General features: G+C 48.7%; 1 protein-coding gene across 2 annotated transcripts; it reads right to left on the bottom strand.

Annotated features, from left to right (window-relative positions):
* Positions 1–3841: 3841 nt before the first annotated feature.
* CASR (calcium sensing receptor) lies at positions 3842–33446 on the bottom strand. 2 transcript variants are annotated; one of them, XM_062177068.1, is made up of 6 exons: positions 33262–33446; positions 29893–30199; positions 25900–26784; positions 13511–13741; positions 6665–6818; positions 3842–5316 (listed from the first exon to the last, which is right to left on the bottom strand). In XM_062177068.1, the coding sequence occupies exons 1-6, from the start codon at positions 33444–33446 to the stop codon at positions 3842–3844; spliced, it is 3237 nt and encodes a 1078-aa protein (XP_062033052.1). The 2 variants fall into 2 exon arrangements, with proteins under 2 accessions (XP_062033052.1, XP_062033059.1); XM_062177075.1 differs by having other exon boundaries at positions 6665–6788.
* Positions 33447–53931: the final 20485 nt, after the last annotated feature.

Here is a 53931-nt window from a genome sequence, read left to right as displayed (position 1 = left end):
GGAGCCAGGTGTTTATCCTGGTCTCCCATGGGCTGCAGGGCCCAAGGGCTTGGGCCATCCTCCACTGCATTCCCTGGCCACAGCAGAGAGCTGGCCTGGAAGAGGGGCAACCGGGACAGGATCGGTGCCCTGACCGGGACTAGAACCCGGTGTGCCGGCGCCGCTAGGCGGAGGATTAGCCTATTGAGCCGCGGCGCTGGCTGGACGTTCTTATTTTCTACCCTGATTTTGTGCTGAGTATTATGCTTGCTGCATAGACATTGGGACAGTTCTTTATCAGAGACGGCAGGAACAGAGGTTTTCGTCTTTTCTCCATCAGGAAAGATGAGACGATCTCTGACATGGAGCAGAGACTGGCAGTAACAGGCTAGTGACGTTTAGTGAAGAGAAAGTACTCCACAGGCCAGGCAGGCATCTCAGCAAAGAACCCAGACCCAGGCTGCATTCAGACTGCTGGCTTTTTTGGTTTTTTAAGGTTTATTTATTTCAAAAGCAGAGAGACTAGAGATAAGAGGGGAGAGAGAGAGAAAGAGAGAGAGAGAGAGAGAGAGAGAGAGAGAGAGAGAGATTCCATCCCTGGTTCACTCCCCAAATAGCCATATTGGCTGGAGCTGGGCCAATCCAAAGCCAGGAGCTAGGAGCTTCTTCCAGGTCTCCCATGTGGGTGCAGGGGCCCAAGCACTTGGGTCATCTTCTACTGCTTTCCCAGGTGCATTAGCAGGGAGCTGGATCAGAAGAGGAGCAGCCGGAACTTGAACTGGTGCCCATACGGGATGCTGGCATTGCAGACAGCTTAGCCTTCTAGGTCACAGCACTGTCCCAGACTGGAGTTTTTATGGGTTTGAGTCTTCCATTTCTCCTCCCCATTTCCTCTTCTGGGATGTTGCTGGGGGGAGGGCTTTCCAGGCATGGAATCTGAAATTCTTCCAGGCAGGGTTTGGTCAGAGCAGTGTTATTAGACCAAATGACAGCCCCGCCTCCCTGCTGAACAGGGCAGAGAAGATTCCACACCACCCCCACACCCCCAGATGTCCCTGGGTGGGCGCTGGAGCCACGTATAAGGTCATCAGGTTTCCTCCTCCATTCAACTGCAGGATCTTCCTGTGTTTGCTCTTTGGCCGGTCTCACACATGGGCTGACGTCTATCTCCCTCCTCACATGCTGACGTCCTGTCCTCCTTTCTGACTAGAGAGTTGGGACAGGCAACTTCATTTGCCAGCGCTTAGCGAAGTGACAGCCCCATGTCCGTGCTGCAAAGCAGCCTTCCTTACCCACTTTCCGTCAGCCACTTGGCTGCGGCACATCCCCGCGGGGATGTTCTATGACATTTTGCTGAGCTGTGTCCACAGGGCCATCAACACACAAATGTGAAGTCATCAAACTCGTTCAGCTTTTTTTTTTTTTTTTATTTTGTAAACAGCAAGTGAAATGTTAAATGCAAATTCCCAGTCAGCTCCGTGCCTTGCTCAGAGGTGCGGCTGGCAGCAGGCAGCTGTCTGGGTGGGGGCTGAGGCCCTTCCTGGGAGGGGCGTAGGTGCCCACCAGGGCCGTCTGTGCAGTGTGATGCCCAGCCCTGCACCCCCATGACACGCTCTCAACAAACACCCTGTCAAAGAGTCACGTCAAAGAGCGGTTGGAGGAAGTCCCCATGAAACTTTGATTTCACTGCCATGAGCTGGCCTCCACTAACGAGTAGCATTTAGGATGATGGGAGAAGCTACTGCCAGATGAGGGACACCCTCTCACAGTGACAGGGGTGTGGGTGCTGGCACCACAGAGCCAGAGCATCAGGCCCTCTGGGGCTCCACTAACTTCCTGGTTGCCTCACCATCGGCCAGTCCCCAGAGTTCTTGGACTCACAATGGAGAAAGTTATCATGATTAGTGGACTCGTCATTACAGTCTGAACTGTCAAGAAAAAGTTGTGCCCTCCGGCTGAAGCACCAACTTTCAGAAATTGGCCAGGACAGACAGCACAAGCAGAGAGGAGAGGCTCCAGTATAGTAGCTTCCAGGGGCCTTTTAGACGCCATGGACTTGCTCCTTGGCCACACACACGGGAATCTACAAGAACGGTGATGTTGCACACGTTAAGGGGATGCGTACTGTGCACAAAGGCAGGAGCCCCACGTGTTATCACTGCAAAACTGGAAGCACCTGCAGTATCTCCACCATGGTGGTGGCACTGTTGAAAAACAAGTCAACTGCAAGAGATTAATGTGCACACCGAGTACCCGGAGCAGGCTGGGGCAGCTTCCTGGAACGTGATCAGAAAGAGTAAGGTCCACGGGCTCAGCTGGAGGATCAGGCTGCTCCACCCAGAGAAGCCAGCCCAGGGGCTGCCAGCACTTATTCTCTGTGTGCTCCTGGCATGAGAAGTGCTTTAAAAAAGCGTAGATCTCTGAACCCCAAAAAGTAAATAAATACTCTCTTGTCTACTAAGCAAGGAAGAATGATAATCAAGATATAAGCAATAACATTAGCTAATATTTATTGAGTGCTTATTATGGGCCAGGCACCACGCTGCAGTACACACATTATCTCAATCCACAGAAGAGCTCTGCACGAAGAGGGCGATTGCCGCCCCCATGTTAGAGATGAAGCCAGGGGAGCTCAGAGAGGTGCCAGTTCCCTGCCTGTCACCACTCAGCATGCAAGTGACCAGTCCAGGGCTTGGACCTCAGTCTCCCCGGCTCCAGGGTCTGCTTGCTGAGAGGTCACATCCGAGGAGGTGAACTCCACTGCTGTGGGGATGTCGCCATGGCACCGGGTGGGTGGGGCTCTCTTTCTTACTCAGCAATGGTTAGGCAGCCAACAACCGGAAGCTCCCTCTCCACGGAGTCAGCCGCTGAGCTGCTTTGAGTCAGGGAAAGGGGAGCTTCAGGATCCCCAGGACCCTGCAAAGGCGAACAAGGGGCTCAGCTCAGGTGGGTGAGGGGGGGTGATGAGGAAGGACTGTGGAGCTCAATAATACTGTGTTGTAGAGGCCAGCCTGTGACTCTTCTCGGGTTGTATTGTCCAGGGGCCATCACATCAGAAGCGTGTTCTTAAGGACAGAGCTACAGATAGCAACATTAATTACAGATACAGCTCACTGGATCCAAGCAGCTCCTTCCCAACCACTGGAGGTGGCCCTCGTGACCCTGGAAACGAAACCCAGCATCACTGTCACATTCCAGACAGAACCAGACATGCGGCTGCAGGGAGCATGAGCACTTTCCCAAGGTCACGCGCTAGCAGCAGCTGGTAGGAGGGAGACCAACCGCACAGAGCACACGGTTTTCAGGAATAGGATGGGGCACGTTCCCCCTGTGGTTTCGAACATTTTAAGTTCTTTCCATTGTCGTTATGCTGGGCAGCCCTGGTGACATTCTGCCTCTCAAAATCTGAACTCTAGCAAAGGAAAATCTGATGTCTGTCTGCACAGTTTTGCCTTTGGACCGGGCTGGCCATGATCTTCAGGGCAAGCATTTCAACGTTGAAACCAAAAAGGAGGGAGCCATTGAGCAGCGTAAAGCCTTGGTTTTGTCGTTCAGTTGTGGGGTGTGTGTGTCAGGTGAGGGGTAGGGGACAGAGGAGGAGACATCGGAGGTGAGGGAACAGCGAATCTGACTTTGGCCATCTGGACTCTGCCACTACAGAAACACACGGCTTTTCTTTTTTTAATGCTACCGTCAACCTTAGTCCATCCACTCTCATTGTAAATGGGGCGACTCGCTTCTGGGCCCTGGCTGTGTCCATCACCCCTTCTTCCTCGGAGGGAAGGGGTGCCGGGTGCTTCCTCATTGCTAGGATCCCAGGCAACCTCGCAGGGCTCCTCTTGGACCGGCCTTCCGCATCCACTTAGGAGCGCAGTATGTTTTCTGTGACAGTGCTGCCTCCACCGCTGATGACAAAGCTCCGTGAACTGGACACCACGAGCGCTGGGGACAACTCTTCAGGGGCCTTGGTCTCTGGCCGGTGGTCCCCACCCACGGGCCCTTGCAGGCCTGTCTCCTGGGCCATCAGTTCCGAGTCTGTCTCTTCACGCTGCAGTGGGGGTAATGCCTGGTGTCTGGTCAGGGTGTCATTGCTTTTCTGGGCCTCCAGGGAACTCCGGTGCATGGAATTCCTGGGAGCCATGGCGTTCTTCTGAGGCTCGTCAAAGCTCAGAGAGAAGGTGACCGTGCCACTGCCGAAGATGACCTTCTGCTTGCACCTGGGTGGCGGCTGCTGCTGCTGCTGCTGCTGCTGGGGCAGGGCTAGCGGCGGCGGCTGCTTCTGCCTCTCGGGCTGTGGGAAGGGGTCTTCGCTGTTGCTCTTGCTGCTGATGGAGGAGGAGGGCGTGGAGCCCGTGGAGCCCCCCAGGCTGCTGGAGCGCTTGCGGGAGACGTTGCTGCGTCGCAGGGTGGCCCGGGCTGCCACCTTGAAAGCGTGAGCAGCTGTGCTGCAGCGCACCTCCTCGATGGTGTTACGGGATGGCTTGAAGAGGATGATGTAGACCTTGTTGAAGAAGATGCAGGCCAGCAAGCCGAAGCTGGCAGCCAGGATGGCGATCACCTCCACGGCAGACACGAACTTGCCGTAGGTGCTGGCGTAGGCGGGAATGAAGGAGATCCAGACGATGAAGAAGATGAGCATGCTGAAGGTGATGAACTTGGCCTCGTTGAAGTTCTCGGGCAGCTTCCGGGACTTGAAGGCAAAGAAGAAGCAGATGGCAGCCAGCAGGCAGGTGTAGCCGATCAGGAAGCCCAGGGCCATGAGCGAGCCCTCGTGGCACGTGATGAAGATGATTTCATCCTCCAGCTCGTGGTTGCGGTAGCTCGAGGGGGGCGCGGTGTAGAGCCAGATGCCACAGATGACGATCTGCATGAAGGTGCAGAGGAAAACCAGCAGGAACTGCAGGTTGAGCCCCCACCACTTGCGATGGAAGCTGGTAGGGATCTTGGCCTCAAACACCAGCAGGACGCGGTTGGTCTTCACCAGGATGCACGAGATGCAGAGCACGAAGCTGATGCCAAAGGCCGGCTGGCGCAGGCGGCACGTCCAGTCCTGGGGCTCGCCGATGAAGAACAGAGAGCTGGAGAAGCAGCAGAGCAGGGAGAAGAGGAGGAGGTAGGAGAGCTCGCGGTTGGTGGCCTTGACGATGGGCGTGTTGCGGAACTTGATGAAGACGCCCAGCACGAAGGCTGTCAGGAAGATGCCCAGCACGGCGAGGAGGGTGAGCGCAATACCAAAGGGCTCCGTCCATGACAGAAACTCGATCTCCTTGGCGATGCAGGACGTGTGGTTCTCATTGGACCAGAAGTCATCCGGGCATTTGTCACAGGCACTGGCATCTGCAAAATGCCCCAGGGAAGAATCATCAGTTACTGTGTGGCGTAGAATAAATCCATGGGTGGTGCATGTGGTGGTGTGGGTACCCAGGCTGCTGCATGTGGCCACTGTAAGTTTTCTTTATGGATGAAATCATTGTGATGTTCACATTACCAAAAATAAAATAAACTCCGATTTCCGTTCAATAACATACTTAGCTAATTTCACGAACCTTAGATGGTTCTGTTGTTTGTTTTTCATTTGCACGTGGGTAGAGAGCAGTTGCTTCCCTTACATGATGATAGTTTGTAGCAGACACTGCCTGGCTCACCAGAGGTCTAGCGTGGTCCATCAGCTCTTTACAGAATGATTCTACTCTGCCTGGTTTTTGTTTTTGGTGAATAGTATTGTGTGTATCTGAGGCTTACAACCCATTGTAATGCGGTACACGTAGACAGTAAAATGGTTAAGCTGGTGAAGCAGGTAAACACAGCTGCCACCTTCCATACAGTCGGATTTATTTTGGCTATGAGGATGGGCTTTGTGGCCACACGGGGCAGCCTTCCTTTTAGATCAAGGCATAGTACCCCATACATACAGCCTGTGCTTCCCTCACTGCACACCCTCCGCACTCCAGCAAGGGAGGCTGCAGACTATTGGATCCACAGGTGTCTACTAAGTGTGCAGTGTTGGGCAGTGGCCCGAGCGTGGGTTGTGGGATCAGCGGTCTGCATGAGACCCTGGCTGTGGGGCTTCGGTCGGCCCCCTTAACCTCCCTGAGCTTCAGTCTCCTCGTGGAAGCAATAACGACCCCAGTATTGTGGCAAGGATGAAAGGAGATAGCAATTACAGTTAAAGCTTATAGAATGTCTCCAATCTTTCTTAGTTGTACTTAACAAAGATTTATCTAGAATTTACCATGTGTGTTACCCATTCATGTAACTCTCAAAGTTCTGTAAGAGGTTTAATTATTATCCCCATCTTAAAAGGACCTGAGGCACAGGAAAAACATAGGACAGTAAATACAGTACCAGGCACTAGCAGGCAACCTTATCATGACCTGTTGCCTCTGGAGCCTGGAGCAGCTGGCACTTTGTCTACTCAGGGCCACTGGGTAAGAAGAGAAGGAGGACAGCATCCAGGTGAGAGACAGGTGCAGAACAGGTGTGTCTGGAGGGTCTCATGCTATCAGAACGACATTTAACATTCCTTGCTGCTCCCCCTCGGTGCCCAGCATTGTACCATGCTCAGACACAATCTTGGTGAATGAGAAACTATGCTAAGTGCCTTCTCATTCCAAGGGCTTCACCGACCCGGCTGCCCATGGCAGACCACACAGTGCACAGCGTCCTCGCGGGGCTGTCCCTTTACCTGTCTCATCGCTGTACTCCCCATCAGGGCACTCCACACACTCGAAGCAGCAGGTGGGCTCCCCCTCAATGATCCCTTTCCTGGTCCCAGCCAGGCAGTCTCGGCTGCAGTTGGAGAAGGGCACCTGGAGGACAGGGTGCACAGAAGTCAGTGGCTGCAGTTCCTGAGACACACACTAGGGGGAGGAGTGTGGCAATCTGAGCCCTTCCAGGCAGAGCAGGTCTGGGGTCCAATATTCTGTTATTTGTGCAGGGGAGGGATGCCTCTGGGCATTCTGTGAGGGTTAATTGCTGGACGTCTGCACAGTGATCAACCTCTCCTTAAATAATTCCCTCTGCCATCAACTCCGGGCCCCAGGATGAAACACCTGTCGATTCTCCGTGGATGCAACAGCTTGAGACAAACCAACAGATACAGGAACATGAACTCACACACCGGGAAACAGTCACCAGGGGAGGTACCAAGACAAGGGGAAATCTGCTTGAAAATGAGACTCTGAACTTTGTGGTGAATTGCAATTCCTGTATTTTTATTTTAAGCATTACAGGGTAGTTTCTGAGCTCTGCAACAACTCAGCGAGCACTCAGAATAGGCACATCAGGGCAGAAAGTAAATGGGTCGGGGAGCTATGCCACAGGAAAGCTACAGGAGCTGCAGTAGCTTCCGAGAACATGGGTTTTATTCATTTATTTCCTTAATAGACTTCAATTATGCAGAATTTAATTAAGCATAATCCTTGCTTCTTTCTATTGCTACTGGTTCATGTTTGGATAAATTTTATTTTACTTTTAATTTTCATTTAAAAATCCTGAATTTTGAAAGAGAGAGAGTTTCTCTCTCTCTCTCTCTCTCTCATCTGCAGGTTCACTCCGTAGATGCCTGCAAGATCCCAGGACCAGGCCAGGAACTCAATCAGGTTTCCCAGGTGGGCAGCAGACACCCAATTACTGAGCTATCATCTGCTGCCTCTCGGGGTCTGCATTAGTAGGAAGCTGGAGTCAGGAGCTGGTGCAAGGGCTCAAACTCAGGTATTCCAATATGGGAGGCAGGTGTCTTCGCTGGCATCTTAACTTCTAGACCAAAGGCTCACCCCTGGATCCCTTTTAATTGGCCATTGTTAATGTCTGTCACCCAAAGAGAAAGCAAGGCTGCGACAATGACTACATCTTAACTCTATGCTTCTCTCCATCCCTTACTCCAGCCATACACCATGTATTCATATTGAGGTGATCTCTGATTTATGTTCATCACAGACAAGTGATAATACCAAAGAAAAAGATCAATCTACCATTACGAAAACTCTACCAGAAAATAAGAGAAAAAGGAGAGAACATTCTACAACTCATTCTTATAAGTCAGCATAATATAATCCTGCGACCAAAACCAGACAAGGATAGAATGAAAAATTAAAACCTCTGTGGGTGCATCTCCCTGATTGCCTTCAGACCTAAAGATTTACCTGCAAGCAATTGATAAAGAAAATGCATCCAAAGGGAACAGACAGGAATGGAGGACATAGGACATAAGAGGGGAACAAGTGGGGGGTTGAACCTGAGCAAAGTCTCTTAGAGAGTGGATTCTGCCCAATCCCACAGGGGACTAGAAGTTCTGCCCCAGGCTTGCCCTGACCTGAGAAGAAGGTAGGGCTTTATATTTTCACATCACTCACAGGTTACGGTTGTCTCAGGGAATATAAATTCCTAGGCTCTTCTACCTCTCTGAGTCTGTGGGAAAGTGGGATCCACTAGGCTGCAGCCAGTCTTCTGGAAAAGACCAGCACATTCTGGTCAGGGAGGCAAAAATACCCAGGAGTCCTGGAACTGCAGACAACGTGCAAGGAATCTGAGGGTTGGCAGAAGAACACCACCACTTTCCATTATTAGGAAGCAGATGCAAGCAGACCAGAAGGACTTAAGAAAGATGATACATCCCAACCATGTTTGCTGTATGGCAAGAGTTAGAAAACCTACAGGTATCATTCATAGCATTAATTAATGGAGACAGAGCATATGATCATCAGTTGATGAAGAAAAAAAATTTTATTAAATTCAACACAAATTAATGTTAAAAACTCAGTGCAAAAGGATTAGGAAGAAATATCCGTAACTTGAATAGGGATAACTTAGAAAGTCTCTTCAAGTAAACCTCATTCTGTAAGAGAGAATACTAAAAGCATTTCCTTTAGAGCAAGGCTGTCCACTCTCACCACTGCTATTTAGCATTGCGCTAGAGGTCCTAGCTAGTAAAATAAGACCAGAAAAGTAAGTGTATAAATATTGGAAAGAGCTAAATGAAGCTGCATTGTTTGCAGATGATAGGATGGCCCATATAGAAAACTCAAAGAAAAACAACCAACCTATCGGATGCAATTGGAGAACAGCTCCAGGCTACAATGCTATAGATGACCACTTTTCTCACTAGTTTCATTGGTTTTTCTAAAGAAATACAAACACAAACAAAAAAACCCGAAACCACTTTTGTTGTGTGCTTTTGTTGAGATTTCAAGATCCTTCAATATTTTGCATGGTTTTATTCAATTTTGTCATTTCTCCTCCACTTCAGAAGTCCTAATTCTATCTCATCCTCTCCTCAGGCTGAGTAATTAAGTACTTTACTCTAGAAATTTAGTAGTTATTACCTAGAAGTTTAAAGTTTTCAGAGACAATGAATAAATCACAAGAATGAAGTCTTTGTTGCAAAAGTATATATTTTTATAAAGGTAGGGAGCAAATCTCACTCATCTTTCTAACTCTAGTTGCATAATGCATAGATAATGTTTAATACATGGCAGGGGTCTTACTGTTTCCAAAATGTGTCTTCAGTAAGTCTCCCCTCCACCAATCTACTTTGTGAGATATCTCACAAAATTAAAAACATGTAAAGCAATAAAATGGTTGTCATTGCTTCTAGCAGAAAACAATACTGGCTTGACAAAGGAGTTTGGAAAAACTCGAACAAAAGATGATCAAAATCATGCTCCAGAGGAAGAACAGAAGTGAGTCTGATGCTTGTGAAGACCCTCAGGGCCCTGGGAGATGAAGGGAAGGAAAGGGTGACAGACAGTTCACAGCAGCACGCTTAGCTGTGGTGAGCAGCTGGCCCAGAGCCGTTCTCTCAATCTCTCTGTGACCCACCTGCTTGATCACGGAACCAAAGCGATGTACCCTGTTTCTCAAAACCACGCTAGCAATGCTTCTATATTTTCCCTACTAAAGAATGATGGTTGCTATATCCTTTATCATGGTAAGGCAAAGTAAGATTCCTTTCTGTTCCTAGATTGATGAAGTTTTTGTTTTTAATCTGAAAGAGCATTGATTGTTACCGATACAATCTCTGTATCTCTGGACATTGTAGAACTTTTGTCTTTTACTTTGTTAATATAGTAAGCTACATGTATGAACTTTGTTATGTTTGGCTATCATTATACCTGTGTAAATTCACTGCTAACTCTGCTAAGTCATGCTATACTATATATTTTATATATTACTGATCTGGGTTTGCTGATTTTTAGTTAGGGTTTGAGCATATATGTTTACAAACAACATTGGCCTTAAATTATCTTTGCTTGTACTGTTTTTGTCTTTTTTTGCTTTTTAACATCAAGATTAAGTTAGCATCATAAAATGAGGTTAATAGTTTTCTCTTGGTACCAACAAGATTGAGAACTATTCGGCTCTCATATAAATGTCTGGGGCTGAGTCCACAGTGACATGGCACTCCATGTCATTAGAGACCTAGACTCTTCCTACCCTGCTATTCTGACATGTTTGGTCTTTGCCTCTTAGTCCTTCGGGGGTAGCATCTGGTTTCCAGGAGAAAAGACAGAGGACGGAATGAGGAAGATGGGAAAAACACTTGAGTTACTTTCTCAAAGGTTCTTGGAAGCCATCACCCAGCATTGCCACTTCCGTTCCGACTTAAGGATTTAGTCACAGGGCCACATTTAGCAGAAAAGAGGCTGGAAAAGGTCATCTTTATTCTGGGTGGTCATGTGTCCAGCTAGAACAGAGTCTTCTCATTAAAGAAAAAAGGAAGTACAAATACTGGGGGCTTTTAGCAGTCTGTGCTAAGCCTCTTTTTCTCTTCTTTATAATAGCTAAGGAACAGGCTCAAGGTCATACAATGACCTGACTGGAGAGCTGAGATTCACACAGGCCAGTATTCAAAGTCTACACATTTTATTATACCAAGTCCTGCCTTAGACTAGGCAAGGATTAGAGGAATGCCATCCTCTGAGTCCCCTTCCTTCATTCTCAGCGTTCATGAGCTAAAAATCCCATCAGCACAGGAGTGGGCCGAGGCAACCACCGGAAAGATCTCTCTTGCAAGTGTCTCCGAGTCTCCTGCAGCCTTACTAAAGATGCTTGGCTAATTCTGGCCAAGAAAGCACATCCAAATTCCAAGTCTCTGGTTAAGATGTCTCTTATTATCCTTATTTTTTGTAGCATAAGGGAAGAATCACCTGCAGTACAGTGTAGAAGATGGAGCACTGAGGTTGGAGTTGGGGCACTTGGTGTCTGGTCTGATCTCTCACAGTGACAATATGTGTGGCCCAGGAAGTCACCTTTGCATCCTTGAACCTCAGTATCACCAACTTCTAATTAGAGAGTTCCAGACAGATTTTTAATACATGCCAGGGTTAAAGGGTTGCATTTGTACATAAATTAAAAACATTAGCTAAGCATAAATGCTCTATTGGTGACATTTTGCATTTATATGGTGAAATTCAGCTTATCTGAATTTATTCATTTAATATTAGTAACGAATTTGTGAGCTATTAGGGAAGTTATTAATATATAATTTATAGTTAAACACAAATGGCATGATTGTAGTCAATTTTATAATTGAAAGGAAAGAATTGTCCAATTCTACAAAAGAAAGAAAGAACAGACTTGACCCTAAGATTGATTGAGTGCATCATATGTGCTAGGTTTGAAGTGATGTTTCTATGGAAACCATAGATTTAATTTATAACTGGGTCAGCTATTCCAGGAACATAAGAGAGGAATTCAGGCGGCTTCCCTAGGTTAGTCATCTACTAGTGTTTAAGCCCATGACATGCAGAGCCTGGAAGACATTACAATTGCAGAGAACTGTACAGGAAATAGTTTTCCTGCAGGAGGGAATAGATGTGTATCAATTAGAGACAATCAATTAATGGAGGTGGGAGACAACCTGGGTAATCTAACAGGGGTGAACAGGTGATAGTGTAGCTAATCAATTTACACTTCAGCCAGTTGAAATGTGTGATAATTTAGACAAGGTGGGGCCGGTGCTGTGGCGTCCACCACTTGCAGTGCTGGCATCCCATATGGACGCCGGTTCAAGTCCCAGTTGTTCCACTTCCAATCTAGCTCTTTGCTATGGCCTGGAAAGTAGTAGAAGATGGCCCAAGTCCTTGGGCCCCTGCATCTGTGTGGGAGACCTGGAAGAAGCTCCTGGCTCCTGGCCGTTGCGGCCATCTGGGGAGTGAACCATCGGATGGAAGACCTCTCTCTCTCTCTCTCTCTCTCTCTCTCTGCCTCTCCTTCTCTCTGTGTGTAGCTCTGACTTTCAAATAAATAAATAAATCTTAACAAAATTTAGACAAGGTTATAATCAGTGGCAGAAGAATACTAGCTCTGAACCCCCCCAAATCTCCATCTGGAAAGCTCATAACATATTTGTAATTGAGAATCCACCCTCTGCACACTATCTATAGGTGACTCTAGCAAGGGAACTCATCCTATATATTGAGAAATGGTGAAACTGTCCCATCTCATCAAAAATTCAGCAACCTAAGAAGCATTTGGTAAAAACACAAAGTTGAGTCTTTGGTTGTATTACAAAAAGTAGACCAAGATGCTCAAAGGTGATAACAGAAAGGCAAATGCAAATAAAAATATGGTGGGTCTCATCCAGACTTCCTGGGTCTGTGTTCCTACAGAGAAGCTGGAACCTCAGCATCAGAACATTCTAGAATGTCTAGAATGTCTTAGAATGGTCACCGTTCTATCCATCATGTGTCTTTCTTAAGTGCACACTTACTGAGTGATGGGCTTCTGATTGTCTGGTTTCAGGGGCAGTGATCCCCAGGGAAGGGGGGGCATGGCCATTGTCACAAGCATCCTTCTCTTTGTAATAAGTCTCCCATGGAGGAAAAACAAATTAGACCTTTGATCTATAGGTCAGCCCTGAGAGTCTGCATGATAGGGAACTGCCTCTGTGTGGATGGTCCAGGCCCTGGACAATGGTGATATCACTAAAGGACTCACCTTGAAAATCCAGCTGTTTTGGACTTGAGGCTCTCTCAAGAGCTGCTATTGGCAATTGGGAGTGGGGCAATTCTTTCTTGTGTAAACTGTCCCACATGGACTGGACACCTAGCACTCTTGGACCCTAAGTGCTGAAGGACATTGGTACATCCTAGTCATTGTGACAAGCCCCTCCAGCCCACCACCCTTCTCCCTGACCCCCAGGTAGCATGCCCTGCTCAGTTCCAGTTCAGAGCCCCTGATCTGAGTGCTGTTCATGTTTGCTTCACTATTTTGCTCTAGCTTGGGATAGTTTTAAAACAACAACAACAACAACAACAAAACAACTGTATCTCATAAGTGAGTCATATTTGTGAAAAGTAAAATTGTCTCAATTCAACAAGAAGGCATGGGCTCAGACCCGGAGGAATCTCCTCTCTATCCTATACATTCCTGGATTTCACGAGCAGCCCTGGAAATGCAGAGCTAGTGAGTCGAGGCAAGTGGACTCGTCACTTCGGAAGCCCGGAGGTGAAGCCCAAGGCCTTGCAAGGCCCAGCACAGTTTTCTGGCGACGGCAGAGATGACCGGTGTCCAGATGGACAGCACATACCTCCCTGGAGAACCCACTCCACAGGATCTTCTCCTCGTTGATGAAGAGTCTTTCTCCCTTCTTGGCATAGACGTTGTAATATCCGACTTCCTTAAACATGATGGAGCCGTCCTCCGGGGAGAGGTGCCAGTTAATGATGGAGTAGTTCCCCACCAGGTCTCCACACTCATCGAAGGTCACGTGCTCCCCCATGTTGTTGGTGAAGTTCAGATGTCGCAGGTGCTTCAGGACCTGAAGAGGAGCAGAGATAAATGAGTAACAGCCTCAGGCTTGCAGCAGAAGGCTGTGTAAACTGTGCACTGCACAAAGACAGTAGGGACAACAGACTATCTTTTCCCAGCAAAGTGGGATGATTATGACTCAAGGAAGAGGCATCATCTTTTTTTTTTTTTTTTTTTTTTTTACAGGCAGAGTGGACAGTGAGAGAGAGAGACAGAGAGAAAGGTCTTCCTTTGCCGTTGGTTCACCGTTTAATGGCCGCGGCGGCCAGCATGCTGTGGCCGGCGCACCGCGCTGATCCTAAGGCAGGAGCCAGGTGCTTCTCCTGGTCTCCCATGGGGTGCAGGGCCCAAGCACTTGGGCCATCCTCCACTGCCTTCCCGGGCCATAGCAGAGAGCTGGCCTGGAAGAAGGGTAACCGGGACAGAATCTGGCGCCCCAACCGGGACTAGAACCTGGTGTGCCGGTGCCGCAAGGTGGAGGATTAGCCTATTGAGCCGCTGTGCCGGCCAGAGGCATCATCTTTTTCAACTTACACTAAGGTACTTGAATGTGTTGCCAGAGGCCTTGGTGAGCCGTGGGCATTGTGTACAACTCAAATTGTAAGAGGACTAGAAACGCTTTCTTGAAGATAGGAAAGGGAAAGGAACCTATCAAAGCTTCTGCAGGTGCAGCGTGACCTTGTGGTGCCCAGCAGGGGCGGGGTTTGTCAGGCAGAGCCCCTTCTTGGCATCTGCTGAGCTGGGCACTGAGGCGAGAGGGGCGAATGTGTGTTCCCACCCTCTGCACCTTCTCTCCCTACAGTACTGCTTCTGTGGAGGTGTCTGGCTGCCGGAAGGCATGAAGAGTGGGGTCAAAGAATAAAGAAAGGAGGCTGTGGGTGCAGCCTGGCCATCACTGGTGTCAGAGTCATGGTGGCGAATCCTTGACTTTATATACATATATTTATTATATATTATAAATGTATATAAAATTTGTAAAGTTATTTTATTTGAAAGGAAGAGTGATAAAGTGAATAAGAGAGAGTAAAAGAGGGACAGAATGATAGAGAGAGAGGGAAATCGATCTGTCTACTAGTTCATTCCCCAAATGGCTGCAATGGCCAGGGCCAGTCCAGGCCAAAGCCAGGAGCCTGGAGCTTCATCTGAGTGTCCCACATGGGTGGCAGGGGCCCAAGCACTTGAGCCTCCCTCTGTTGCCTTCCTAGGCACATTAACAGGGAGATGGATTGGAAATGGAGCAGCAGGGACTCAAATTTAGCTCTCCTATATGGGATGCCAACATTGCAGGTGGCAGCTTAGTTCATTGTGCCACAATGCTGGCCCTGAATCCTTGATTTTTTATAAGGTTTTATGAGTCACGAAGGTTTTGCACAAAAATGTATTCATAACAATTACTAAAAAATGTAGATACTAGTTATCTTACTGCCTTTGAGGCATGGTCCTAAGAACTTTTCATTCATTGTCTAATCTACTCTCCAGAGAATAGTGTGATGATCCTCATTTTATTGATGGGGAAACTGAGGCACAGGACACTTAAAGATCTTGTCCAGGGTCACAGCCTGTGCTCCTAATTGGTCTGCTTTGTTTCAGCATCGTTGGGCTCCTGGCTCTGCCTCCTGCCATGTTGCTGACACTGGTCAAGAGGAAGCAGTGGGCACTGGCAGCTTATCTTCCATGCAGGGCCTGCCTTGTGCCACTGAGGCACCAAGGGAGAGTGAGACATGGTGTAGCCTCTGGGCGCAGGAGAGCTTGCTTCCCCTGCCCCTCTGCGCCTGCACTCTGAGCCCATCTCCTAACCTGCATACTGAGATGGCTGGGCCAGAGTGGGCACAGGGTCTCTGCAAGTTCTGGTGTGTGTGTGTGTATGTGTGTGTTTAAAAGATTTATTTATTTATTTATTTGAGAGGCAGAGTTACAGATAGAGACAGAGAGAGGGTTCTTCCATCTGCTAGCTCACTCCCCAAATGGCTGCAATGGCTGGAGCTGGGCTGATCTGATGCCAGGAACCAGGAGCTTCCTCTGGGTCTCTCACATGGGTGCAGGGGCCCAAGAATTTGGGCCATCTTTCACTGCTTTCCCAGGTACATTAGCAGAGAGCTGGATCTGAAGTGGAGCAGCTGGGACACAAACCGATGCCCATATGGGATGCGGGCACTACAGGTGGAGGCTTAACCTACTGTACCACACTGATCCCAAGCTCTGGTGTTGAGTTCTCTCTGGTTTCTGGCTTGGCAGCACCAGGAGTACAGCTAGAGGCACCTTTCCTTCTATCATTTTTAGGAAAGGATTTATTTATTTGAAAAGGGGGGAGAGAGAGAGAGAGAGAGAGAGAGAGAGAGAGAGAGAGAGAGAGAATCTCCCCAAATGGCTACCATAGCCAGGGCTGTCCCAGGTTGAAGCCAGGAGCCAGGTACTTGATCCTGGTCTCCCAGATGGGTGGCAGGGACCCTAGTCCTAGGGCCATCCTCCACTGCCTTCTCGGGTACATTAGCAGGAATCTGATTGGGAAGCAGAGCAGCTAGGACTTGAACCAGTACTTCAATGGGATGCTCACATGGCAAATGGCAGTTTAACCTATGGCACCACAACACTAGCCCCTAGCATTATATTTAGGGTACCTAAAAACCAGCATCACTCCGACAGGGGAAAAGTCTGGGTCAAGTCCAGCCAGTGGATGACTTTGCCAGGCCTCTCTGCTAAGCACCTGTTATCTGCCTGTATCTGCTGTGCACGACAAACTGTGACAACCAAGCCCCCAAGCCAGAGCCTCAGGGGCAATTTTTCATACTCCACCCCTCTCCAGAGATAACACTGCTTCTTGACAACTTGTTTCTGTACTGAATCTGTTTTAAACAAATATTTCGTTACTGTCAGGAAAACAGAGTAGAGAAAAGGAGCCACGTGCATTTGCTCATGGGCCGCTCTGAGCTGTGTCTGAGGCCGAGTCTGTGACCGGTGACAGGTCACACATGCTCACCTGCAGCCCCCAGGTGCCTCCCCTCGCCTGCGGGGTCTGATCCATTCCACAGCGACCTCACCGCCACTCCAGCAGGCCCTGGCTGCCCTGACTTTTGTCTCCGGCTGTGGATACCCAAATCCCACCCAATCTGTACCGCTGGTGTACCCCCACGCCTTCTCTGGTGGTGATGATCCTAGTATTTGGGTCATCATTTTGACCAAGTCCTTAAGGCAGGCTGTGGAGAGGAGGCGTCCCAGAAGCGCCACTTTTTTGGCCCTCCACCTTGCCTTCCCTCTCCTTGCTCCTGGGATGGTCTGGCCTCTACTCAGACACATTCCTGTCCCGACACACCCTTCTTTCTCCCTTTAATGCTGACTCACGCTCCAGCACTTGGAGCCTCACTCCTCAGTCCCACTCTGAGACCTTCTGGGCTTGGCCAGCCCAAACTTGTCATACTTGTGCCCCGCCCCCACTTCCCACTGGGACCCAACTCGATGCCGACGAAATGGGCTTTCAACTTCTTTAGGTAGCTTCCAACCTGCACACACCCAGGGTTACTTATGAGTGCAGAGGTTTCCTCCTAACCATAGTTTTCCTGGTCCCTTCCACACACCCTGCTAGCTCTGTCCCAAGACACTGATGTTGGGTGTCCAGGGAGAGGAGAGGACAGGAGAGGAAGGAAACTGTCTCTTATGTGCACGTCCCAAGTGCCAAGCACTGGACTGGAGGCTCCTCACCTCAACAGCTATGTCATTAACAGGAACCATCATTATCCTCATTTTGTAACTGATGAAGGGAGGTCCACAGAGGCCAGGAAACTAGATAGCAACGGCTGGAGCTGGGATTGAAACATGGGCCTTTTCACTACTCCATCCTGCCTCCAGTATAAATTGCTTAGAGTGTCCACAGCAAATATTTTTTGTAGGTCAGTAATTCCCTCATGAAATAATATTTTTAAGAAGTTATTTTCATTTTATTTGAAAAGCAGACACACATACACACACAGAATCCTAGAGAGAGAGACAGAGACAGAGACAGAGACAGAGACAGAGACTGAGAAACATCTTCCCTCTACTATTCATTCCCCAAATGCTTGCAACGGCTAGACCAGGCCACAGCCAGGAGCCTAGACTCAGTCCAGGTCTTTGAAATGAGCGGCAGGAACCCAAGTCCTGGAGCCCTGGTCTGCTGCCTTCCAGGGTCTACATTAGCAGGAAGCGGGAATCAGAGCAAAGCCAGAACTTGAACTCAGAAGCCAGTCATACAAGATGCTATAGTTTATGATTCCATTTGTATGAAACATCATTAAATATCCAAATATGTAGAGAAAGAAAATAGATTAGTGGTTATCTCAGGGTGGAGGTGATAGAGGGTGATAATTAAAGGGTACGAGTTTCCTTTTCATGTGAAAAAAGTTGATGGTGCTTATGGTTGCCCTACTGTGAATTCACTAAATGTTATTTTATGTATTATACAGTATTTTTTTTAGAAAAGATATATTTATTTATTTGAAAGGCAGAGTTAGAGAGAGAGAAAGGGAGAGGGCGAGTCAGAGAAGGGATCTTCCATTCGCTGGTTCATTCCCCAGTTGGCTGCAATGGCCAGAGCTGCGCCGATCCGAAGGCAGAAGGCAGGAGCTTCCTCCAGGTCTGCCACGCAAGTGCAGGAGCCCAAGCATTTGGGCCATCTTCTGCTGCTTTCCCAGGTGCATTAGCAGGGAGCCTGATCAGAAGTGGAGCAGCTGGGGCACAAACCGGTGCCTGAATGGGATGCCTGTGCTGCAGGCGGTGCCTTAACCTTCTACACCACAGCGCCAGGCCCTGTATTGTACACTTTAAATGAGTGATTGTATGGTATGTGAATTACATCTTAATAAGCTGGTTCAAAAAATCGAAGGTATGGGAAAAGATTTTACAATCCAAACATGACTTCATTGGTGGAGCAGCCATTTGGCAGCAGGGAGGGGCCTTGACATCAAGGTCCCTCTGGGATACTTGGTGTGAGGAATTGATGTAGAGACTTGGCAAGTCTATCTTCAGATGGGGAAGGAGATAAAGCACAGACCAACGTAAGAGGTAGCAATGCAAATATCTTATGCAGAAAGGGGGGCCCCTGGGATCTCTGTGACTAGAAATTCTATACTCTCCGTTTGTTAGACCAGTCTCCTCCAAAGCAGGCACTCTCTACTCTTTTCGGTATCCCCCATGGCTTGTAGAGAGCCTGGATTGTACTGGCTACTGAATGTCTGTTGAGTGCACGGTAAACGCAACAGACACTAAACCTGTTGGTATCACCACTAGATGAGCAACTGGTGCCCATCATGAGGTTTTTATCAATCTGAGAATAAATGAGAAAAATAAGGCCACTAGGGTAACACATAGGAAATCAATAAATACATAAAAGACTTGTTTTTTTTTTTTTTATTTTTTGACAAGCAGAGTGGACAGTGAGAGAGAGAGAGACAGAGAGAAAGGTCTTCCTTTTGCCGTTGGTTCACCCTCCAATGGCCGCTGCGGCTGGCGCATCGCGCTGATCCGAAGCCAGGAGCCAGGTGCTTCTCCTGGTCTCCCATGGGGTGCAGGGCCCAAGCACCTGGGCCATCCTCCACTGCACTCCTGGGCCATAGCAGAGAGCTGGCCTGGAAGAGGGGCAACCAGGACAGAATCTGGCGCCTTGACTGGGACTAGAACCCGGTGTGCCAGCGCCGCAGGCAGAGGATTAGCCTATTGAGCCGTGGCGCTGGCCTACATAAAAGACTTGTACCACACTATCTTTTTTTTTGGACAGGCAGAGTGGACAGTGAGAGAGAGACAGAGAGAAAGGTCTTCCTTTGCCGTTGGTTCACCCCCCCAATGGCCGCTGCGGCCGGCGCATCACGCTGATCCGAAGCCAGGAGCCAGGTGCTTCTCCTGGTCTCCCATGGGGTGCAGGGCCCAAGCACTTGGGCCATCCTCCACTGCACTCCCGGGCCACAGCAGAGAGCTGGCCTGGAAGAGGAGCAACCAGGACAGAATCCAGTGCCCCGACCAGGACTAGAACCCGGTGTGCCGGTGCTGCTAGGCAGAGGATTAGCCTGTTGAGCCACGGCGCCGGCCAGCTAATGTTATCTTTATACTAAATTTAGGAGATGGGTTTCATTGTCTCCATTTCTTGGGTGAACAAAGTGGGGTACCATGACAGAAAGTGGCTGTTTGGGTGGTAAAGCTATGAAGTGGCAAATGAGGATTTAGAACAACTCAAGCTGACTCCAAAGGACCAAGTCTAAACTGTTACGTCCCACCACCTACCCCTGTACAGTCTGTTAGGTTGTCTGCCCCCAATCACGGTGGGCAGGCTAATGTACACTTTGGGTTGAAGAGAAGGGCACATTTGAAACGGGAGGTCATTATTTGAAAAGTGGCCCAAACGGGGTGACAGTCTGATCATGGTGCATGGGATCTGTGCTTTCCCAACTCAGTGACCTTCCATCATTTTTTTAATTTTAAACTAACGTTATTGATGTTTAATTTATGTAGGATAAAGTGCATCCATCCTAAGTGTATAGTTTTAAAGGCTTAGATGTTTTGAAAAATTTATTTGAAAGAGCAAGAGAGAGAAAGTGACAGAAGGGGAGAGAGAGAGAGAGAGAGAGAGAGAGAGAGAGAGAGAGATCTTCCATCTGTTGGTTCACTGTCCCAGCCAAGGCTGGACCAGGCCAAAGCCAGGAGCCCAGAACTCCATCCAGGTTTCCCACATGGGTGCAAAGGTCCAAGGACTTGGGCCATCTTCTACTGCTTTCCCAGGCCCATTAGCAGGGAGCTGGGATGGAAATGGATCAGCTGGTACTGGAATCGTTGCCTATAGAGGATTCAGACATTGCAGACGGTGGCTTAATCTACTGCGCCACAACTCCAGCCCCTAAGAAACATCTTAACCTCCATGCCAAATGCCTGCCCCAGGGAACTTTTAAATTGAGAATCATTAACCCACAAGAAGCAATGCAAGTTAAAAACTAATTCAGATATTTTTCTTAGAAAGAACATTCTTCTGTTTTTAGAATGTTAAAAGAAGGAACTGATGGTTCTACTGAAAAAATGAAAATAAATAATTTCATTTGGGATTATAATCCAGTATAACATTCTTCCAAATGATTTATTTTATTTGGGGAGTAAAAAGAGAAAAAACAGTAATTGAAGGGGAAGAGAAACAAAAAAAAACTACAAAAAAGACTTAAACATGGAAGAGGAGATACAGACCCAGAGAGACTGATGGGCTCACAAAGAAAACTAGACATCAAGACAGACACATAGCTAGGAGGGGATCAGATACACACGACATACACACACTAGGATCATATATTCTTTTATGTGATAATATTCCCATCTTGTGGACTTTTAGGGTATTTCCTCTAAAGGATTTTAAAATCAAACTCTTGCTCATTACAAGCATAAATGGGAATCACCTCTTGGCATACCTGCAAGTGTCCACTGAGACTAGGACTCCCCACTGTGGTCCAGGACCACCAGCTGCTACACATGGCACCGTTTCTTAGTACGGAGGGACCCTGGGGTGCACACAGGAATGAGAGATGGTAATCGTGGATAAGGGGCTGTTGCTTCTCACCCAGTTCATGTGCTATGACTGCAGGGGAGATTCAGGACCAACTCCCTCCCCTCATCTCAGCCACATTTTCTTATCTCCCTTCCATCTCTGTATCACCCCAATTTCTCTACTTTCCTCCAGCATCCAGCAGTATCAGCAATTCCCAGGGAGATCAACTCCATTTGGCTTCTGCTATCTCCATGCTTCTGTCACCATGCATGGCTGTTTTTGACCATTGAGTGGTTGAGGTGAAAGGAAGGAAATGAGGGAGGAGGAGTTAGGTATGATCACTCTGAGAGAAGAAAGCAGGTATTTCTGCATGTACTTACCGATGTGATGTTCCATTCAAACCTGATGGTAGCCACATGACCCAGGCTTATACAATCAGAGCCTAGAGTACTGTGGCACCATGATTAACTCAAGAATAGGTTGTTGGGGGGGCTGGTGTTGTGGTGTAGTTGGTTAAGCCGTCATCCCCAAACGGGCGCCAGTTTGAGACCTGGCTGCTCCACTTCCGATCCAGCTCTCTGCTAATGTATCTGGGAAAGCAGTAGAAGGTGGTTCAACTGCCTGGGCCCCTGCACCCACATGGGAGACCTGGAAGAAGCTTGGGGATCCTGGCTTTGGCTTGGCACAGCCTCGGCCTTTGTGGTCATTTGGGGAGTGAACCAGCAGATGGAAGATCTCTGTCTTTCTCTCTATATAACTCTGCCTTTCAAATAAAAAAAATCTTAAAAAAAGAATAGGTTGTTGACTCAAACAGTTCTCTGCAAGGGATGCTAGGTAGTGTCCAGTCAAATCAGCCAGATTGCTTTTCATTCATTCATTCCATAAAGATGCTGGTGTCAGTGTTCTCGACACAGTGCTGAGCAAAGGTGCCTGCCGCTGTGAAGCTGAAAGTCCAGCGGAGGACTGAGAGTGAAAAGAGAGTTGCAGAGAGGTGGGAGGGAGGCTTTAGCTCTATAGGGAGGCCAGGAAGCAACTGTGTGTTGCATGCTATTAAATCATCACCAATGTTAATTTTAACGCATATGAGTTGATTGATGGATTTTAGGGGGAAATGTCAACAAAAGGAAAAATACTGTGATTGGTCCTCAGTGAAGCAGAAGTTTAATAATTTCTTTCAGTCCATTGAAGAACTCTAGAAGCTGAATCTGGGTATGTACACAACTAAAATGAGGGAGAATGATCAGAAAGTCTGTGTGTGATTACGATTTGAAAAGACTTCCAGGAGAAAGTAAATTTTGAAAAAGATGTGAGAGTTCATGGTAGACAAGATTAGTGGAGATGAAACTAATGGGCCATCAGGTATGGGATTTGGCTTCAGAAAAAAAATGCTGTGCCAAAAAACTAGAAATTTTTTTTTGTGGTGAGATCCAAAGTAGGTTGAATTAGAAAGGAAAATTTGAGAGAAGCGGGCATGAAATTATAGGCTGAGCTTCCTGAATTAGGTTGAATAGGTAACAGCCTTCCACACTGGTCTCGATAATGAGAGTAAATACTGTCACCACATCTCCTGCTGGAGACATGACCAAGATTCTAAACTCTGGAATGTTCACCGAATGGCCTGGGGCCCAGGGGCTTAGTGGATACCTGTGGCAAGCACACAGGACATCTTGGTAAAGCCCAGATGCTCTTCCTTCCTGGAGCTCTGATCCCCCTTTCCTGTCTCCTCTCCAGGATGAGTTGTGCCGGACAATGTATGAGACAGGAGGACGCGTCTCTCTGGATGAGGGCGCCATGAGGTGTCCGTGCAGTGGACATTTTTCCTTTTGGCTGCTTTGCTTTTATTTCCTCCTCCTGTTTGTACCAGCATCCTAGTTTCTTTTTGGGGATCCCCTCGCCTTTGCTCTCAGTCTATGTCGTTTGGAAGGGCTCCTGCCATTGGAGACAGATGAGCAGCTCAGGACTGGTCCATCGGCAGGATTTCTGGGACGTTTCCAAGAGATCCTGGGAAGTAAGGGAGCCTAGCGGCAAAGGGTTTTTGAGGCTGAAGCTGCTGCAGAGCCGAATGCTGCAAACTCTGGGTAATAATGAACAAAAGATGCAGACAAAACATCTAGGACCTGGAATTCTTCTGAGATTTTCAGCAACATGAGTCACTAAATTTCCTTTTTCGGTTCTAGCCACTTGGGTTTGGATTTTCTATGAAACAACTAAGAGTCCCAGTCTTGACTGTGGTCCTACTGCTGGTGTTTTCCTCATGGGCCCCAGTTCTGTTCTTGACCATCTGGGTCTTACTGCCTGGTCTGGGAGAGGAGATGATCAAGAGAGGAACTGCCACGTTTCCACTGGAAGCCTTTTCCCCCTCACCCTCACTCTGGCCTTGCAGGCTTTTCTAGGGCTGGGGTCCTCCTTCCAGGGTTACGGGAGGCAGGAGAGGAGAGACGACAGCATTGGCTACCTAAAGATTGTGCCTTCATTTCTCGGCACTGAAGCATCAGGGGTCTCTGCTCTTCACTAGAGCTCCTCTGTCTTTGCCAAGGCAGGGCAGCAGTGCGAGGAAGGAAGCTCTGAGCACCCACAGAGCTGCGGCCAGCATCACTGGTTGAGTGCAATTTTCCCATACGAGGAAGGCTGAGAACACGCAGGTCCTGGCTCCGTCTACTGAGTCACGCCTCGTCTTAGCAGAATCTCTACAGTGCCTGGCCTAAGTTGTACACTTTGTTTATAGGTATCTTTCCTGAAGGGCCTGTGGCAGTTCTGTGTGCACAGCTGTTCTAGTGATGACTTTGCTTGACCTAATTGGTTGAATAATTAGAAGGGTACATGGGGCTGGTGTTGTGGCATAGTGGGTAAAGCCGGTTCTAGTCCTGGCTGCTCCTCTTCCAATCCAGCTCTCTGCTATGGCCTGGGAAAGCAGTAGAGGATGGCCCAAGTCCTTGGGCCTCTGCACCCACGTGGGAAACCCCAAAGAAGCTCCTGGCTCCTGGCTTTGGCCTTTGTGGCTATTTGGGGAGTGAACCAGCGGATGGAAGACCCCTCTCTGTAACTCTGACTTTCAAACAAATAAATAATTTTTTTTTAAAGAAAGTAATTCCACTTTATTCATGGGGAATGTGTCACAAGTGCCCCAGGAGAAGCCTGGAACTGCAGATAGTACTGAATGCAGCATTCTATGGTTTTGTCTCTCATATGTACCTATGGGAAAGTCCAGTTTGTAAGTTAGACACAGTAAGTGACTAACAGCAACTACTAATAGAAGAAATTAATCATATACTACCTCATTATAGTCTATATTTTATATAGTGTATATTATACTATATAGTTACATGAATGTAGTCTCTCTTCTCTCAAGACAGTGCATCTCAGCAGGATGTGAGATGATCAATGCCTACATGAAGAGCTGAAGTGAGGTGAATGATGTTGGCCTTGCGACGTAGTTTAGGCTGCTACAACAAAGGTTACTTGAGCACAGCACTGCCATCCATGGCAGCTGATCTGTAACCTAGATGGCTACTAGGTGGCATATATGGCCTGCCTGGACACCCTGGACAAACCGACCATTCCTGTCCCAGGATGAGTAGAGCTTTCATCCATGCTATTCAGAAAGGCGCATAATGTAAAATTCATGAATTGTGAATTTCTAGAAATTTTCACATAGTTTTGGGCTGTGGTTGACTGTGCGTAGCTTAAACTTTGGAAATTCACTTTGCTTCAAAAGAGCCTCAGGTAGACATAAGCCAGACACTAGGTCCATTGTACAGGTGAGGAGATGCTGCAGGTCACACAGCTAGGAAACAGGGGAGCTGCAACGAGGGGGCTGGCGGCCGGGCCATCAGCCCAAGCACACGAACCCCTTCTCCCACTCTCGGGCACTCTCTCTGACAGGGCAGTTTGGAACTGAAGAAAAATACAAAAGGGGTATGAAACATAGTCTGAAAAAAATAGCCCCAGAAGGCACGAACAGCTGGTAAGATACAAGTCAAACCAGACGATTTTCTTCAGAATCCCCATGAAATGAAAAAGATGATGATCTCTCTCCCATGTGTGATTCCAAAACACAAAACAAGACTGAACTATAAGGTGAGTGTACGAACTCCATAGGTTCTTATTTCCTTTGTGAAAACTGTGTCAATGCTTCTTTTCTTTTGAAACCTTCAACATCAGCTCATCATAAGAGGACCCGTGATAAATACTAAACCTGTGCCTTTGATTAGCTGGTGCCCTAAGCTTGTGTTTAGTTGACCTGTTAGGTGTGTGCCACCATCTGTGTGTAGTGGCTGGACACAATAACACTAGTTTTATGCCCCTTAGTATATGGAACATTCCAAAGTGTGCACCACATACTTGTTATTCACAAGAGAACAATACTTCTAATTTAGTCATTACGAAAGCACTCCATTCAGCACTAACCCTGCTTTAAGAATGTTTAAGGGACACCCTTTAGGTATTCTGAGTCACCAGATTAGAGAATTTTTGAGCTTTAAAAGATAATCAAGTTAAATCACTCTCTGCTTTGCAGAAGACAGCTGCTCAGACATTGGGAAGCACACACTGAGTCCAAAGCTCCATTTAGTGGCCTCATTTAGATGTTACCCGTTTGAAGTCACCACGGTCTTTCTTGCCTGGATCAGCCCGACTCTGCGTTATGACACAGAGAACAGATATCTAAGTAAAGGACATACCTGCCAAGCCTCAACCTTCTTGATGTCTGCACAGGAACCGTTGGTGAAGAGCCCTCTCCCGGGTAGGCAGGTGTATATATCCTGCAGCGCGTGCGCAATAGAGTAGACCGCTAAGTACACGTTGTAGGAGATCCGTAAATGCGTGTAATCCATGTAAGGGGTCTCCACACTGCTGATGTTCTCAGCCCCTGTACAGAGGGGTCGGAAGGCAGTGGAGCTATTGCTTAGCCTGCTGCTACCTTCTTCATGACTTCTCAGGAAGGTGTCCACGGGCAAAGGTCCTTTAGCACTTTCTTGGAGGTGGCAGTTAAACGTTTCTTCCCAAAACTCCTTGGCAAAGCCATTGTGGACAGACTTCCTGGGGTGGACTTTCTGCAGGAATTCCCGGAACCCTGGGATCTGCCCAGCCTTCAGGGCGAATCCAATGGTGCCTCCGACCACATGGAAGTACTCAGGCATAGCGATCAGGGAGGAGCTGGCCCAGGCCTCGCTGGCCAGCCAGATTCTACCGGTGATATTGCGCCGGACGATCTCCTTGATGAGGGGTTCCAGGTCTGGGCCACTGGAGAAGACAACAATGACCTTGGCCGTGGAATTCTGGATCACCTCCACCACCTGCTGGATCTCGTCCTCATCGGAATACTGGGAGATGAGTTCGCTGAAGTCAATGCAGATGTCCCTCTCCTCGGCTTCCTCTCGGAACTTCTCGATCCCTGGCCGGCCATAGTCATCGTCAGCTGCAATGGTGCCCACCCAGTTCCAGCGGAAATATTCGATGATGTCTGCCATGGCGGTGGCCTGGTGCTCGTCATTGGGAATGGTACGGAGGAAGGACTTGAACTGGTTCTTGTTGCTGAGGAGTCTGCTGGAGGAGGCGTAGCTGACCTGGAAAGAACCAAGAACACAGGATGACTGTGTGGTGCAGCGGGTGCCCAGTGGGCCTCAAAGCTGCTGCGGGGTGGCCTTTGGAGCCCCTGAGTCTCGTGGATCAAACCCTGCCATTCCCTGTGGAGAGGATGAGAGGGTGCAGACAGCTGACACGTGTCCTGCTCCAGCCTGGAGACCCAAGCACCTGTCAGTCCCTCCAGGAGCATCTGTATCCCCAGTGGGGGATTCTTCACGGTGCTCCGTTTAGAAATGGGTCTGGCCATAAAAATCAACCCAGCCATAGCGGAACCTACTTCTTGCTCCAAGTTCATGTGCAGGCTCTGGCTTATTCACAGTGCTCCGTGTGTGACCATGGCTCCCCACCTAGGAAGTTCCAAGCTACAGGAGATGTCTTCTGAAGAACAAGGCATCTTTGCACTCATGAAATATCTTCTAGGAAATGAAGTAGTGTTTGATATCTTGTGTTCTCTAGAGAGTTTTTAAACTGCTTTAAAAAAAACTCTTGAAGATATTTGGGGGAATGACGTTTTAGTATTTATCAGAAATTGATACTTTTTTATGTTCAATGTTTTTAAATGGAGTTTTCCCAATATTCTTCTGCTTATCAATGAATAGTTTCTACATTAAAAGCATAAAAGATATGAGTCTATGAAAGTATGGGCTCTACTTGGCTAATGGGCAAGTAAGGTTTTTTCTGTCAAGAACTTTGATCTTAGATCTATAATCTGAAATTGCCTTTTTTTCCCCTTTATCTGAATAAGACCTCTTGTTCTCCCACAGAAATTCATAAGGTAGGTGGTTAAATTCAGTAATTCGTCTGGACGCTAATGTTGTTATTTTAGTGTTTTGACGCTAATGTTTTTAGAAAGCTTTGTTCAACCACAAGCTTCAGAACCAGGTTTTGCAAATGCAGAACCCATCATTTCATGAATGCATCCATTATTTCTTGCTTCTGGGTTTTCTTTTGAAAAATGGGCCTAAAGGGCTTCAGAGATATAAAAATTAAAAACAAGACTATCCTTCCTGGATTTGTTCCCTTAAGAACACACGTATAATATTTGTCGAGTTTTCAAATGGCAGCCTATAAAGTGCTGTCAACATCATGTGGTACCTTGTCCCCTTCCCCCAAAAAATATCTTAAAAACACACAGACCCTCTTCCAGGCCAGCTCTCTGCTGTGGCCAGGGAGTGCAGTGGAGGATGGCCCAAGTGCTTGGGTCCTGCACCCCATGGGAGACCAGGATAAACACCTGGCTCCTGCCATCGGATCAGCGCGGTGCGGCCATTGGAGGGTGAACCAACGGCAAAAGGAAGACCTTTCTCTCTGTCTCTGTCTCTCACTGTCCACTCTGCCTGTCAAAAATAAAAATTAAAAAAAAAAAAACACACACACACACACAGAACTTTTATTATTATTGTAAGAAGAGAGAAGTCCATGGATGATTCAGAAAACTTCTAACCAGTTTGTTCTAGCTGGTCCGCTTGTTCCATCCACTTGGGGGCGTGACTGGCATAAAAAATGCCAGTGATGTCTGACCCTACCTACCTGCAGAGCAGGGCTTCCTAACCTGCACGCGAGAATCCACAAAGGAGCTTTCTCAACTCAGCTAACCCAGGATCTCTGAGGGATAGCACCCAGGCTATTACTGAATCCATGCTTTTAGACCCCTCACTCCCACCCCCACCCCACCCGCACCCCAGGTAGATCCAACATGCATGGATGGCAGAGAACAGCACTGCCGTGGAGAAGCTTACGTTGTTTTAACCAAACATCATCCCAGTCTTCTCTGCACTGTTAGAATCCAAATCCAACTCTGTCCTATCTTTCATCTGAACCTCCCTGAATGAAAACCTTCCCCTCCATGTTTGTTCCTCACTCAATGCCAGTTTCATCGTGTGCCAAGTGGCCTTGGGGTAGCAGCAGCCTACTCCACTGTGCACTTCCAATCATGCTGTGCAGTTTGGAACTTTAAACAGGCCCACCGCACTCACTAGCGTGGGCTTTGTCACTCTGGCAAAATGTTCCAAAGCCAGGGCTGCCCCATGGGAATCACCTTTAACTCCCTGCGGTAGGATTCCGTAAACGATGACACGGCTTTCGCCGTTGTCACATGTATATGAAAGGATAATGGCCATTACCAAAGAAACAGGGCCTTCCCAACACAGAAATGAAAATTTACCAAAGGCACTCTTACAGATTTAAAATGTGAAACATGGAAAGGAATATGGTTAAAGTGTTCTTTATAATTTAATTTAACATTTGACATAAGGGATATATCACAATTCAGCTGATTCTTCCAGCCAGGGGTATTTAGGTTATTTCCAATTTTTCACTACCATAAAATGATGTCATAGACCTTAGGTATTCAATTGAAGAAAGATTTTGTCCATAGTGCTAAAGGAAAAAATCAGATAATCAAATGGTATCTAGAATTTGCTCTCTTTTTTCTTTTTTGGTGAAAAATGCAATTTTGACTGAATGTTTATTAAAGCATTTGTTGCAGTGAACTGGTGGTATCTGAGAATGCAGCCAGCTCTCCACCTAGGCTGAGTTCCCGCGGGCTGGAGGCTGCTTATTCATATGCATTCTATAAATATATGTTGAATGAAATAGAATATTCGCCATTTCTAGAATGTGCAAGACAATGTTTAAATTCCTGTTTTGTGAGAAAATATGCTCCACTTTCCCCAGAGCTAGACTTCAGGCAGACAGTAGAAAAGCAGAGAGCTTTAAAGGAATAGGACTTAGCAGCAGATGTTTCTGGTTTGCAAAGGTCTCATTCCTTTTAGTAAGAGCAGAATCCTTATTAAAGGATTAGATTGGGAAACATGTAACTGAATACATTGGCGGTGGGGGCCAGGGAGGACAAAGTTGTACAGGAGGTACATTGGAAAGAATTTAGGCAGGTTAGTGAAGGGTGGGGGTCTCAGAAATCCCAGACGGTTATGATACAATGCCCCCAGCTAAAAGATAGGTTCTTTTGTGCCAGTGTAAAGCCAAAGATAGGAAAACAGCAACTGGCATGGATGCTGGGGCTGGCTCCCCTGCAAGCTTGCTTCTCATGAACCCCAGCCCCAGTTCCCCATCCAAGAAGGTGCAGGTACCTGGGGAATGTAGAAGAGCCCCAGCAGGTTGGCCACTGCCGTGGAGACGCCCGAGCCCGTGGCTCCCACCACAGCGATCGTGGAGGGGATGTGCTCAGAGCAGTTGCAGAACTCATCAAGGTTCAAAGAGTCGATTTTGTTCTGGGCAACAAAACTCAGGGTGGCCTCCAAGGCCTTAGACACAGTGTTGCAAGTGTCGAAAATCCTGTATCCCAGCGTCATGTTGGGGAGAAGGGCTGGGCTGCTGTTGATCTCCTCTATGGCAAATATCATAGCCTGTAACCAGCGAAAACCGCGGAAGTTATACCTGGAAAAAAGAAGTGGGAAGTGAATGGAGACTTTCTGGTTAACTAACTACTTGAAGCACTGGACAAAGCTGGGTCTGAATGATGGCTCTGTTACCTGTTGGCTTTGAGGTTCACTTTTTGGGACTCAAAGTCCTGTCTGGAACATGGGGTTAACACCTACTTGCTCTTAGGGTGGCTGTGAAGGTATGGACAGGTGGCAGTGATGTGAAATTCTCAGTGTGTGCCTCACACAGAGTTAGGGGACCGGAATAACAAAAGATTGTTATTAGTAATTCATTGAATCATTTCTATCTGCTGCCTCCAGCAAAGGGTTTGCAGTAGTTGATGTGGCGTACTTTCGTAAATGTAATATATAGATTTAAAGAGAAAAAGGACTAGGGAAAATATGAATAGATGAGGATATTAGTAGGTGGGAGCCTAAATATAGCCTCAGATTTGTGGTGTCACAAATTTAGGTGATGACATCCTTGCTGGTCAAAGAAGAAGGAAAAGAATGATCTTGGTTTGTAAACAAGCAACAAGCAGTGTAGGGAGGTGGGAATTGTGTGCTTTGGGCTTACTTCTACTATAAAGTCTTAAAAAATGTATATGCACTGATTTTTAAAGAAGAATGTTATTTTAATAAAAATCAAGCAAATGGACACAGACAGACCGGGTCAGTGCCGTAGGTCTCACTCTTCCAGCACTTGGTTTAGAGTGAGGCCTCTGCACGTGCTGACTGAGTGAACTGACTCAGGTCCCGGAGGAAAGACAGAGCAGTCTGGCAGGTTCTCCCTTCCTAAGGGGAGTTGCCTATCGGAGCACAGCAATAGGAGGTAGGAAATATGATCAGTTATACTTCACTGTGTCACTCGGGCTCCCAAGGTTGCCGGTGTAACGTTCAAATAATATTCATTTATTTGATAGGTACAGCGAGCCAGCGAGAGAGAATTCCTATCTGCTGGTTTACTGCATGCAACTCAGAGGTCTCCCACTTGGTGGCAGAAACCCAATTAGTTGAGCCATCACCTGCTGCCTCTTGGGGTCTGCATGAGCAGGAAGCTGGAGTTCGGGGCTGGAGCTGAGTACTGAGCCTGGGCACTCCAATCTGGGATGTGAGCATCTTAACTGCTGGGTCAGATGCTTGCCTCCTGGTCTAACTTTGAACATGACATTTTGTTTTCATATTTTTTCCTATGCCTCCTTCATATGTTTGTTTAACTATCCATTGTAAACTTACAAAGTTATTCAGGTGCATTGTAAAATTTCTCTTTATATAAAATACCTATACTGCTAAACTGATGTTATTTTGTTTCTTTAATGTAACTTAAAAATATACATTATTTTGGGGAAGGTTTCTTGCTTAGTCTTAGATCTGTATTTTCATGGTACATGCATAGTTCTGTCTAGCAGGGTACAACAGAGTATTTGTCTGCAGTAATGAAATTCTGCACTCAGTTTTTTTGCATTCATAACTCTGTGAATAGAAGTCTAGTTTTGGGGCCGGTGCTGTGGCGTAGTGGGTAAAGCTGCTGCCTGCAGTGCTGGCCTCCCATATGGACGCTGATTCGAATCCTGGCTGCTCCACTTCCGATCCAGCTCTCTGCTATGGCCTGGGAAAGCAGTGGAAGTTGGCCCAAGTCCTTGGGCCCCTGCGCCCACATGGGAAGACCTGGAGGAAGCTCCTGGCTTCAGATCAGTGCAGCTAATTGGGGAGTGAATCAGCGGATGGACGACCTCTCTCTCTTTCTCTCTCTGCTTCTACTTCTCTCTCTCTGTAGCTCTGACTTTTAAATAAATAAATAAATCTTTAAAAAAAAAAGACTTGGGGTGCAGGCGTGGTCTTTGGTGTCCAGATGATGGGAGGTGGCACATGGTCCCACTGTACTCTGCAGGGGTCAGGCACTGAAGGTCACCAGAACCGTGAGGGGTCTAGAAACCATGTCCTGGAGGAAGCAAAGAGCAAACTGACTATTTGGCCTGGAGAGGGAAACGTTTACTAGGACATATCAGCTGTATGCAAACGGCTGAAGAGTGAGCCCGCTGATAGAATCTGATAGGTTCTGTGGGGCTCCATCTGTGTCAGACATATTCTATGTTTGCAGGGGTAGGGCAGGGATGCCGAATGTGGGGGTGCAGCTTTCTGAGACTTTCTAATGTGCACAGATCCCAATGCTGTGGACTACATTTGGAGGTTGCCTGGATCATGCCAACTGTTGAGGTTTTTTTCACTTCTAAATTCCTTTATTAAAAAAGTGAGCTGGGTGGGTGTTGTGGCACAGCAGGTTAAGCCACTGCTTGGGACACCTACCACCCATATTAGAGGGCCTGGGATTGAGTTCCACCTCCGCTTCAGATTCAGCTTCCTGCCAATGCATCCTAGGAGGCAGCAGGTGATGGCTCAAGTACTTGGGTCCCTGCCACCCATGTGAGAGACCCGGATGGAGTTCCCAGCTCCTGGCTTTGGCATGGCTCAGCACCAGCCATTGCAGGCAACTGAGGAGTGGACCAGCGGATGGAATATCTCTCTTCCTCTCTTTCTTCCTTCCTCCCTCTCTCTCCCTCTCTCTGTGTGTCTCTCTCTCTGACACACACACACACACACATTCCCTGTCACTCTGCCTTTCAAATAAATATAAAGAAATGACTTTAAAACATCTTTAAAAATGAGCAAAGCAGCCAACACTCAGGTATTACTGACCTTTGGGACATGTAAGGTCACTGGACTTTTTACCACTAGATGTACGAGACTGGCAATGAATTTTCTCCTAGCTACTTGGTCTGCCACCAATCAGGGCTGCTGCTGGGTGAACAATGATGACTTGGCTACCAAGTGGCCAGGCCTATGTTTTCATAGGCCCTGGACTTTCCTACTCTAGATCCTTGACATTTTATGTTTGGGAAAAATTCTTTAGAAAATAACAGTGGAGGAATGAGTGGGAGAAACAGTGAGCTCCAGGATGACCGCCAAGCACCAGTTTTGAAAAGGGAGGAGCGAGTTTGAAAAAGCTGTTTGGAGATTGTGCAGCTGGGGTCACCCCGCAGGAGACTGGAGCCTCTGGGATTGGGCTCCTTCTCTTACCTGATGCATTCCACAGACTCTGGCCGGGACTTCAGATCTTGATCTTTGGCTGCTACTCCGAAATGAATAGGAAAGAGCCCCCCGAGGATAATGTCCCCCTTCTTCTGGGCTCGCTGGTCGGGCCCATAGGCAGAGGAGTACCAGGCAAGAGCCAAGAAAATCAGACAGCGGCTAGGGAACGCCATGATCCCGCCTTCTCTCCAGGGGAGACACAAGCGTGACAGTGGGCGGGGGCCCTGGGAAGTTTCCCTTGGTGCAGCTCGCTCCCTGCCGTGGGGGCCCAGAGTCTATGCAGTGGCTAAGGGCAGAACAGATGCCACCATGCAGTCTGCATCTCCATTCCTGCCTTCTCCATGGTGGACTTGTACGGCAGGTGGTCCTTGAGTCTTTAGAAACTGCATTCATGTAGAGATTGCCCGGGATGCTTTCTGAAAGAAGAGGGAGACAAAATGAATGCAGCAAAACCTAAATCCCATCTTATTATGATGTCTGCCACTGAGGTGGCTCAGAATTCCCATTCGGAGAGGGTTTTGGGGGGTAGCAGGTGGAGAAGGCATGGCTTAGAGGCACATTTACTGTACTCCATGCAAAATGCAGAAAACTTCAATTGTCCCTGTTGGAGAAGGATTAGATTTGGCTATTAGAGGCAACTTTCAAAATCGGTCATTGATAAGCCAAGGCCTTGTTGATAGTATTGCTGGATTTTAATCCATCCATCTGCATGAATAATGCATAAAATTGGCATAATAGTCCAGCTCCTTGTATTATGTTAATATTAATGATATTTTATTCAGCACATATGTTCTTAAAGAGAATACAGAATGAGTGATATTTAGCTTCAAATTTGACTTTGAACCAAACAAAAATGTCAGATGAGACCGCTTTTTAAATTTATTTATTGTGATACCACCCTTTCTGCCTGTTTCTGTGAAGATCTCTGGTTCCAGTGAGTGATATGACACTCTCCAAGCCTTTTAAGAAGAGTTCTTATAAAGGATTCAGCTACAGCAGAGGTCATGGTGTGGCCTACAAAGCTCAGCAGCTGGACCCAGGGGCAAGGCTTCCTGCTGCGGGGTGAGCAGCTTGCTGGGAACTCTCTGCTCCTCTCACTTTGTGCCCTGATGGACACCCCATCCTGTAGGTCAAGTACCCGGCCTCTCTGGAGGTTCAGGGCCAAGCACAGGAAGTGTCAGCTGGATAGCTCCACCTGCATGTCCAGTTCTTCCTTCATCATTTTGCATCACAGAAAACAACATGCCATCCACGGAGACACAGAGTGAGAGCCATCCTTACCCCTTCTCGTCACTGCCCTCCTTGTTCAATCACCAAACTCCAAAGATTCAACTTCCCGAATCCCTCTGGAGTCTAGCCACTCCTCCCCACTTCCAGGGCCATTGTTTCGTGTATGGATTTCCTGCAATGATTTCCTAACTGACCTCCCTGCCTCCTTTGTGTCCTTTCAGAAGTATTTGGATGCAGGAAAACAACTGGTTTGGGCTCTGGGGTTAAACCTGGCTTTGAATCACAGTTCCACTCTTCCCTAACATTGGACTTTGGGTAAGTCCCTTAACCCCTATGGCCTCAATAAAATAATGCTCGGGGAGCCCTCAGCGCAGTGCCACCAGTCAACTCAGAAAATGCTGGCTCTGATGAATGCCTTTCAAGCCTGCCTCTCGCTCCTCTTCCCTTTGAACTTCACACTCCAGCTTTCCTGAATCTCCGTTGGGTTCTCAAATATCCCAGGCTTTTTAAACAACCCAGACCTCACACACACTGCTCCCCCTCCTTGTTCCCACTGGCCTAATCTTCACTGGAAAACATCTGCTTATCTTTGAGCTTTCAGATGTCCAGGGCTGAGGGGTCTTTGTGTGGTGGTTGAAAGGAGCTCCCTCTGGGGCAGACACATCCCTACCTCAAGGTGCACAGCTTGAGGAGCAGGGCACAGGTTCAACCGCAGCCCAGGCTGACCCCTCAGTTGTGCAGTAAGCAACTTCCAGGACCGTCCAGAGAACTCGCTCTGAACCCCCGGAGTGGGAAGGTCCTGTTGTTAAGAACACAGCCTCTTGCATCTTGAATGTGGGAGCGCCCTTCTTCAAAGACACCTGGTCCTGGATTGGAGCCATGTGTGTAAATGCTTGCTCCCAGAGCCCAAGCTTTCAAGCAGGGTCGCATGCTGCCTCTTGCTCCTTAGGAGTCCCACTGCCTCCTTCAATAACCATTCTGAGTGAGGCTATTGCCCCCCCCCCCATGGAAGGAGCACCCCAGAGGGCATCCACCTGCTGTGGAATTGCCTCCAGTGATGCCTGGACACCCATGAGCCTTCTGGTTTCCTAACTCCAGCTCTACCTTTAGATTTTGGGTTCTTTGCTTGGACCTTGGTCGCAAGTTCATTTACACTCTCTAAGTACCAGTGCTGAGACCTGGAACTATAAAGGTGACAGATACACGCAGGTTCCCATCCTCGGGGCTCCCAGTCCAGTGGGCAGGCACGCTAGTGTAGAGATCGGGAATTTATCACAACACTCAGAAGTAAATTTAAAAAGTTGTAACTTTGTTTTCTCTAACGAGTTTCAACTTTGCCCTTCCCCCTTCTCTCCCACCACCTAGTACAGAGACCGAGATGGTAAATGCTGAATGAATGTTTGTAGAATGGATGCTTTAAAAAGAAAGCATTTTGGAAAGAAACAGAAGTTCGCATATATTCATCTAGGCATTTTGCTAGGTCCTTTAAACATTCAATGTATTTTAAACTTCCCAACGGTTTTGCAGAGAGGGAAATACCAACTCCACTTTCCAGATGAGGAATAGTGTCTCCGTGTAGTCTGCTTACTCAAGTGAGAAATGCTGGCACTTGAATTAAGAATGCCTCAAGCCTCAGCATTTTAAGAAGTGCTGTGTACTGAATTAGGCAGTAGAAAGAACATTATAACCAACTAGGGTAAGGCAGCAGGACCTGTTAAACTTTTCCTGTGAAAGATTAACTCCTCTTGGGGAAACTTATTAACTTCATTAGTCCGTTCAACAGAAAATGCACGGCAAGAAGTAGTAGATGAGGGAGAGATTGCAGGTCAGTTTGCAGTAGTTAACTCTGCCGGTCTGATGTAGTGTCTGAACCACCGCCCTTTCTCATCCAATTACCAGGGTCTAATTTGCTCTCAAAGCTGAGAGTTGCTCTAGATCCTCGGTGTCCCTACCTTCCCTCCCTCGCATGCTGATTCTGCCATCACTCTCTGTCTGCTCCAGCCCGTTCCATTCCTGTCACACTGCCTTTGTCCGGTTTCTCCTTGTCTTTAGCATCTTTGATGCTAAGGCTTTCTTTCCTCTACCTCACTCCTCCCACTCCCTAGACAGCAAAAAACCAGGGCAGTACCAAGTGTGATGCTACTACAATGGCTCAACAGCTGGGGTTCAGGGTTGTGACTTCAGCTTACAGTAGTTAAAATACAGAAGTCCTTGTGCAATTAGTAACAACACTTCAGTGTTAAACTCTGTGGTAGACTTCTAATTGACCCCCTCGTTTCTGTTCCCTTTATGCCACAGCAAGACAACTTTCAGCTGGATGAGCAGCTGTCCAAAATAGACGGCTCTTCCAAACTTCCTCTCTGACTCTGCGTGGTCAGGTACTAGGTTCTGGCCAAGGAGCTGTAAGTGCAAGTGTCCTGTGACAGCTTCCAGGAGCCTTGCTTAAGAGACAGTGGCTGTTTTCCCTTCTCCCCTTCAGCCTCCTTACTCCATTCTGTTGTGTGGAGGCGGATGTCGTAGCCAGAGCCCATCCTGAACCATAGGCCACATCCTTGGGAGTGGTGGTGCCAAGAGCTAAGGGTTTCAGGAGCAAAGCCTCCATATTGGACTATTCCTGGTCTTTGACAGGAGAGAGAGGAAGGTTTCTGGCTTATTTAAGCCACTATCATTATGATTTTTTTTAATCAAAGCTGTCTCTAACAGTATCTAACAGTCACAAACGCATTTGTTCTCCTTATTACAGGTTTATTCCATTTAAATCATACATAATCATGTTTGCTCTCCTGCCAAAGAGTATTACATGTGAATCTGAAGCCAATATTTGCTCTTTCTCTCAATGGCAGATATATCTTGGAAGGAGAAATGAGCCGTGGAGCAGCTGGGTTTGTGTGTAGAAGGTCCTCAACATCATGAGGAGGGATCAGTACTGACAGATGACTGCTCACTGAGTTCCTCGTCCAGGAGATGTGGGATGGGAGATGTGGGCACACTGGTCTATGGGTTCCATAGTTCATGAATATGGGTAATTATTTCATAATTCAAAAACATTAATTGAATACCTTTATGTGCAAGACACTAGGGAGAGCCGGACACTAGGGAAAGAAAATTGCAATTCTTGCCTTCAAGATGCCATAGTTTAAAAGGAGAATAGAAAGCATATTGTAACTACAGTGATAGAAAAGCTACAAAGAGGCATGGATTAAGTGCTGAGACAGAGAGGAATGATGTCCTCTGTCTAGTGATTGTCAGGAGAGAGAATTACATCAGGGTGGCACCTGTCTCTTCCTCACCGTTGTAGCTGAGCACCAAGCACAACACCTGGAACTTAGTATATTCAACAAATATTTGTTGAATGAATGAATGAAGTGTGACCAGTAAACAGGGACTGGCTGAACAATTCCAGGACAGGCCTAGGGAAGCGGTAATCCCATGAGACTGAAGGTTCCTGTGGACGGGGCTTTATCATGATCACACTTGCATACCCAACATGGAACACGGAGCCTGGTACTGAATGGATGCTCCAGAAAGAAAGAGCTGTTGAGCTTGGATTTGCCCACACATATGTGCGTGACTTCCCCGGGTTTCAGAGTCCAGGATGCGTTCCCAGAGGGGTAGCAAGGGGAGGTTAGTAGTATGCCTCGCAACATTTCAATTTCTGTCAAAGTTAAAAACCACCCCTTCGCTCTCCACAGCGGCTTTGACGTTGCTGGCAATTGTGTAACTCCTAAGCAGAATCATCATGTCCCTATGTCAAGTGCAGAAAGCTGAGGCACAGACCCTCTAAACAAAACCACGCCTGGAAGTTAAAGGCACGACAAGCTCAATTTCCCAACTGAACTACAACTTCTCAACTCCTAGATTGTAGAAATGAGAACTCTAGGTTGTCTAAGAAAATATGGCTATGAAATCAAATTCTATTTCCAAGAGAATGCACTTTTTTTCCTAGGGTGAGCACACGGATTCGTCTCCGGTTTATTGTACTGCAACCTTTGCCCTCTTCCATCCACTAATCATAAGGAATCCTCCCGGTGGGGTTGGATGCTGCTACTACAGAAACGCGAAGCTTTTGGGATTAATGAGGGTGAGGAGGGTCAACACAAACCCCGTGTCCCTGGCTCTGGTTACAGCCTGTTTTCCCTCTCGCTGATGACATACTCCCGTATGGGTTTCCATACACACTTGGGGCACAACTGCCCAAGAGTTAGGGACCTCTTATCTGCCATCATCACGCCCTCCTCATTCCTATGCCAGACCTCATTCCTTCTGCATGAGAGCAAGGTACATCTTGTTGTAAAATGAGGGTCCTCTTTCAGCACTGGGGGGACCACCCAGCGGGGTCACACTCGACTGCGCCCTCCAGCCGGCCAGTCTGACGGCCAGCTGCTCGCCTTCTCACCCTCCAGCTTCCTGACAACAGGTGTGACTTTTGGAGAGTCCATGCCTCATTTAGCCCTGGTAATGGCTTAATTGAGTTGGAAAAATGCAAGGACAGGAGCGTGATAAAAACCAGCTGAGCTGGGTTCCTGTTAGTCATTGGAAAAAGCGATCCCGGAAGGGAGGAGAGGGATGAACCAGCAGTAGGGAGGAGCAGCTCAGGGTGGGGAGAGGGAAGCCTAGACCAAGCCGGTGGAGGAGATCAATGGGGAACGCTCACATCCATTAATGCTGTGCTACGAGCACCTCCACGACCGGGCCTCCTCTGCCCCGCCGGTGGCCTGGTGTGGGGAGGGGCTCCGGGTGGATGTGTGCAGGTGTGGAGTGCCCACCACCTGACAGGAGTTACCGATTGCTATCTCAAAAAGAAGAAGAAGAAAGATCAGAGAGTTGAAGGTGTGAAAATTCAGGGTTAAACTAAAGATAAGAAAAGCTCCTTCTCTTCTTCCAAATCTTGCCGCTGTGTGCTGGCTGTGGGCCTTGGCATTGCCAATGCCTGGGTCCCACACTGAACAGAGTCGCTGGGGACACAGGCCCCGGGTTAAGACACTGCTTGTCCTGAAATGGCTGATGCCTTAAATAAGCTCTGCTCATGATATGCAGACACCCACAGGGCAACTGAACCGGTTCATTTGAAAATCAAAGGTAGGCAAGTCATTTCTTTAAAAAGAAGCACACCAGAGTCTCAAAGTCCTAGGGAAAGCATCTTTGCATGGAAAAATGTCCTGGCATTGTCTTTTCAAGCTTGAAAGAGACCCCGACTACCCAGGGTGGCACCTCCCAGCCACACCGCCCAAGACGTGCCACCTGCACTGTTCTGGGGAAGAAGTGTGGGAACCCGCAGGCACTCTGTGCCACGTGGGCACATTGGCCTCCCAAAGGCTCTGACCAGTCCTGCAACAAAGATAGCTGCTTATTTCAGCACAGACACTTTTTCTCGTGCAGGACAATGTGGAGGTGTGGTTCCAGCAGGAAACACAGCATCCTTACCCCAGCTTCTCCCAGCCTCTCTGGCTGCAGATCTGAATAGGAGGCTATGTCGGCCGGCGCCATGGCTCAACAGGCTAATCCTCCGCCTTGCGGCGCTGGCACCCCGGGTTCTAGTCCCGGCTGGGGCGCCGGATTCTGTCCCGGTTGCTCCTCTTCCAGTCCAGCTCTCTGCTGTGGCCCGGGAAGGCAGTGGAGGATGGCCCAAGTGCTTGGGCCCTGTACCCGCGTGGGAGATAGGAGGAAGCACCTGGCTCCTGGCTTCGGATCAGCACAGCGTGCCAGCCGTAGCGGCCACTGGGGGATGAACCAACGGAAAAGGGCACAGCATCCTCTGTAACCCCAGGTATGACATTCCCAAGGGCAGGGCGGGAAGGAGGGCAGACTGAGGGAGCGAGGGGGAATGCTGATGCCTACTTAAAGCTGCTGTCTTGTCTCAGGTGTGTGCTCTCTTCCTACTCCAGAGGAAAGTTTCTGCTGTTCCCCACGAGCTGGAGCTTGCCTTTCTCCCACTCCCACGCAGCTCCCCTGGGCTCAGACGGTGTCCCCATACAAGGACCACTGGGGACAGTCAGTGGTGTGGTAAACCAGCTCTCTGAAGGCACAAACAGAGGCCCGACTTGCATTGTTTGCTAAATACTCCCATCAAGGTCAGTTTCAAGGTACCAATAGTTTCAACAACCAATTTGCAAAATTCTGGATCTTACATCACTGGCTCTCCAGGGCCAAGAGAAGGCTCTCAAATAAATAAATAAAATATTTAAAAAAGGAAAAGAAAAAGAAAAAAAAATACATTAGGCTTTCAAATCTGTAGCTCAGCCCTAGCTAACATAGGAGCCTAAGGCATGCATGTTAGCATTCTGATGTCATTCAAGGCATTATTTTTTCCCCTGGCTCTTTTTTTTTTTTTTTGACAGGCAGAGTTAGACAGTGTGAGAGAGAGGCAGAGAGAAAGGTCTTCCTTCCGTTGGTTCACCCCCAAAATGGCTGCAACGGCTGGCGCGCTTCATCTCTCTGAATCCAGGAGCCAGGTGCTTCTCCTGGTCTCCCATGCGGGTGCAGGGCCCAAGCACTTGAGCCATCCTCCACTGCCTTCCCGGGCCACAGCAGAGAGCTAGACAGGAAGAGGAGCAACCGGGACAGAATCCGGCGCCCCAGCCGGGACTAGAACCCGGGGTGCCGGCGCTGCAGGCGGAGGATTAGCCTAGAGAGCTGCGGCGTCGGTCCCCCTGGCTCTTATTTTACCTCAATTTCCTCACCAAAGTAAGTCTTTGAGTTTTATAAAGAGTGACAGGGGTGTAAACACAGGAGCAATCACGCAGATAAATCTGGGGCTTAGCTCTGGGCATGAGAGTTCCCCAGGAGAAGCTCCTGGAGTCTTCAAAAGCCATTTTTTTTAAAAAAGATTTATTTATATATTTTGAAAGGCAGAGTTATAGAGAGAGAGGGAGAGACAAAGATACCTTCCATTCACTGGTTCACTCCCCAGATGGCCACGATGGCTGGGGTTGGGTCAGGCTAAAGCCAGGAGCTTCTTTTAGGTCTCCCACACGGGTGCAGGGGCCTGAGCACTTGGGCCATCTGCTGCTTCCCCAGGCGCATTAGCAGGGAGCTTGATGGGAAGCAGGGCAGCTGAGACTGGAACCAGCATCCGTAGGGGATGACAGCATGGCAGGCAGCAGCGTTACCCGCTTTGCTGAAACACCAGCTCCAGAAAAGCCATTCTCGTTCATTGAATCAGGGTGGATTTTAGCAGACTAACAGACTGTCTCGGCACACCAGGTCATCAATACGACATATGAAAGGCTAGAGGTGGAAACAGCCTAGGAAGTTTATTGGGTTTATAGTGGAACCTTCTGCCAGGGGCTGGCATGCTGGCACAGTGGGTTAAGCTGTGTGACTGCCATCGATATCAGAGTGTTGGTTGGAGTCCCAGTTCCTGTGCTTCCTATCAGCTCCCTGCTGATGCACCTGGGAAAGCAACAGAAGATGGCCCACGTACTTGGGTCCCTGCCGCCCACAAGGGAGACCCTGGATAGAGCTCCGGGCTGCACTCCAGCAGCTGCAGCCGTCGGGGGAGTGAACCAGCAGTTGGAAGTCCTTGCTCTCTCTCTCTCTCTCTCTCTCTCTTGCTCTCTCTCTCTCTCGCTTTCTCTGTCACTCTGCCTTTCAAAACAATAAAAGAATCTTAAAAGAAAGAGTCTGTTCCATGCATGTTTGAATCACAGCGGCCAATTTTATCATGAAGAAGAGCTGGAACGCACAGCTCGCTGACAAAACTGTGTGAGGCTTAGCGATCACAGGGAAAGCGTTTTCTTTTTAGTGAAAAAGCAGATCATTCCCCAGACACCCCCTCCTCCTCACGTCATCTCAGTGCACACTGTGTCTTAAAGATACATTCAGGCCTTCAGAGAACTAACCGTACCTCCAATTATAACATGAAATGCATTTGTCAGGGGAGTTACTTTAGTTGTAATTAGACCACAGGTGCACAAAATCGGATTAATCATAATCCTTGGTTGATTACACATCCTCATATCTAGTCCATGCCTGGCCTGTTTTTATTTCTTTATTATTTTTGTGATGAACTCACCCTCTGGGACTCTGCCATCCAAAACAAGGATCATCAGTAGCAACCTGCCTGAGGTTTTCCTCTCCCACTGCCCTGACCCCTCCCGTCAAAAGGCCATCATCCCAAAATGCAAGGTCCTTACTCTTGCCTTCTCTCCCCACCCCACACTTTGAAAGCATTTTATAGATCATAATAGGGAGAATGCACACCAAAATACTGGGGGGGATGGATCTCAGTGAGGAAATCCCGGGTTCCTTCTTTTTTTTTAAATTAAAAAGTCAGCATGTATTACTTTTAAGTCAGAAAAGGTTCTTGTAAAAAAGTCATTAAAAAGATGGTTATATAAATGTTAAACAGGCAGGGAGAATCCTGCAAAAAAGACTTTGGTCAGATCTTTTACTTCTAGTCATACTGCACAGCTTTTGAAATATATTTTGAAAAATATGTTTATGGATACTTCTGATTTCTTAAAATAATCCTTTTTAGTTTTAACCTTATATTTAACCCTATTTCTCTATCTCCCTGATCTTTCTTTCTTTCCTTTTTTTTTTAAAAAGATTTTATTTATTTTAGAGGTAGATTATAGACAGAGAGAGGAAGAGACAGAGAGAGAGGTCTTCCATCTGCTGGTTCACTCTCCAATTGTCTGCAACGGCCAGAGCTGGGCTGATCTGAAACCAGGATCCAGGAGCCCCCTCGAGGTCTCCCACATGGGTGCAGGGGCCCAAGCACTTGAACTATCCTCTACTGCTTTTCTAGGTCACAGTAGAGAGCTGGATGGGAAGAGGAGCAGCCGGGACTAGAACCAGCTCCCATAAGGGATACTGGCGCTGCAGGTGGAAGATTAGCCTACTGTGCCACAGTGCTGGCCCTCTTTCTTTCCTTCTTAAAATATTTTTAATTGGCATATGGATAAATCATAAGTGACTTATCCCCACATAAATGCATCCACATAAGCAGAATCCAAACCAAGAGCTGGAAACAGCACCTGGAGTCCCCACTCACCCTCTCCCAGTCATTGCCTCCCCCAGGGTGACCGGTGGCATGCTCTCCAGTATCATCGAGTGATTGGTTTTCCCTGGTTTTGAACTTGGTGTAAGTTCAAGTGATGCATACATATTCTCTTGCTCTGGCTTCTTCTGTCCAACATTATGTTGGCAAGATTCAGCTCTATTGTGTGAAACCAGTGTGTTTTTGTTCATGATTGTATAATACAAGCATATGTCCCTTACCAACTCTCACAAAGCCTGAGAGGTGGCCACTGGGCAATGTCATCCTTGTGTAAGCACCACAGAGTGCAGTCTGCAGACCGAGTGGTGCCGGTCACTCACTCAGTGTGCACTCAAAGATGCCATTAACCCTGCATGGCCAAGGCTGCTGCTGGCATCCCATGGCACACTGTTTGACACTGCACCTTCTTTGTTAATAAATGGAAGGGATAACTCTAAAATTATGATATAAAAGTTTACTGGGGCCAGCGCTGTGGCATAGCGGGCAGGGCCGCTTCCGGCAGTGCCGGCATCCCATATGAGTGCCAGTTCAAGTCCTGGCTGCTCCACTTCCGATCCAGCTCTCTGCTGTGGCCTAGGAAAGCAGTAGAAAATGGTCCAAGTGCTTGGGCCTCTGCACCCACATGGGAGACCAGGAGGAAGCCCCTGGCTCCTGGCTTTGGATCAGTCCATCTCTGGCTGTTATGGCCATCTGGGGAGTTAGCCAGAAGATGAAAGACCTCTCTCTCTCTCTCTCTCTCTCTCTCTCTCTCTTTCTGGCTCTCTGTAACTCCATCTTTCAAATAAATAAATAAATAAATAATTTTTTAAAAAAAAGTCCATGGTAAATACATAAACCAGTACCAGTCATTGTTATTATTATCAAGTAATATTTGCAGTCTGTAATTACATGTGCTGCACTTTCAAACAACTAGCAGTGCAGCAGGCTTGTTTACACCAGTGTCATCACGGACATGTAATGGATTTTGACTGCCATGATGTCACCAGATAAGAGGGTTTCTTTCTGAATATCATAGGAGCACAGATTTTTTTTTTGAAAGATTTATTTATTTGTTTGAAAGGCAGAGTTTTAGAGAAAGAGGGAGAGACAGAAAGACAAACAGAGTGAGAGAGAACTTTTCTATCCACTGATTCACTCTCCAAAGGGCCACAACAGCCAGGGCTGGGCCAGGCCAAAGCCAGGAGCCTGGAACTGCATTCATTTCTTGCATGTGGGTGACAGGGGCTCAAGTACTTCTGCCATCATTGGCGTTTTCCCAGGTGCATTAGCAGGGAGCTGGAGTAGAGATGGAGCAACCAAGACTTGAACTTGTGCCTGCATGGGATGCCAGCATCACAGGGCGTGGCTTAAACCACTGTGCCACAGTGCCAGCTGCCTGATTACAGTCATGGGGCTACCACTGTACACACGTGCCCATCATTGACTAGAAACATCATTGTACAGTGCAGGCCGTATTCTTACATGATCATATCACGTTATCCATTCTCCAGTTAATGAACTGTTTTAGATTATCATCAATAGTGTTTCTATGATCATTCTTGATCATATCTTTGGGTAAGTATACACTGAATACATTCCTGGAAGTAGAGTTGCTGGATCCTAGTTTGTGTATCTTTAGCTTCAGTAGATAGTGCCAACAAATTTCCCCAAGGGTTTGGGCCAATTTATCTTCCTGCCACAGTATATGAGAGTTTCTGCTACTTCATATCCGTGCCTACCCTTGGTACTATCAGTCCATCTCATTGCAGTCACCTCTTGCCTTCCTTATATATGGCTACTTTGTATCTACCTATGCTCTTAAAAAACATTTAAAATATTTAGTTGTCTCAAACTTTGAACATTTTATTTTGCATTCATCTATGTTGTGTATTACTCTAAGTCATACTTTTTTTTTTTTTTTGACAGGCAGAGTTAGACAGAGAGAGAGAGACAGAGAGAAAGGTCTTCCTTCCATTGGTTCACCCCCTAAATGGCCGCCACAGCTGGCGTGCTGCGCCAATCCAAAGCCAGGAGCCAAGTGCTTCTCCTGGTCTCCCATGCGGGTGCAGGGCCCAAGCACTTGGGCCATCCTCCACTGCCCTCCCGGGCCACAGCAGAGAGCTGGACTGGAAGAGGAGCAACCAGGACAGAATCCGGTGCCCCAACCGAGACTAGAACCCAGGGTGCCGGCGCCACAGGTGGAGGATTAGCCAAGTGAGCCATCGCGCCAGCCCTAAGTCATACTTTTGATGGCTGTGTAATAGTCCACTCTGTGTCTATGTCTCTATTTATTTTCTTTCCCATCAATGGGCATTTGTGTTTTTCCACAATGCAGCAATTCTTCATTCCAAGTTTGCTTTGGGACTGCCCAGTAAGCATGGAAGCATTCTACGGAGTTTTAAAGACATTTAGAATGGATAATTGCTGTTAGCTTCTTGCAAATGTCCAAGACTCAAAATGATATGCACTTGGTGTTTCATCACGGCATTCTAAAGATTTCCCCTCCCAGTTAACTAAAATCTTATCTATTTTTACATCAAGGCTATTTTCTCTTACTTAGTTTACCCCTGCAACAAAAGACCAGGGCCAGACAACTCTGACTTCATTTATAGATAGAATGGAATCACCTTCACCTTTCCAGGCTTAACAAGCCAAACTCCCCTCACAGCTCTCTGCTGAGGGCTTTCTCATAGTCTTCAGAAGATGCTTGCTAATACCCTGTGGATATTTTCTAACTTCGTCGTGTCATTTTGTTAAATAAGAACAGGTGCCTTACTTTGAGACGAGCCTGAGGGTGAAAGCAACTGAGCTCCGGCCTTTACATAATGGATCTCAAGACATGTTTGTTGCCTTTTGCAACAGTGCTATAATCTGGCTGCCTCACAGCACATTCTGGCCATCTGGGCCCTCCTTGCTTTTCTATTGTACCTTGGTTCAGGCAGTCCTTTCAGAATCTAGGTTTGTATATATTTTTTCTTCCCAAATATATCACATTGTGATTGTTCAAATGGAATCCTAGTTTGTTTTTGAAGCACTATGTTTGCATGAGAAATTCATTCTGAATTTGCTTTCCATTTTTCAAGAAACATGTCTGTCCACCAGTGAGGCCAAGAAATGACTGATTTGTTGGACGGCCTCTCCAGCTTTGTCCAAGGGGAAGCAAGAACCACAGTTTAAAAAGTAAATCCTGGGGGGCCAGCGCTGTGGCATAGTGGGTAAAGCTGCCGCCTGCAATGCTGTCATCCCATTTAGGCGCTGGTTTAGTCCTGGCTGCTCTTCTTCTGATCTAGCTCTCTGCTATGGCCTGGGAAGGCAATGGAAGATGGCCCAAGTCCTTGGGCCCCTGCACCCACATGGGAGACCCAGAAGAAGCTGTGGCTCCTGGCTTCGGATCAGCACAGCTCCAGCCATTGTGGCCATCTGGGGAGTAAACTAGCAGATGGAAGACCTCTCTATTTGCCTCTCCTTCTCTCTCTGTGTAACTCTTTCAAATAAATAAATACCACCACCACCACCCCCCCCCCCCAAAAAAAAAAAAGAAAGAAATCCTGGAGCATGCCACATTCAGTTGCTTCTGGGAAAAGCCTCGCCATTGCAAAGGACCCCCGAAGCAGGCCTAGGGAAGGACTGTTTCAAACAAGCCTTCTTCCAGGGCAGCCCACGTGTGTGTCTGTGAGCCTGACTTTGAAGCTGGGTTGTCCGACACATACTCCCATGTGGTGGAAAGCCATCAGACTGCTTCCCTGTGCAGCGAGCCTGGGGGTGAGGGTGCCTGCCTTCTCCACATTGGTGTGCCTGGGTTCTACACTCCACTCTGGCTCCTGACTCTTGCTTCCTGCCAGTGTAGACCCTGGTGGGCAGTGGTGCTGACTCAGGGAGTTGGAGCTCTGCCAGCCACATGGGAGACGCGGATTGGCTTCCCAGCTCCTCCCTTCCACTTGGCCCAGCTCCAGGCGCTGCGGGCATTTAGGAAGTGGGAGCATTCTCTGTCTGTCTGTCTGTCTCAGTCTCTAAAGGGCCTTGTGTAGGCCAGTGTGTCTTAAAGCAGCCTCAGCTTGTTATAAATGCAGATTCGTAGGTCACATCCTGACCTGCTAATCAGAGCCTCTGGGGTGGGGCCCAGCAGCCTGTTTTAACCAGCCCCCTGGGTGACACCGGTGGACACTTGCGAACCAAAGCCAGGTTATCTTGTATCTGCATTAGCTTAAGGGCATGGTCTGTTCTAGACCCTCAAAGTTGTTTCCTAAGAATAGCTTTCAAAACATATCTTTTTCTTCCAACACTGTAACGCTTTTATAAGCCAAGCAAAAAATGAATTGTGAACAGATCGGCTTCCTGTCACTTCAGTTTCCCTGAATTCATTCTGGTGTGATAATTGCTAACTTCTTATGAAACCCGTATTCTAGGAAACACAGTCCCGAAATCGCGGCTGTACACATGACTTTCTGAATCTCTCATCAGTACATGTGGTCTGTGCACTTGAGAAATGACCATCACGGGAACCAGAGAGCGCTCCTCCCCTTCTCTCCTGGCCGAAGGCAGGGGGCTGAGCTGTCTGCTCACCATTCCGAGGCCGTCCAGTGGGTCCAGGAGTCCAGGGGCCCCTCAGACATAGGTAGAGTGTGCTTCACAAGCCCGCTGCCAGCTGTGGCTGGAAAGCTTGTTTGCAGACCGACTGGCATCGCCCCCACTAAGAGCTTCTTGTGCTGCAGGTGCGACCTTGCGGCTTTAAATCGCACCTCCAGGGTGGGGGCAATCTCTTACTCAGAGCTGGCAGAGGAGGGGGCCGAGCCCCTGGGGAGAGTTGGACTGGCTCCAGGAGATCCAGGCTGTCTTGTGCAATCCTTGTGGCTTTAAATCATGCCTTCAAGTTGCAATCTTCTACCCAGAGCTGGCAGAGGGGGGGCTGAGCCCCTAAGGGGGAGACAAGCTGTCTCCATGAGACCCCCACTATCTCCATGAGCCCCAGGCCAATCCACATACAATATGTGACACCCCGGTCCAATGGGCTCCCCCACAGAATGACCCAGTGAAAGAAGCAGTAATGCCTTAAAAACCCGGACACTCCCTCAAAGCCAGTGTCCAGCTCGGGCACTCCGCCTGCTCTCCTCTCGGACCAGACGCTTGTTCTGTCGCTTGCCAATCAATTAAAAGTTTCTTTTCTGTCTAATAAAAGTTTCCACCTCTTTGCAAATTGTTTCCTGGCTTTTTATTTCTGTACCAAGCTGAGGAAAAGAACTCACGAAGCTCGCTCCCACAACCGCCCTCCTCCCCTCTGCAACTGGTAACGAGTTCTCTGTCTTTCCCCGGCTCCTTTAAACTCTGATCTTTCATTATTAAATTACTTGACCGAGCTTGCAAAATGAACACATATTCTTCACAGGCAACCCGCTGCTCTCACAGGGGACCGTCTGGGACTTTACTCACAGGTGGCAACTGTGGAAGTCACCTTCTCCACCCCCCTCCCCCATCCCCCACCTGTCTAGCACTCTTTCTCCAGGGACCCTGAGGGCCTCCTTTTGGGGACTGGATGGCCTGCACCACTCCCTGGAACTCTCAACGTCTCCCTGCCTACACCTGAGCCTCGGCCAGTGGCTTCCACCAAGCTGATGGGGGAAGAAGAGATGACCAGGGTCTACCTCCTCTTCCCAGGCCTGATAAAGGGCTCTTTCCACCCGTATTCCCTACTCCTCTTTCGAAATACAATTCTATCCTCTTAATTTTGCTTTCTTTTCCCTCTTTCCCCTTCCACTTTCATTTTACATAACATTTCAGACTTATTTTTAAAGCCTTCTGCTAACATATCTGATGAGAAGTCAGCCTTTTAAAAGCCGGGGGTAGGCCGGCGCCGTGGTTCACTAGGCTAATCCTCAGCCTGCGGCGCCGGCACCCCGGGTTCTAGTCCCAGTTGGGGCGCTGGATTCTGTCCCGGTTGCTCCTCTTCCAGTCCAGCTCTCTTCTGTGGCACGGGAGGGCAGTGGAGGATGGCCCAAGTGCTTGGGCCCTGCACTCGCATGGGAGACCAGGAGAAGCACTTGGCTCCTGGCTTTGGATCGGTGCAGCGTGCTGGCCGTAGTGGCCATTTAGGGGGTGAACCAATGGAAGGATAGACCTTTCTCTCTGTCTCTCTCTCTCTGTCTAACTCTGCCTGTCAAAAAATAAAAAAATTTAAAAAAGCTGGGGGCACAGGTCAGTCCTCTGCATCTCCTTTGGCTGTGCCTGTGTGTGGGATGGCTCAACCAGCTGTTCTTGTAAATAAAGTTTTCCTTAAATACAGGCGTGTGTGCTCACTGCAGAATATCTATGGCTACCCTGGTGCCACCAGGGCAGCTCTGTGTAGTTAGGACAGTGATTGCCTGGCCCATACAAAGCCAGCAATATTTACTCCTTGACCCTTGAGTGAAAGGCTAGCAGAGGTGGGGAATGTCCTGCCCACGGGCCACGGAACGCCCACGAAATCATCTGATCTGGCGGAACTCAAAATCCCAGAAATCTAGAGCAGGCATTTTAGAGTTGAAAATTTGGCATGGCCCATGAACGTTGTTACAAATATCCACATGGCCTTTGGCAGAAAAAAAGATTCCCCAGCCCTGAGACCCGCCCCCCACCCTAAACTGAGTACAAAGAAACCCCCACTGTTGACACGGCCTGGGATCGACAGCTTTGGAAGTAGTGGGGCGCCTGTGATAGCCACCGCTTCTGCAAGTTAAAAAGTGTGGATTCGGGGCCTGCGCCATGGCTCACTTGGTAATCCTCTGCCTGCGGCACCGGCATCCCACATGGGCGCCGGGTTCTAGTCCCAGTTGCTCCTCTTCCAGTCCAGCTCTCTGCTATGGCCCGGGAAGGCAGTGGAGGATGGCCCAAGTGCTTGGGCCCTGCACCCGCATGGGAGACCAGGAGGAAGCACCTGGCTCCTGGCTTCAGATCGGCTCAGTGCACCGGCCATAGTGGCCATTTGGAGGGTGAACCAACAGAAGGAAGACCTTTCTCTCTGTCTCTCTCTCTCTCACTGTCTAACTCTGTAAAATTAAAAAAAAAAAAGATTTATGAAAAAAAAAAAAAAAAGGGTGCGGATTCGCTGGCTGTCTCCAACTCAGAGGACTAAGAGCCAGAGGCAGAAGGCCGTTCTTTCCCCAGTTAGCATCTGACTCAGGTGGCCCAAGTGTGTTTGCCATCTGTTTAACGCTGGCTCACATGTACAGAAGAGAGTGGGTTCTGTGGTGGGGACTCCCCCCGGTGAAAACTGTGAGCTAAGGGTGGGAAATCCACGCTGGGAATCTAAACCATGAGCAAAACAACTCTTGCTGCCGTAGACACTGCCCCAGCGGGCCAGTTCCACTGGGCACCAATGGCTTCCTGGGAAGATGACATGAAGGGGGTAAGATCAGTGTGGTTTGGTTGGGAAACAGACAAACGTCACCTCGCGAGGAGCCTGTGCACACTCTGGGCGGGGTGTAGGCATGAAAGGAGAAGCCCAGGGCTTCGGGGGAGGGAAGCGATGTCTGCTGTGGAGCTGGTGGAAGGGGGTGGTGGTGGAGAAATCTCCCCTGTGAAGTTGCCTCTTGGATTTCTCTTCTCCGTGGTATTCTCTGCTGCAAGCCTCTGAGGCTCACAGCCGGGTATTTTTGGAGAGAGAAGAAGAGAGCAGTTGGGAGTTAACGTCAGTGTCCTGCGACAAAGCCCCCCTTCATGCAGGGCTGGAGTCAAGCTGAGGCAAGAGAGGGGCCCTGGGCTGCAGAAGGTCAGGGGGCCCCATTTGTACTGGCCAGCTCTGCACTTGCACCTGCGAGTGCCCAGCCCGGCACAAGGGCCACCTCCATGTTTGGGCAACTTGGGTTTTTGTGCCCATAGCAGAGAAGAACTAAGTGTTAGATGATTCTAGAAACAATTTAGAGAATTGGGGCTTGTGTTAGGTGATTTAGGGGAGGGCTTCAGAAAGGGGGGCTTTGTATGCTGTCTGGAGTGTGGTAATTTTATGTGGTATGTACTAAACTCTTTTTTTAAAAAAAGATGTATTTATTTATTTGAAAGGTAGAGTTATACAGAGAGGAGAGAGAGACAGATTGATCTTCCAGCTGCTGGTTCACTCCCCAATGGCCGCAACGGCCGGAGCCGGGCCAATCTGAAGTCAGGAGCGAGGAGCTTCTTCCGGGTCTCCCACACAGGTGCAGGGGCCCCACGACTTGGGCCATCTTCTACTGCTTTCCCAGGCACCTTAGCAGAGAGCTGGGTTGGAAGTGGAGCAGTGGGGCCTTGAACCAGTGCCCACATGGGATGCCGGTGCTGCAGGCGGCAGCTTAGCCCGCTGAGCGCCGTGTACTGAACTCTTATCCAGAAGGAAGACTGGGGCCCCTGAGGCCGTGATTATCAAGCAGCAGCAGTCACTATTCAGGGCCAGGACAGGGGGACGTCCGTGTGTCTGTGGCTGGGACTGCGCGCGTGCTGTCTCGGCGTGTTCAGCCATGGCAGGACGGCTCTTACTCTGTCCTTGTCTAGCCCGGTCCCGGAGTGGCCACACTCGATGCTGATGTTCTGTGAGGTCGGTGCTGTTCAGGGCACAGAGGCCTGGCTTGGAGCAGCGGTCACATTCAGGCCGCCAGGCTGGCTTTCCCGTTCCTAGGCGCCCATTTCAGTTCCTGTGAAGTCACAGTCACAGGACCGGGGAGTTGGAAAGGGCTTCCGAGACCAGCTGCTTCGAGCCTCTGGGGCGTGAGTGAGAGAAGCGCACAGGGTCCCCGCCTTGTCAAGGACCTGCAGCCACTTGGTGGCACAGCGGGTGACTCTGGGAGCCCTGCCGCCTTCCCAGCCTCCCCTCCTAAGCCGCTGTCCCACTTCTGCACCCCAGCCCGACCTTCCTCCAGCTCCCCATGGCCCCCATTCCTTCTCGGGCCGTGCCCTTCCCACAGGCTGCCCCTGACCTGCACCTCTTCCTTAATTCCTTTGCCCATGCCCTCTGGGGCTGGCTCAGCTCTCCACTGCCCGAGGCAGCCTGTCCTCCTCCTGCAGACCCCACTCTCAACAGCGCCCAGCACTTCCTGGCCAGAGCCCTCCCTCTCTCCAGGCAGCCAGGTTCCTGGGTCCCTTTGGGTGCTCAATAGTGAATGGCAGCTTTACCCCAGGGCCCATTGGAGGCGGTACCTCGATTCTTTTTAGGCTGCATTAAAAAAAGGATCCTGAACTCTTTTCTGGGGTTTCAATATAAACTCAGCGTCTGATTGCAAGTCAGGAACACAACAGGCCGACGCAAAAATGCTGAGGTGTTGGAAGGACGCGAGCCCGAATCTGATGACCCAGTGCCGATGTCCTCCTTCCTGTGATTGCTATCTGCACATGCGGGCAAAGGCCCGCGTGTGGCCAGGAGCCCCTCAGACCTCCACACCACGCAGCAGGCTCCGGCTCAGGGGCAGCCGTGGGCTGTCTATGGCTGCTCGGCCAAGCCCATGCATACTGAAAGTGTTAGGAGAATGCAGGGTAGGCAATAAAGAGGAAATAGTGCCAAGAGAATTATTGTGTGTGGGTGGGTGGGTGGGTCCCGCTGAGATGCTTATGAGAACCGGCTGCTCTTCCTAGAGAATTGCACAGAGGCATAAAATTTTACCCACTTGGGGCATTTCACACTCCTGAAAAGCAACGACGTTAAGTGACTTACAGATCACACAGAGGCGAAGCAGACAGCACTGGCTCCAGGTGAACCCAGGGTACCTGTCTCTGGCTCACAGCCACTAGGTGGAGGCTTGGGGGTTGCTGCATCTGTATCGAAGGAAGACCCGAAGTAGGAGGGGCGGATGCTGACTCCTCCCTGCAAAGAAATCTGAACTGATGGGGAGCAGCTGCAGATTCCCCCCCACCACCACCACCCCCCACCCCCCGGGTAGTGTCAGGTTCCAAAGGTGCAGATGCCAAGCCCTTGGGTTTCAGACCAATGGGGGGAAGCAGCGAGCTGGTGAAGAAATCAGAAGGTAAGGCCCTTTGGCTGAAGAAGCCTGCTGCAGGGGATGCAGGCCTGGGAGGGATCAGGGACGGTGGCTCCTGTCCTGGCTCCGCCAGCGCGCAGGGCACCAGCTGCAGCCCTTCCTTCTCTCCCCACCACGACACGGCTGGGCAGCTGGGGCTCCCTCATCCCTCGAAGTCCCTTCTTCGCCGGTGGAGCCTGGGTAGGAGGCTGGGCTTCCGCGAGGCCACTCTCCCTGCGCCCTCCCCTCTCCCTCCTGCAGCGGCGCGGGGCTGGGGACGCCCTCGGGCAGCAGGTTCCTTTCCCCGCTGTCAGCAGCCCCGGCTGCCCCCGGGCAGCGCCGCGCCCGCATCCGCCGCGCGCCGGGCTGCACCGGAGCAGAAAGATCGCGGCTCGATTTGCAGCCGCTGCCCGGCCTTGGCGTCAGCAGGACGCGGAGGTTGTTTGGATTTGTAATGCGCGGCGCCAACGGCATGGCCTTCCGGGGACCTCC

Source organism: Lepus europaeus, chromosome 2 (genome assembly GCF_033115175.1).
Source record: "Lepus europaeus isolate LE1 chromosome 2, mLepTim1.pri, whole genome shotgun sequence".
Classification (NCBI taxonomy): Eukaryota; Metazoa; Chordata; class Mammalia; order Lagomorpha; family Leporidae; genus Lepus; species Lepus europaeus.
This window is presented reverse-complemented; position numbering and strand designations above follow the sequence as displayed.

Bases quoted from the DNA above. Each gene is read 5' to 3' on its own strand.
- CASR (XM_062177068.1), bottom strand. From the start codon at position 33,446: ATGGCGTTCCCTAGCCGCTGTCTGATTTTCTTGGCTCTTGCCTGGTAC. The intron at 26,785-29,892 runs GTACCTGCACCT...GGTTCTTTCCAG, and splicing joins GGCTCTTCTACATTCCCCAG to GTCAGCTACGCCTCCTCCAG. The intron at 5,317-6,664 runs GTAAAGGGACAG...GGCATTTTGCAG, and splicing joins GGAGTACAGCGATGAGACAG to ATGCCAGTGCCTGTGACAAA.